General features: G+C 50.7%; 10 protein-coding genes; 4 read left to right on the plus strand and 6 right to left on the minus strand.

Moving 5' to 3' along the window:
* Positions 1-24,532: 24,532 nt before the first annotated feature.
* On the minus strand, positions 24,533-24,700 carry CHC_T00005947001 (hypothetical protein). Its single transcript, XM_005717512.1, has one exon. It carries the CDS (start codon positions 24,698-24,700, stop codon positions 24,533-24,535), a length of 168 nt encoding a protein of 55 aa, XP_005717569.1.
* Positions 24,701-24,998: 298 nt separating this feature from the next.
* CHC_T00005948001 (hypothetical protein) lies at positions 24,999-25,838 on the plus strand. Its single transcript, XM_005717513.1, has one exon. The coding sequence runs from the start codon at positions 24,999-25,001 to the stop codon at positions 25,836-25,838; it is 840 nt and encodes a 279-aa protein (XP_005717570.1).
* Positions 25,839-26,451: 613 nt separating this feature from the next.
* Positions 26,452-27,117, plus strand: CHC_T00005949001 (hypothetical protein). The gene has a single exon (XM_005717514.1). The coding sequence runs from the start codon at positions 26,452-26,454 to the stop codon at positions 27,115-27,117; it is 666 nt and encodes a 221-aa protein (XP_005717571.1).
* Positions 27,118-27,175: 58 nt separating this feature from the next.
* On the minus strand, positions 27,176-27,719 carry CHC_T00005950001 (hypothetical protein). XM_005717515.1 is given in 2 exon segments: positions 27,176-27,365; positions 27,366-27,719. 1 exon segment carries the CDS (start codon positions 27,717-27,719, stop codon positions 27,366-27,368), a length of 354 nt encoding a protein of 117 aa, XP_005717572.1. The 3' UTR covers positions 27,176-27,365.
* A 435-nt stretch (positions 27,720-28,154) lies between these two features.
* On the minus strand, positions 28,155-32,197 carry CHC_T00009467001 (WD40-repeat containing protein). XM_005717516.1 is given in 2 exon segments: positions 28,155-28,351; positions 28,352-32,197. 1 exon segment carries the CDS (start codon positions 32,195-32,197, stop codon positions 28,352-28,354), a length of 3,846 nt encoding a protein of 1,281 aa, XP_005717573.1. The 3' UTR covers positions 28,155-28,351.
* Positions 32,198-36,043: 3,846 nt separating this feature from the next.
* Positions 36,044-36,709, plus strand: CHC_T00005951001 (hypothetical protein). The gene has a single exon (XM_005717517.1). The coding sequence runs from the start codon at positions 36,044-36,046 to the stop codon at positions 36,707-36,709; it is 666 nt and encodes a 221-aa protein (XP_005717574.1).
* A 58-nt stretch (positions 36,710-36,767) lies between these two features.
* CHC_T00005952001 (hypothetical protein) lies at positions 36,768-38,247 on the minus strand. XM_005717518.1 is given in 3 exon segments: positions 36,768-36,824; positions 36,825-37,355; positions 37,356-38,247. 1 exon segment carries the CDS (start codon positions 37,353-37,355, stop codon positions 36,825-36,827), a length of 531 nt encoding a protein of 176 aa, XP_005717575.1. The 5' UTR covers positions 37,356-38,247; the 3' UTR covers positions 36,768-36,824.
* A 634-nt stretch (positions 38,248-38,881) lies between these two features.
* On the minus strand, positions 38,882-39,220 carry CHC_T00005953001 (hypothetical protein). The gene has a single exon (XM_005717519.1). It carries the CDS (start codon positions 39,218-39,220, stop codon positions 38,882-38,884), a length of 339 nt encoding a protein of 112 aa, XP_005717576.1.
* An 11,520-nt stretch (positions 39,221-50,740) lies between these two features.
* Positions 50,741-54,222, minus strand: CHC_T00008901001 (ATP dependant DNA helicase PIF1). Its single transcript, XM_005717520.1, has 5 exons — positions 53,385-54,222; positions 52,852-53,055; positions 52,242-52,803; positions 51,667-52,079; positions 50,741-51,570 (listed from the first exon to the last, which is right to left on the minus strand). Exons 1-5 carry the CDS (start codon positions 54,220-54,222, stop codon positions 50,741-50,743), a joined length of 2,847 nt encoding a protein of 948 aa, XP_005717577.1.
* Positions 54,223-66,938: 12,716 nt separating this feature from the next.
* Positions 66,939-69,212, plus strand: CHC_T00005954001 (hypothetical protein). The gene is made up of 3 exons (XM_005717521.1): positions 66,939-67,684; positions 67,760-68,288; positions 68,328-69,212. The coding sequence occupies exons 1-3, from the start codon at positions 66,939-66,941 to the stop codon at positions 69,210-69,212; spliced, it is 2,160 nt and encodes a 719-aa protein (XP_005717578.1).
* The last annotated feature ends 528 nt before the right edge of the window (positions 69,213-69,740 follow it).

Here is a 69,740-nt window from a genome sequence, read left to right on the forward strand (position 1 = left end):
TAATACATTGCATTTAGGTCCACACGTGTGATGTGTTTGTCGCGCGACAAGATCTACAAAAGCTGTATGGGTGGCTACCCATACTAGAATCAACCTCTAAAAAATTAACAAAAATTAATCTAGTTCCAGTATGGCTGGCCAGCCATACAGCTTTTGTAAATCTTGTCGCGCGACAGCCATTACATATTACAGGGTCGCTCAATAGTGCCTACTTTAGTAGTGTTTCCCTCTATATAGTGCTATGGCTCAATCTCTGGCACAGGTTATCATACGCTCACGTGTACCATCCGGCATGGTTCAGTATTCAAAGGATGAAGTTATTTAGTTGTGTTATACAGGCTTTGTTGTGTTTGTGTTACAAGTGTGCTTTGTCCCCAAATATATGTATTTGAGCCTCCTTTCTATAGCGCCAACCTCCCAATAGTGCCATAGCTAGAGGTATGTCACGCTATAGCACTATATCGTAGGAGGCACTGTATACGATTCCGTATCATAATCGGCCAATCATCATCCACCAGCTTCTCGCACGTGTAAAACATTGCGTTTTGGTCACCACGTGTAATACATTGCATTTTGGTCGCCACGTGTAAAACATTGCATATCGATCCACACGTGTAATACATTGCATTTGGGTCCACACGTGTGATGTGTTTGTCGCGCGACAAGATCTACAAAAGCTGTATGGGTGGCTACCCATACTAGAATCAACCTCTAAAAAATTAACAAAAACTAATCTAGTTCCAGTATGGCTGGCCAGCCATACAGATTTTGTAAATCTTGTCGCGCGACAGCCATTATATGCTACAGGGGGGGTTGCTCAATAGTGCCTACTTTAGTAGTGCTTCCCTCTATATAGTGCTATGGCTTGCCCTCTGGCACAGGTTATCATAAGCTCACACGTGTATCATCCGGCATGGTTCAGTACGCAGTACAGCTATCCATGCTGTCTTAAAGGAGACCCTGACCAAAGGATGTTGTGTTATGCTGGCTTTGTTGTGTTTGTGTTACAAGTGTGCTTTGTCCCCAAATATATGTATTTGAGCCACCTTTCTATAGCGCCATCCCCCCAATAGGGCCATAGCTAGAGGTATGTCACGCTATAGCACTATATCGTAGGAGGCACTGTATACGATTCCGTATCATAATCGGCCAATCATCATCCACCAGCTTCTCGCACGTGTAAAACATTGCGTTTTGGTCACCACGTGTAATACATTGCATTTTGGTCGCCACGTGCAAAACACTGCATATCGATCCACACGTGTAATACATTGCATTTGGGTCCACACGTGTGATGTGTTTGTCGCGCGACAAGATCTACAAAAGCTGTATGGGTGGCTACCCATACTAGAATCAACCTCTAAAAAATTAACAAAAATTAATCTAGTTCCAGTATGGTCTGGCCAGCCATACAGCTTTTGTAAATCTTGTCGCGCGACAGCCATTACATATTACAGGGTCGCTCAATAGTGCCTACTTTAGTAGTGTTTCACTCTTTATAGTGCTATGGCTCACTCTCTGGCACAGGTTTTCATACGCTCACATGTATCATCCGGCATGGTTCAGTACTCAAAGGATGAAGTTATTTAGTTGTGTTATACAGGCTTTGTTGTGTTTGTGTTAGCAGTGTGCATTGTCCCCAAATATATGTATTTGAGCCTCCTTTCTATAGTGCCAACCTCCTAATAGTGCCATAGCTAGAGGTATGTCACGCTATAGAACTATATCGTAGGAGGCACTGTATACGATTCCGTATCATAATCGGCCAATCATCATCTACCAGCTTCTCGCACGTGTAAAACATTGCGTTTTGGTCACCACGTGTAATACATTGCATTTTGGTCGCCACGTGTAAAACATTGCATATCGATCCACACGTGTAATACATTGCATTTGGGTCCACACGTGTGATGTGTTTGTCGCGCGACAAGATCTACAAAAGTTGTATGGGTGGCTACCCATACTAGAATCAACCTCTAAAAAATTAACAAAAATTAATCTAGTTCCAGTATGGCTGGCCAGCCATACAGCTTTTGTAAATCTTGTCGCGCGACAGCCATTACATGTCATTCCAAAGAAACTTGTCTGCGCATGCAGGCCTGCGCGGTATACCCTTCCCTAAAGCATTATTTGGTAAAAAAGGCTAATTTGATGATTCAGTTCTCGTTGCTGCCAGTGCGGACAATGGGTGCAGTCTTTCATCCCTGGACTCCAGGGAAACGCTCCGGGGCCTAAGCGTTCACCTCTTCTACAGTTTCCCGCAATGTTACCTCCGTGCCTCTCTGCGTCCCGCCAAAAAAGAAAATAGCCGGCACACAACACCTTTAAAGGCCAAACAGTAGTATTTGATCCACGATCAAACACTTTCTCGTCATGTTCACGAAACAGGCCTCCAGTTTCCCGAAATGTTACCTCCTCGCTTCTCCCCGTCCCGCCAAAAAAATGGCGGGCACACAGCACCGTTAAAGGCCAAACAGTAGTAATTGATCCACGATCAAACACCTTCTCGTCCTGCTCCCGGGATTGGCCTCCAGTTACGGACAATTCACGCCCCCTCCGATGTCGATTGGAATGCGTCGTCAGGCAGCGCGCGCCAAGCAAGGGACAGACGGGACGCAAGGGCCAAAGACAAACGGCAGACAGCGGTAAATTTATTGAAGATGAAAAAAAGATTGCCGATGTGGTTCGCCTCACAGTCAACTGTGAGGCGAACCACACTGATGATCATCAGTCGTGGGACAGCAGACCGATTACAAAAATGTCTCAAGACCAAGGACGACGACAAACTGTCCCGCCTTCTTGACCCAGCCAACAACCGTCCCGGAGCCCCCCGTGTCGTCAAAGCGGACGAGGACAAAATCATTAAGCAGCGCATTAAATACACTGCCTCCCGGGGATTTGCAATTAACAATTATACATTGCGAGCTATCATGGCTCGCATTGCCAATGATGGTCGACGCGGTTTTCAGACGAAGGAAAACATGCCCTCCCCGGACGTTATTCGTACCTGGAGAACCCGAAACAGGGATATCACGTTTCCAACAGCCGATCCCACGAATCTTCTAATCCTAGTTACTCCCCGACTCCTCTAAATCTCCGAAGCACTGCGAATCCCTAAAGTACAAAAACCATCCTACTCCTTACTCCTGAATCCCCTGCCGGCCTGTGATCAGTGGCCTCTGATCACAGCTCCCCACTGATCACCGGTCCTAACTCTCAAAATTTGCACCCCAATTTGCAAATTTTATACAGCAATGACGATGTCGGACGACACCCCCTGCCGGCCTGTGATCAGTGGCCACTGATCACAGCTCCCCACTGATCACCGGTCCTAACTCTCAAAATTTGCACCCAAATTTTGCAAATTTTATACAGCAATGACGGTGCACCGGTTGACAAGGAGAGTGGGTGTATGGTGAGGGAAACGAAAAAGTTAAGGATCAGACTGGCTGCGGGAACTAGAGAGGTGTAGGGACACGGACTTCGAAAGGCGGGGATACATAACGTACCCCCTTGCAACAAGCCCACAAAGGTAGCAGACCTGAATTTTGTTTGCAATAACGATACAGTTTATATGTCGCAACTACGGATATAGAGGCCGGCGCAGAGCTTATAGTCAGTGCATAAAAGTATGCAGAGCTGTGTGGTAGTACTAAAAACTGTTGAATAAAGACCAGAGTTCTTGTTCCGCACATATACTTATGCCTGACGTGGCGGATACCCTTCCTTTCGCCCCCACACTTGATAAATACCACCGTCTGGGAGACTCCTGTGTTGTACTGCTGAGTTTGATGTGCATATGAGACACATATGGTCGTCGCTTTCGGCGCTGTACTGCTCGCAGTAGTGCATAACTAATGCCTTTCGAACGTAGCTTCCAAGCTCAACCAGCGCTCTTCTTTCGTTTCGTTGTTGTATCATCACCCCGTATCCATCTTCTTCAGCTTCGCACTCCTTCACTGCGCAATATCGTGTTGTTTCTTGACTTTCTTTCTCACGAGCGTCCAGAATCCGGACTTGAACCACGGCTAGCACCATCCAGAACCTTCTGTCCTCATCATGCTCAGAATCATTGTTCTCATGAAGAGTGAATGTGAGATCAGGATCTGCAGTCGAAACTACAGAAGAATGCAAGGCTTGAATCACGCTCCCATAAGATATAGTGGCCAAAACAGATGTCTGGTCTCTTTTCGCCCGTCTGTTATTTTGCACCACTTGGCAGTTCCATATATCTGTACGGTTACGGAATTTCCATGGTCCGGCCGGCCACTTCTAAGACGTAGCTTTTGTTTCCATAAATGCTCTAAAAACTCCCTTGCTTTCAACAGAAATGCAAGGTCAGTTGATTGGAACATTTCCGAATGTTGACCTCCGTCTGCAGTGTTTCCGAGGTTCATAATTACTGAATTGTCTACGCGCCAGTCCTTCCTACTGAGAGACGACGATAAGAGTCCTTTCCGATGTAATCGAAGGTTCTGCAGAACAGGAGTTGGGAAGCAGTCCTGAAGCTTTTGTAGAAATCTTCCCGCATCCTGAAGCCCAGAACTGTCGTAGCCCAAGAGATTTAAAACCGACTTCGCTGTCTCAAAGCTCCAGCCGTTCTCACTAATGTCAATGCCTTCAGTTTCAATTGCCAGACGAGTCTTCCAGTCGTTGGCAAGACGATGTTCCATAGCCTGTAATTGTGAGTTTTTCATATTGGATTGAGCTACCCCCCTCTTCAATGGCTGATGAGCGCTTTCAAACAACAACTCTTGTACATGTCTTACACTACCGAACAGTGGCAATGTATGTGTGAAGAACTCCAACAATCTGTGAAGGTTTGGTTTGTCCAAATGAGTGGAGGCAAAGCTGTTTGTGCGACACAGCTTATCTACTCGAGATAGGTAACGAAGTGCCATATTACGAATCTCCAGAAGTCTCTTGGTTCCTCCTTCTTCATTGTGTGTGTCTAATGACCTCTTACCATCTATCCTTGAGTCCGGAAAGTACTGTGTTCTGCTCACGAGAGAGGAAAACAGGTCGAGGAGGTCGAGAGCTTCATCGATAGTAGCACAGTTTCCGCTCTCTCTCTCGCCTGTGATTTTGTTCACGTACCAAGCACTCTTCATCGCCCGTGGTGCTACCAAGAGCAGGCAGTACATAGACGATATCGTCATTGAATGTAGCACATGCTTGTCATGGTTGATTAGGCTCTCCTGATATATGAGATAGCCATCCTTCAAAGCCATCTTGGCAATTGCCTCGGCATCTTTGCGTACATCTTTTGGTAGCAGTGTTATACAGAGATTCATGATGTCGCGACCAATCCCGACGAAAAGATGATCGGGGGCCACAACGCATGAGCGATACGAATCGAAAACAGAAGGAACAACCGGTTTGCTACTGCCGAGTACACGAGGCACACGAGCGCGAACTTGTCGCAGTTTCTCAGAGAGTTGATGAAGTGCCTGCAAACTTGTCTCAAACGTATCTGCGTCATCCATTCCGAGGGCTTTCAACTCTTCCCTGGATAACTTGGATCTCCTCAATGCAGTAGCCCGGTTCTCATCTCTCGCGAAAGATGGATGGTCGGAATGGATGCGGGTTGTGTAACAATACTTGCTTCCTTGAAATCCAGACTTGTCGTACCTACCATAGCTGCATAAGTGACATGGAACATTGGAGCAGTGCCCTAGTAGGTCCAAAGTGTGGGACACTGCAGGATAGTCTCCAACGTACCCGACGACATCGAGAAAAAGAACAACCTTCTCTCCTTTTGCAGTGGTCATCTCAAATCCCTTTTCTGTCCCCTCAATGATATCATCAATAACTGCCGCCAGTACCTCGTTTGTAGATACCCCTGGAGGAGTTAGCCCGATAGGTCTGATGGCTCCTGCTCCATTGCGGTTCTCCGGAGCCATACCTATTGGCAGCATGTATACACCACCCATGCTTCCTTTCTTTCCAATGTACGGCGTAAATCCATCAGAGTACAGAAACATTCTATACACAACGTACTTTCTTCCATCTTCCAAACGTCCACTGCTTTCCGCATCGACGCGATGACCCTTGTTCATTGGATTATCATCGGCAGATACTCGTTTCACTACGGTTTTGTCAAACATCTGGTTGTAAACGCCCCTATTCGTTCCGGTGAGATTCGAAACATTTCTTTCAGAAGATACAACCAAGCTGGTGGCGTAGTCGTCATCACAGTTCTGTCTTCTCCACATCCTATACACAAGGAAGGGTGTTTGCGTTGGTTCTTCCGAATCTTCGGCGTCTGGCTGTCCTGGGAGTGCAAGTTCGACGACCATGTCACTGGGAAGGAATGCCCGAGATTCTGGTCTCTTCGTCTTCATCGTTTTGGTACGCTTTGAATTGGACTCCGCCTGCGGTTCTGTCCAGTTTGGCTCATCGTAAACAAAGAAGGAAGATACAACTGCATCAAATCTCATGTTCGTTGAGGACGTTACTGCAAACTGGGCTTGCATCAATCTGCCCTTCACCGCGTCACTTGTTTCGAACGTAATGTTAAGAAGGAGCCCTTTTCGCAGTTTCACTGTCACACCATCTTCGGTTGGAATCCGATAAACAGATAGACTCCCAGCCCTATCCTTGATTATTGGAGTGTCCTCAATATCCGAGAACCTCGGTATCTCGATTGACGGATCCATATCATGCCGTCTTCCTTGCACCATCTCCCGCAATTTTGCTGTCGAAAAGTCAAGTTTTGCCCAGTTGCTCGGTCTTACAATCATGGTCGGAGCGCTGTCCTGTGAGGTATACTTTCCAACGCCAGCCTTCGACCCAGACTTCGACAAATCTACAGTAAACATTTCTACATGACAAGGAACGAAGAAGTTGGATTTCGCAAATGGACGAACACGTCTCTTCAGAGTAGATGTACTTGGCAGTTTGAGAGTGAGCTGCTTTTCATTCGGTCTCCAGTTCCTAAAGTTGGCAAGTGTCTGATACGCAGTCTCGCTGAGACGCGTGCTCCCAGTTGCTGTTATTAGTGATGCAATATTTGTCCAGGTCAATCGAATTCCACCAGAAGCGCTTTCGAACATGCTGTCTATCAGCTCCTCAGACTCCTCAGCTTCGTAGGCATTGTCCTGCTCAACGCTCAATCCAATGTCTAATCCAGAAATTCCTTCGCTTTCTTCACAACGGATCGTGTTATTCCGTTCGGGGTGAAGACTTGATGGAAGTGCCTCCACACCGTCATGCATGACGCCTTGGTATTCTTGGAGGTCGCTTAAAAGCCCGTCTTTCAAAAGGGAAGCATAGGATTCTGACTGACCGTCTAGTAACATGAACCCATCTCCTGGACGTTTAGCTGGCTTTGTAGACAGTTGCCTACATGGCCTTGCTCTTTTTCGATTTCTTTCAAGCTGAGGTTCAGAAGAAGATGGTGCGTGCCCATCCGAAGTAGTCCCTTGTGATACAACATCTTCGGAACGCTTTGCATAAGGTCCGCGTTTTTAAGAACCCAACGACTCTTGCTTTGACGCCCCATCTGTGACAGTTTCGACCAGGTCCGCAACTAGAAGTGGGGCTGCAGTAAAGTTTGGCATGGACCTCGGCATTAACAAGATTTCAGCAAGCTTACTGCTCTACAGCCGAAAGAAGGTCTTTTGTTACATTTGGCGATGCATACGGTTGTGCCGTTAATATTAAAGCTTGGTTCAATGAATAGAAACGGTAAAAAGGATATGCTCCTACTCGCATTTTGATGTGATGCCGCATGCAAAAGCTCAATGAATGGCTGTCGTTAAGGACAGCCATGCCATACCGAATTCGGTAATTTCAAATTGAGATTTCAGTACGACACGTGCCCATGAACAGTTTGAAATATCTAGCTACCGGTTTTTTCTAAACACTGCATATATATATGCAGCAATATAGTTCCAGGACCAGATCCAACTCCCTGCACGCGCGTCGTCCGCAGTCTTGATCCACCATGCATCCCGTTTTCTGACAGTTTCCTTTCTGCGAGTTGCGTGTTCGGTTGAGATATCATCCACACAGTAAGTGAAGCTACTTCTCCCACAGTCTTGACCCACAACGCATCTGTTTCTCTAACAGTTTCCGTTCTGCAAGTTGCTTGTCTGTTTGAAATATCATCCGCAGTAAGTGACGCCACTTCTGCCACAGTTCTGACCCACCACGCATCCATTTTTCTAACAGTTTCCTTTCTGCTAGTTGCGTGTTTGTTTGGGATATCATCCACAGTAAGTGACGCCACTTCTCCCATAGTTCTGACCCACCACGCAACCATTTTTGTAACAGTTTTCTTTCTGTGAGTTGCGTGTTTGGTTGAGATATCATCCACAGTAAGTGACGCCACTTCTGCCACAGTCCTGACCCACCACGCATCCATTTTTCTAACAGTTTCCTTTCTGTGAGTTGCGTGTTTGGTTTAGATATCATCCACAGTAAGTGACGCCACTTCTCCCACAGTCCTGACCCACCACGCATCCATTTTTCTAACAGTTGCCTTTCTGTGAGTTGCGTGTTTGGTTGAGATATCATCCACAGTAAGTGACGCCACTTCTACCACAGTCCTGACCCACCACGCAACCATTTTTGTAACAGTTTTCTTTCTGCAAGTTGCGTGTTTGGTTGAGATATCATCCATTGTAAGTGACGCCACTTCTGCCACAGTCATGACCCACCGCCCATCTCCGTTTCTGACAGTTTGCGTTCTGCGAATTGCGTGTTTGGTTGAAATCTCATGCGGAGACACGAGTGCGCTGCAGACGTTTGGTAAGTGAGCGCTTTCTCTAGGCCATGCCGTTTTGCGATTACCTACAAAGCTGTAACGTAAGTTCGCACATTCTCTAACACATTGAAAGTTTCGAAGAACTGTTCTGACCAAGCTTCACAGCGTTCCTTGTCTCACTGCAGGTCAACCCGCCCGTCTTCTAACTCAGGATCAGGTAAGCCATCAGTACACCCTCCTTGGTCTATCAGAATTCCAATCCACCATCATGACGTACTGTGACCGTAACTGACCTCTCTTGTTATGTTTCTTGGCGTTGATTATTGTATTTAACAGAAGCGCAATGAACCACTGCTGCCGTATTCCGGTATTTGGACGGGGTAGATGTAGTGTATGTAGCCGTAACAATACTCTTTGGTTGCTACAAATAAATGTGATGTGAACGCCGCTGGAACCGCTATCGGTTTCATCCTTCGGGTTGGGACCGTTTCTGGACCGGCGGGGTGATATCACCTTTGCAAGAAAGGTACTGGATTAACATTTCATTGACTGAGAGTAGGTCGGAGCATTACGTCTAGTGTTGCATTGGAGCTGCGAATGGAGACATATTTTCACTGCCCTGGAGCAGCAAAACATGGTCGTCGGTGGCTGCCCATATGCAGCGATGATCACCGTCTCATCATTGCATCAATGTAAAAGCGTTTGGCCCTGCGGGACCTGCCCGTGTACAGCGCCAGCCAGCCATCTACCGCCGCAGGCCAGGCAGAGACGCTGTGCCATAACTATGCTGCTTTTCAGCCAATGGCTTTTGGCACTGCGAGACTTACCCGTGTGCAGCGCCAGCCAGGCATCTCCCGCCACAGGCCGCGCAGAGGCGCTGTGCAATAACTCTGCTGCTTTTCAGCCAATGGCGTTTGGCACTGCGAGACTTACCTGTGTGCAGCGCCAGCCAGTCATCTACCGCCACAGGCCAGGCAGAGACGCTGTGCCATAACTATTCCGATTTTCAGCCAATGGCGTTATTGGTAAAAAATGTGCAAAATCGCGACATGAAATCAACAAGCGTTGCTACATTTATGACACATTTTTTGCTGGCCCGGACCAAAATATTTGCACCGATTTTTTATTGCCTCCGATAGGCTGATTTGACCTTCCTGTGGAAGGCAGTTGGCGGAAGGATTTTATTGAACTGTTAAGCAAGAATCACCATCGCTTGCATCGCTTTTGGTCTGGAAATCGTCGTCGTCATCATCAGCACTGGCATTCCATTCGCTGTCTTCATCATCATCAGCATTGGCATTTCTTTCGCCGCGGCTTCTATCCACATCATTTCCGTCCTCATCATTGTGCTCTCCCGCCAATGGCCCAATTCTGGCAGCGGTCCTTTCTATCCTATTCTCACCTTCTGTCCCCTTTTCGCACAGCTCCTTCTCGATTATTTCCAAAACATCGTCCCCTTCGAACCTCAGCGAATCCCCGAAGGCAAATGCTACTGAATCAGGGAGAGATACGTCTTCTGGAATGAAATAGAGATGGTAGCGAGTGGTGAGCTTATCTGATAGGCGACTTTCATAACCTGCGCCAGCATGCGTTGCATAACCATGACCGACAAATACGGAGAAGGGAGGAACGGTGAGTTTGCGTAGTGTCAAATCTATTGACAGGTGTCCCAGCTCAACCACGGACTTGAATACAAACTTATGAGAGTACTCACAGAACCAGATAGGGAAGGGGTCATTATCGTTCACCATGAGGAAGTACCCCGAGCACTTATCTCGCTCATTCCGACTTCGCACCTGAAAATCGTTGTGCGGTACTTGGCGAGGGCAATTCTTGCCAGTTAAAAGCAGGCGTCCGCCTGTCACCGGCGTGCGCATCTTCCCAAACACTCTATCTGTGAGCCCAATCAGTACAGCCAACTGCCCCAACCATGCATCAAGCATAGCTCGACGAACAGAGGCCCACACATTTTCTGGGTTTTCTTCGGTTTCTTCCATGAGCAACATCCTGGTGCTGGAATAACGGGCCTTGCCTTCGTTCCGGGATTTCTTATCACCTTCTGACTCCCCCAAGTTGACTATCGGGTTCCAAAGAGTGCGATTCTTCTCCTTTTCCAGCGCATTCTCTCCTGGAAACGTTGAAAGATAGTGGTCGAATAGCTCCTGAATACCAGTGTCCGTGTTCACAATGCTAAGAGGGGGCTGCCGGGCCTGTATCACTTCTTTGGCCAGCGAGTGTGGTTCTGCAAAACCTTCCAGTATGCAGAACCCACGCTCCTGCAGTAGCATTCCTTTCCTCATAAAGTATGCCCTACCTTCGCCTTTCTCAAAGGACGACGTTACCGTATCCCAATCTAGCTCACTTTCTGAGTCACCCAAAACGGGGTTTGCCTGCCTCACTGATTCGAGGTGCTGCTTTTGAGCAGCCATGAGCCAGGCCACTCGATGCATATAGGTCAAATCTTCAACGTTCACGAAATTGTGAGCTCTATGACCTAAGGGAATATGCAAAGCTTCTAGCAATGGAGTGTGGTGCAATTCGCCTCCGTTGGCTTGCACTTTATTGGCAATAGAGACGACTTCGGACGGAGTCCTCAGCAGGGCATCTTTCCACCAAGGGTCAACCTCACCACGGTAAACGGGTGCATCTCTGTAACCGACAGGGAGCAGAGGAGGCAAGAAGTCATCGAAAGGCACTTCAGATTTGCGTAGGAGGGGCTCACGAGACCCGTCCGTATCAACGATTTCGATCGGAGGTCGGACAGGTCGGACAGAAAGCGGTGTGTTCGTGGCAGTCTGCTTGGCCCAAGTGGCCTTCTTCTTCGCCTTCTTCTTCGCCTTTGGACGGGATTCAGTCGTGGTGAAGACTTTAATAGGAGGGGAAGGAGGAGGTGAAGCTTTCCGCTTACGACCACTGCGACGAGATGGGGCTGGTTCGGGAGATGATGTGATGGGCGTCCTCGAGCCTGTTTTCGCGGGTGACAGCACGGGTGTCTTCGCACCACCAGAGCCATTTGACTTGACGACGACGGAAGATGGCACTGCCGCTGTAGAAGTCGATGCACCTGCCGCTGGCGCTGCCTTGGGCTTATTCCCGGCTTGTTTCGGCTCGAAATGGGAGATAATCCTTGAACCAAAACGTGAGGATCTCTGCGAGTTCTTATCTTCATCTACCTTCTTGCTGGAAAACAATCTCATACTGTTCACGAAAAGATCACCAATGGAACTTGTCTTGTTTTTTGGTTGCTTCACTTGTACTTCTAGGAACTCCGAAAAGGACAGTCGTCCTGGAATGCCATATAGGTTGAACTTACGGCGACAAATCTGGTAAAGTTCCATAGCCGTTCCAAAGAAGGGAGTTGCGTCAAATGCCCCTGAAGATGCAGGGTTGCGGACACATGCATGCATGCTATCCAGGAAGAGCATAACACCGCACTCATCGACCTCGTAAAACTTGCTGTGGTCAAGATGCACAGCCCCAATCTTCGGTCGCTCATCGGGTTTGAAGGACAACAGCCTATCAAATGCACGGGGATATTTCGCGAAAATCTTGGCAATCCTTGCGTAGCGGCGATACGTGGGCTTCTTCATGTTCGGAATAATCTCCGATGTGCACATCTCTGCGGCAACATTCGACGGCCTTACTTCATCGACGGTGAGGCCAGTTTCTAATGCGAAAGACTTCAGATAGGACAGAACACCGTGAATATGTTCTTCCAAGCTCTCGAAAAGACGCACTGTCGATGCTACCTGATTCCGATGGGAGCCAAGGTGAAGCATCTCGGTGCTGTTCATGTCCTTCCCATCACGGCGAAGAATAAGCACCATACGGAGCGGTTCATGTAGCCATTTCAGCCCGGGTTCCTCACCTCGAGTATGCAATATATTCTTCATACTCTGTCGACGATGAAGACCATCGACAACAACCGCACGTATATCACCCCTCAAATACCTTGAGACGACCTCACTACCGTGCCCATCATCGGCCAACCGATTTTCCATGACGAGGCCACCAAGGTCCACATCACCCACATTCGGGTTCTCAACATGACGAATAGTTATTGTCATCAACCCGCTTCCGTAGTCGTAGCCGTAGGTTATGAAGCCCTCCTCAAGCCGTTTGACATACTTGGTTGCAGTATCCCGAAGTGTACAAGGTGGCTGGAGAACTTGGGACAGCATAACGCTCACTTCCACTCTCACGTAGGCAGACATGTCGTAGCAGCGGATATTGACATCTTTTCCATGCTCAGCGAGCTCGATCGTATCACCCAGATCCCCATCTTCTGGTGCGGGAGGAACCATTTTGTCAACGTCAATCACTGGCGCAGGCATAGCAGGGGTAACTTCAATGGCTTCGTCACCTTCTGGCGCACCCGGATATGGCTGCGGCACAGGCGTCGCAGCGGTATCGAATTGCATTTTTCCTGCTTCTTCGGGTTTCGGTCTTTGGTCAGCTGGTCTCGGTGCGGGCGGTAATTCACACGAACTTTTCAGACCGGAAAGATTGTTCTCTTCTTCAGCCTGAGCTTCTACTGGAATCATCATCCTCGTATCCCAGGCGTAGAGGCCAGCAGTGTGCAAATCACATAATTTTTCAGGTGGTCCCTCACCTCCTTTGAATTTGTAGGGATAAGGATGATTACTTGCATTCGTCGTGAGCGATGCACCCGTTACGACCACGGGGTCTTGTTTCGCGGTTTGGGGAAGTTTATGCAAGTGTAGTCTGCGTTGTACAATTTCACTCTCGTCCCCAGCTGTAGACAGTTTCGCAGTCCCCACTTCCATAACTGCATCTCTCACAACTGCGAACAGCTTGACATGGACGCCCTTCTTGATGCCACGAGCTTCTAAACCCTTGCCATAGTCACGTCCGAGGACTTTGCGGACAAGGGCTTCGTTAAGGGCACTCCCTGTTGCACCACTGCTTCCGGTACGGGCACCGCTACGCCCCCGATGTCGGGATCTTCGACCACGCGTAGTTGCATTTGGCATGGTTTTCACAAGGGTGTACTTAACGCGGAAGACTGGCTTTCCTTGCGAGGGATATGTAGATAAGCGGGGAAGACAAATGTGATAGAGACGCAGAGAGATGGATGAATGGGGGGTTCCGAATGAAAGCTGTCCGTCGCGCCACGCCGTTAAGAAGAGATGAGATGCGACTGGCTAAGGGCCTGGCTTTTTTACCCGATTTTACGGATTTTTACGGATTTTTACCACCTGGGATGGTGGTACTTTGCAGGCTTCGTCCCACTTTGAAAAAGTGTTCGGGCGAACAGTCGGGATTTGCTGGTCATGGTTCGCGAACCATGACCAGCAAATTATAAACGCCTATAATTTTATCAAAAAAGTAACAGTCCATATTTTGCTGGTCATGGTTCGCGAACCATGACCAGCCCAGTATAAACATCTGTAATTTTAACAAAAAATAACAGTCCAGATTTGCTAGTCATGGTTCGCGAACCATGACCAGCAAATCTCGACTGTTCGCCCGAACACTTTCGTCATGATGTGAAAAACGTTTCCCTTAGCTGGGCTCACAAAGAAACGGCTACACTTAACCAAGAACCACAAAACGTAACGTCACAGGTGAGTACATGAACTGTCTATTCTACGGTCAAGAGTTCAGACTCAGAATGAGAATTCTCTCAAAGCAAATGCATACTGCGCATGCTTCGAGATCATCATCATTCCCCTGAGCCGCCTCTTAGGGGCGCCTTAGGGTCGGAGAAGGTACTGTACTGTGCCTACGTAATGTGTTCTCATTTTGAGTTTCGAGTACCAAAAAAATGGGACTCGAAACTCATTATGAGTTTCGAACCCCCAAAAAAAGGGACTCGAAACTCAAAATGAGAATGGCGTCGAGGCATGGCCAAGGCGGCGCTTCAGGGGTGGAGCAGGTACTGCACTGCGCATACGTACAGTATTCTCATTTTGAGTTTCGAGTACCAATTGCATCCGCTCATCCCGGCGCCTCGCTCTATGTCATACTTCGCCTGTGCCTGTGCCACCGCCGGCGCCTAGCACGAGGTCTTCAGACAAAGCCTGCGACTCCCAGTTGCGCGTCAGAAAGGGGTCCCGGATAATCGGTATTCCTCACGACACGCCGAGATAAGGTACGACTTCCCTTCAGATAGTTTTCGTAGCTAGGGGCCTGGCTTTTTACCCGATTTTACGGATTTTACGTATTTTAACCACCTGGGATGGTGGTACTTTGCAGGCTTCGTCCCACTTTGAAAAAGTGTTCGGGCGAACAGTCGGGATTTGCTGGTCATGGTTCGCGAACCATGACCAGCAAATTATAAACGCCTATAATTTTAACAAAAAAGTAACAGTCCATATTTTGCTGGTCATGGTTCGCGAACCATGACCAGCCCAGTATAAACATCTGTAATTTTAACAAAAAATAACAGTCCAGATTTGCTAGTCATGGTTCGCGAACCATGACCAGCAAATCTCGACTGTTCGCCCGAACACTTTTCCGAAGCATACCCTTTTTTTCACTACGCCGTCTCTAACAGCCCATCCAGTCCTTACTTTTCCAGACTTCACTTCGGAAAATAATCACCATTGAATTATGACTTCCGCTCGTGTCAGCTTCACCCAGTTGTGTCTCACTCACTTGTTTCACATTCTGAGAAACGAGAAATTCAGAACAAATTTCAACCTTCGCGAATCCAAGACGTCTGATGTACTACGCTGGATACACAAGCAAGATGATGACAGCGCGGTCAAAGCACTAAAGGCGTTACTGCTGAACAAAAATAGGAAGCGAAGAGATCCCGGAAATTTTCGATCTTCATTCAACGACGGACCACCTATTCTCAGAGAGCTCGGTACAGAACAGGTGAAGCAAATCTTCAAATCTGCAGTTTCCTTTGTCATGTACGGGGAGAAAGACTCTCGAATCTTCGAACTTTTCGAGATGCTCTTCGCGTCGGGTAAGATCAGCCCCTCGTTAGTGGTTGGGAGCAAGTATATTCCAGCCAAGGGCAACAGATATGCTGTGCCAAGTTCGTCTAAGTCTTACTTCGCTACAAAGCCTCCTGATACATTCGAGGTTATTATCTACATTCACGCCTTGAAAGTTGCTGTGGACTACTTTCAGAGACAACGGAAACGCCGGAACAAGATTTCGAGTTCGTTTCGGATAAGCTATACCTGCGGAAATCGTCTGGGCTTCGCCATTCAACTCATTGTAAAGGCGTGGACATCCTTGGCGAAGAAGATAGGCCTCGAGAGCTGCGAGTCAATGATTTCCCCGTACGTTCTCTTCAAGGAATCAAGTGGAACCTTTATGGTTCTCGGTGAGAGCGACAGCGGCTTTGCGCCTACGTCACAGAGCCATACATTCCGGGGACACCGAAACGCCGCGATGGATTTGAAGCTTGCGGATCCTACTGCTTGGAAGAGGACCAAGGAGCAAGATTACGCGTTTAGGGAACTCACTGCTATGCTATTTCACCACTTGAAAGAGGTTTCTACGCATGAGTACCTATACGAATGTGCGGAAGACACGGACTGGGAATTTGTCAAGAAGTACAAGTGCGAGAAGAAAGACACCGTTGCTCCCGTTTTCGCTTCCTTATCTGCACCTACAAAAGCAGCGATAGGGTATGTTGACAATGGTGTCACTGCTATTGACGTCGATTCTATGGGCAATACTGAAGACACCGTTGATATAGGCGCAATAGAAGCATCGCAGGACGAAGATGAAGAAGAAGGTGTCAAGGAAGAAGGTAATAGGGTCCCTATGGATCCTCAGGATACCAGACCAGAAAAGCGTCATAAAACGTCTGGAACAAGGGGTGAAGAGCGGTATCAGTTCGCCTACGACAGGGTCATGAAGACGATGAGTCCTTTCTGCCGCATTCACGACGTCCCAATGACCGATGTCCTTGAGACAGATGCCGAAGAGAGTGGCTTCTACCTAGATGGAAAGGTGCAACTCATCTTGACAGACCCTCCCTATAACACGCGCAGGGAGGTGGAATCTCCCAACTCCAGCCATGACAAGCTTTCCGGATCTGACATGTTGGAGTGTGTTGTTATCTTCGACCGTGTTCTCAAACCGGGTGGACACGGGATTGTCTTTTGCTCAGCCCTCCAGTTCGCAGAGTGGTATTTCATGCTTAAGAATCATAAGCGCCTCAAGAACGGTATTGATGAAGATGATGCCTCACAGCCTTTGAGACAAGTCTACGAGAAGGTATTCAACGTTGAAAGAATCCCCCTCAACTTCGTACGGGCACCGGGTCACTACTTCCAGAAACGCCACCGGAAGGGATGCAGCCACATGTCAATTGTGCAGACGGCGATTCATTTCTGGAAACGAGGCTTGGAGTTTAAGGATGAACTCGAGCAAATCAATTACATACCTCATGGGTATGTTCCATCTCGACACGCCGCATGGACAAATTGCGTTGACGGGATACCCCGCATTGAGGGTGATGAGCGTGTAATGTTCCCAGAAGCTGGGAATAGCTCTATGTCAAAGGGAGGGAGTGATCACATTTCAGTGGATGAGAATGTCCGAATGTTCCTTCGACCCGAGCAGAAGAGCATCAGACTGATGATGGAGATGGTTTCAAGGTTCTCCCAACCTGGTGATATTGTGTTCGACCCATACGGAGGGACTTTCGCAACAGCGAAGGCGTGCCTCACTCTACCGATGCATCGAAAGTTTGTTGGTTGCGATTTCGATGAGAGATGCGTCGAGATCGCGGTTGTAAGTGTCCTTCAAACCTTTGCGAAACAGCTCACCTCGCCAGTATCGGATATCACTGCTTCTGTCGAGGAGATTGACTTTGCTATTGAATTCTTGGCTCACCCCAACTTGGAAGCTAGGGAAGCCGCACAGCATGCATCATTGTGGGACGCACCTCCCGGCCTACCGATTTATCAGAGGCTCCCTATACATGTTCACCGTTATCTATCGTGCATGAATGGTAATGTGGACATGGCACTCAAGTACAAGAATACTCCTCCGGACTTATGGCCGAGCATTTACAGAGCATTTCTCGATACAGTGGACACAGAGGCTCTCATGAGCCTGGAGGCTGCCGCGAAAGGTTTCGTTGTTTGCGAGTCCACGATAAGGCATACTTCTGCTGGGAGGGGCGTTTTTGCTATGCGTTCTTTCAAAAAGGGAGAAGATATTCTCACCTACTACGGGACAGTGGTATACAAGAACTTGAGTGGTCAAAATGCAGCCACCAAGGTTTACGGGAGTGGTATTCTAGGGGTTCGAAAAAAGCGATTCGCTGAAAAGGCCGTCCACTGCGCAGTAATGCAGTTGACGCCGAAGATAAGGAGCATCCCATATTCATCGTCCCGGCACCGTTTTGCGTCGCAGGCTACATCAATGATCCGCGGTATCTTCCGGATGACAGGGATGTAGAAGAGCGTCATGCCAAGCACTCCCGTACAGCAAATGTCCGGTTTGTGGAATCGGTGGCTTCTCCAAGCAAACATAAGCTTCGCTCGAACAGGCTTGTCATCATTGAGACCATACAGGAAATCAGCACTGGCGAGGAGTTGTTCCTAGACTACGGGAAGTCTTTCGCCCATTGGGGCTCGGCTCCACTCTAAGTGCGTACGGAAAACAATAATATCTGTTACAGTATTGGAAGAGAATGATAAGACCGCGACGTTATCTGTTTGGATCTGGGTGGTGTTTCTCTGCGAGGACGGTTTCAGGGGCATGTCAAAGAATAGACAAATTTCGTCAGCGAGGCTTAATTTCTTGATTTAGATGGCCAGGAAGAACCCCAGACGGGAAGAGATATTGACGCTAGCTGTAGAGACCGAACCTTCTTTCTAACTAAACACACATCTGACATATCGAGACATATCTTGCGTTTAAAAGCAAAAAAACATGGGTTCCCAACCCATATTTAGTGTACTATTCTACGGGGCCCCGCACACTCCCAAGCACACACTACGGGCATTCCCAACAAGAGACCCACTTTTTTGAAGCTGTGAAACGCAATATAAACGTACAGCACACGTTAAAATCGCACATATTGCTGCGCCCTTGGAGCGACCCTGCGCATACTTCGAGACAATTCTCCTTTTAAGTTTTGAGGACCTTTTTTTTCGGGGGTTCGAAACTCAAAATGAGTTTCGAGCCCCTTTTTTTGGTACTCGAAACTCAAAATGAGTTTCGAGCCCCTTTTTTGGTACTCAAAACTCAAAATGAGGATACTGGTCATGCGCACAGTACAGTACCTGCCCCGTCCCTGAAGCGCCCCTGGCCCCCCTGTGCATACTTCGAGACAATTCTCATTTTGAGCTTTGAGTACCTTTTTTTCGGGGGTTCGAAACTCATTATGAGTTTCGAGTCCCTTTTTCTTGGTACTCCAAACTCAAAATGAGTTTCGAACCCCTTTTTTTTGGTACTCGAAACTCAAAATGAGTTTCGAGCCCCTTTTTTTGGTACTCGAAACTCAAAATGGCGATCGCCATTTTACAACAGTATCGATACTGTTCACCTCGAATCATGCGCAGGGGCGCTTCAGGTAAAGCGCCCCTGCGCATGATTCGAGGCCATTCTCATTTTGAGTTTCGAGTCTCTTTTTTAGGGGGTTCGAAACTCATGAGTTTCGAACCCCTTTTTTTTGGCACTCGAAACTCATGGTGAGAGTACAGTATTTATTGCGCCCCGCTCAAGCGTTCTTGCCTGGTAAGGAAGTGTGGTATCATTATTTGTGTGCACTACCACCTTTGCGTTCTGCGCCGATAATATGTGCAGAACCCTACATTGCTGATATTTCAGAGAAGTTCCATGTGCTTTTTCGCTTCAGCAGAAGCAGACAGGGAGCGTAGAAAGATATATGTCATTGCTTACGGTTATGTCTGATGGATGTAAGATGTTTGAGCCCGTGTATCGGGAAGGGCGATCACTTCCAGGGAACCTCCCGTCATATGACTTCTACATTATCAGTGAACAAATTGAAGAACAACCGATTTTTACTTCATTGGTCATACACTACTTTCATTAGTGAGTAACTTCCATTCATGCCATTTGCGCAGCATACTCGGTGGCAGCTTCACGAACGGAAGAGAACTGGTCTGTGCAGATCAAACTCATGAAAAAAAGTTGAAACAACATCTTTTTGTATGCTGTACCGAGGACTATCTCGCTTTTTCACTGCCAAACCAGTCCAATATGTCTCATTCAGAACACCGAGTGCACTGCGTAAATCTTTTGTTCCCACGCCAAACTTTGATGAAAGGGCTTCATGGACTCGCACATTCGCACGCACCGCTGACTTCCAGACGCCATGGACCATGTTCTGTAGAGGAACATTTCGGATATCAAGTTCAGTGTCTTCTTCATCTGGCATGTAGCCATACAAATTCAATGTCTTGTGTTTCATCTTTGCAATTTCTGCGCACATGTGACTAATGACGGCTAGAGCAGATAGCTCTGTCTCAGCATCTGCTTTGGCTTCTTTCATTTTTGTCTTACTGGATTCAATACTCAGCATCATGTGACGAAAAATGTCCATGGGATTTCCGTTTTCATAAAAAACAGCAGGTCCAAGGTCTTTCTTCTCTGGCTTTCTCCATTTCCAGTTGGTGGAACTACCCCCTTCTGATCTCCAAAGGGCACTAAGCGTTTCAGAAAATTGTTGATCTACAACACAAATGAGCGGCACAACCTCATTCAGCGCGACAACAAGTCCAGCGACACGGTCTAATTCTTCGCTTATGTCATCACTATAAACCTCACTATCTGCAAGCTGGCCAGCGTCAACAGCGGCGGGATCATATAAATCGATGGAAATGTCGCCGTTGTGAACGAATCCGAGACGAATGGACAGAAGTTGTGTTTGAACTCGATTCTTGACCTTTTCAACCACATCGCGGATGTTGAACTTGTCTTCACGAAACGAATCAACCATGTCGGGAGTATTTTGAATGCCAAACCCCTCATGATTGATAACATTCTGCCAAATAACGTGGCAGTCTATCGCACAGAGACGAATGAAGAGAAAAGTAAAAGGAGACGACAAGCGCAACCACCGAGGCAGGCTCCCAGCCACTGCTTTGAACAGGGAAAGTTCGGCGACGAGGTGCTGGCATGCGTACTTAACCCCATCATCGCTGCAGTTAGAATAAGGTTCGTCACTACCCACCGATATTGACCATGCAAGGTTCACGATGCGGGCAGTTATTCTACGCTTATGTTGCGAACGTGCGGCAGGCATATAGCTTTTCTTGTACGTCTTGCTGTCCAGTGTTTTCGAAATTGTGGTGGCTACGACATCACGCGAATAGTGGCTCGACCTAGAACATAGTTCTTCAACTGCGTCTTTTTCCTTTAAGTCTTCGGGATGACATGAAAACCCAATACCACGAAGGAAATCATCGGTAGATTCATGAAAGAATTCACATACACGAGACCACATCACTCTCTCTCTCACAATGTTCTCCGTATCTTCAGCTGGTACGATAGACCGCCGTCGGTTTCCGCAGGTTGGTAATGAGCTCATACTCTGAACAGCATATTCCATCAATGAAAATGGCTCAAAAACGCCTTCGCACTCAAAGGATATATCGCTGTATCGGGGAACTTAGACAACAAAGTTCATAATTTTCATGTCGGGTAAGTAAAAATGTCGATATGTACGACTTGTATTCTTTCTAAAGAGCCACACAGCTGTGGACTGCAAGACAAGCAGACCTTATCCCCTGAACCCTTTTCTATCTGATTTTTCTGGGGTTTTCTTGGGTCCCGATTTTTCTACATGCCTATCAACGGCGTTCATCTCTAGACGCGTGAGACCTCCTATAAAGCGAAGCGACGTTTTTGTACTCCCAGAAACCTGCAGGCTTTTGATTCTCTATCCATTCAGTCAGAAATGCAAAAGAAGTTGAAGGCTGGAAGATCCAGCACGAGTAAGCGAGGTACCGTAGGTACGTGGGTGCGTAACCGGTGTCTCATACGAAGCCCAGGGCCGCTTCTCTCGCGAAGTGCTGCATCCATGACATTTAATATCCTTGTTACGTATTTTTTATAGATACAGTACATCATGATTTTAGTCCCGTTTTAGCGGACCCCCATTTTAGTGGGTTGCCCGTGGGTGGCCCGGTCATTATGCTGATCACTTTGGATGGAACCGGAACGGATAGAACTCTTTTTATCGTACGCTGTACAGTCCGGGTACCCGTACATCACTGCCAGAACGATGAATCACTCTCAACGTCCATTGCATGGTTCGACGTTTGTCGAGAAATCCATCACCCGTCATTGGCAAAGAAAATTTCAACTCTTTTTGAAAGGGCGCAACTGACTACAGCACGGCAGATAAGCTTCTCATAGGTTTGACGAAGTAGAAAGAGTTCAAAAAAACTACAAGTGAGACTAAAATAGAAAACGGACAAAGAGATGCTGGTACAGATACTCATACTGTACCAATTACTGTAGGTCTAAACCTCAACCTCAATTTCGAATCCCTTTTTCTGCAGGTTCGAAACTCATTTTGAGTTTCGAGTCCCTTTTTTTTGGTACTCGAAACTCAAAATGAGTTTCGAACCCCTTTTTTGGTACTCGAAACTCAAAATGAGAATACTGTGCATGTGAACAGTACAGTACCTGCCCCGCCCCTGAAGCGCCCCTGCGCATGATTCGAGGCCATTCTCATTTTGAGTTTTGAGTCCCTTTTTTCGGGGGTTCGAAACTCATGAGTTTCGAGTCCCTTTTTTTTGGTACTCGAAACTCATTATGAGTTTTAAGCCCCTTTTTTTTGGTACTCGAAACTCAAAATGAGTTTCGAGCCCCTTTTTTTGGTACTCGAAACTCATTATGAGATTTGCACCCCCCTTTTCAGGTTGCCAAACGCAACATAAACACACGCTACATGTGAACATTTCAGATCCTGCTGCGCCCCCAGAAAGGCCCTGCACGTGATGCAAGGACAGTATCAACTTGTGTGTTTGGCAGCCAATTGTTCGGGGCGCTAACCTCAATATGAGCATGCCATACCGACAGCTCGATTTGCACATGGTTTTCGCACAGCGAGCAGAACCATTTTACTACTATGCCGCATGCTAGAAATAGGATTCCGCATTCATGAGCGTAGGTTCGAAATCTTTGGAACTGCTTTCCCCAAACGCGTCGCAGCGCATAGTCCATGCATTCAAAAGCGTAGGAAAGAGGATATATGATCTTGCATTCCAAATAAAGTTCACGCTATTTTTTCGTTTAAGATATCATTGCTTACTTCCACTTAATAGAAACGACAGCATGGAGGCCTTTACATGCAAGGGCGGCGGCGTTTCGTTTCACTGGGGAAGCGAAACTCGGAGAGGGCCTGTCATCCTTCGTTTGGTGCTTGACAGCGGGATAGCCCCACAGCCTCGACAGACTCATACTGCGCCCTGTAGCAACTTGCGGGCTTTAGAACTGAGACTGGACGTGTAGCGAAAAAGGGGTTATGGAAGTGGGGACACTGAGTTGGCTCCACGCCTCGAGGCTTTCTTTTTCTGCCGAGGGCTCCCTTTCTTGAAGCGTATCGAAGGCCCCAGCGGGCTCACCCGCTGTGGCTATAGCCCCGCCAAGGTCAGATTTCTCACCTGGCGATCGACCCCGTGAGGGGTCGACTCTGTCCTCTCGGCCTCGACGGACGCAGATCGCGCTATTTTTCCTGTCTGCACATGTCGGTCAGACACAACTCGGAGGCTAAAAAATCAGTTGAAATGTCAGATCCCCGATTTGTCTGTCTAGAAAACGAAACACAGAGCGACACATACCACACCCGTTCTTGACAACAGCAAGCGGTCAAGTGTGAAAAAACCGAAGCGCAAGAAAACAAAAGAGTGACGGTTTCGAAAAAACGAACGCGCAAGAAAACAAAAGAGTGACGTCCGTGAGAATGATGGTCGGCGCTCGATATAAAAAACGTCGGGTCCCTTTTTATATGGAACCTAAAAATCGAACTGTTCGCAGCAATACGAGAGGATTGTTCCGGTTTCGCGCGCTTTTATCCGTAAGTAAACGTTAACTGTCAAGCAAAGCGAGGAACAGTAAACCTATACTCGATATCATATCGTCGAATAAACAATCACATGTCACTCAGTTTATAATGACTGTATGACATGTCTCGTAAGCCATTAAAGGCCATACAGTAAAGGTTAACCTGGTTGCGGGTAAATGTTTACCGGGGAATGTTAAGGAGTGAACATTTACTCGCAACCATCAACTCGACACCGGGTAAATGTTTACCCAGGAATGTTAAGGAGTAAACATTTACACGCAACCATCAACTCGACACCGAGTAAATGTTAATCTGCTTGCGAGTAAATGTTTACTCAGGAATTTTACCGAGTAAACATTTACTGTAAGCAGCGTTGTAACTGTAATTTGTCCTTTGTTTTAATTTAACGTCTCTTTACTTACAGCATCGGTGTATGCCGTTTGTTTAACTTAATGTGTACCTTATCATATACCTTACATCTTTATTTACAACAGAGCTAAGACCCGCCTTCATGGCCACCAATATAAAAATATCTTGCGTTGTACTGTAGTTCACTGCCGACAAATCAACTAATTTACAGTACTTTGGGTCTGGAATAAGGTAAAAATAAACTCCAATCTCATCATCGCTTTCGGCCATCACCAATCACATCGACAACTGCCCTTTGACGCAAGTCGCCGACAATACAGAGTAAAATCACGATAGAGTGAGAGCATCCCCACCGGTAGAATTAAATACCCCAACAACCAAAATTTGATGATTTGATGTCGATTGAAATCCCCACCGGTGCAACCAAATCATCAAATTTTTGGTGTCGATCTAAAAATCGGAACCAAATATCAAGAATTTGGTTCGGATGGTCTCTGTTTGATTACCCTTGACAATCCAGTTGTGCACGTTCTATTGGTCGACCGAAACGGCTTCCCACCAAAAGTGCATCGATGCGGTATTTGCCTCGAGATTACCAGTGTCTCCCGCCGATCCAGAATGCTCACTACGGCGTGCATGCTCTTCCCCCTTCCATCCCTCCAGAACGTCGACGGCCCCGCCATCCCTGAGCGCGTCCTTCCCCGCCCGGCTCTTACACAACAACAACACTTCCTCCCTGATGCTCTTCCCCCTTCCATCCCTCCAGAACGTCGACGGCCCCGCCATCCCTGAGCGCGTCCTTCCCCGCCCGGCTCTTACACAACAACAACACTTCCTCGACCAACCAGGCGCGAATCTCCGCCATCTCCTCCCGTCCCACCTCCTTTGACCTCCCCAAGCACATTGCCACCGCCGCCGTACCCCCACCAACACATCATGGCACTCGTCCGCCATCGCGCAGTTCCGCACCCAGCTCGCCCCCGCCAGCCTCTTCTCTGCCTCCCCCGCCTCCAGCAATCTCAGCAACCTCGTCAACAGCTGTCTCTCCGCCTGCCTTCCCTCGACCAACAGGACGTCCCTCCCCTCCTGGCTCGCGCACGCATTCGACAGCCGCAGCACATTCGGAATACTCGGTCGGTACCCTCTCCACGAGCACGAGTAGCGTGCCCCTCTCCCGAAACCCGTCCGCGCCCTCCGCTTCGTCCACGCCCGGCGCGAAGCGCGTCAGGTTGGACAGCAGCGCCGCGTGCAGCGCGACGACGTCCGCGTCCAGGACCACCTGCGCTGCGAGCCGCACCGCGTCCGCGTGCGTCAGGGCCGCCGCCGCCTCGTCCTCCGACAGGTTCACAAGCGCAGACAGTGCTAGCGCAGTGCGATTCGCTGCTCAGCAGCAGCAGCCGCCGCAGGAGAACGTCGCTCGCGGCTGTCGAGCCAATCATCCGCCGCAGCACCGCTGCCGCCGGCGCGTATGTTCTCTCCGGGATCGCGCTGCTCGCGGTCGCGTGGGGAGCGCGTGCTGTCCGTGAGCAGGGAGGACAGCGCCGGCAGTCTGTCTTTGTCCACGGTGGAGGTGAGAGGGAAGGAGTGCAGACAGAGTGGCGAGGGAGAAGGTCGCGGGATGGGTTTCGAGTGAGCGTGCGACTACGACTGAGGGTGCGATACGAGGGTGAGTACGAGTGTGAGTACAAGGATGCGATGGTGAGTACGAGGGGAATGTACTTCATTTGGTTCTCACCGGTGGGGCACTTCTTTCCGAAGCATCAAACAGCCAAATAACGAAACAACCAAATTCTAGGGAGCCAATCAAATTACAGAAAAAGTGTGCCAAGTGTTGTTATTTGATGATTTGATTTGATTGCGTACCGGTGGGGATGCTCTGAGAGCATCCCCACCGGTAGTGGCTATAAGTTATAAGTTATAACCGGTAGTGGTTATAACTTATAACCACTACCGGTGGGGATGCTATGATTGTCGGTCAGTGGTTATCACAATCATGGACCGCGCCGAGGCCACGTGGCCCGACGCACCCGCTAAGAGCCTCTACTCGGCAAACATCTTCAGCCCCGCCCTGCGGAGCGAGCCCAACTCCACGTCCACGAGCTCCGGCGATGAGAAGGGCCTCTCCGCCGCAGAGCGGCAGCAAGCGGTTGGTGATATTGGGCACCACACAGTGACCAACTACTACCGGTGCACGTTTGACGGGGCGGAGATTGAACTGGACAACTTTCGCGGGTGCTCCATGCAGCCGGAGCAGGTGGTCTTATTTGTGACGGATGACGAGTTTTTCAAAAGGGCGTCGCTCGTCGCGGAAGAGCCCCTCAACCAGGTAAGAGTGGAGCTTCTCGCGCCGCGGCCTTCGACGTCGTCGTCATCATCATCCTCGTCACTGATGCTGGACGAGCGCAAGACAGGCGTCACGGCCGACTTATCGCTGAAGAACATCTCCGTCGTGGGCGGGTGCGCCGTGGTACAGGCGGTGGTAACGGCGGTGAGCCTAGGCGAGGCGGAATTCGTGCAGGCGATTTACCGAGACACGTACCTTGCCAAGCGGGCGGTGGCACTCGACGTACCGCGCTCCAAGCTGCCGTTCTACCCACTGGACAAGCAAACCAAAACGTTGCTGCGACAGATGCCGTCGGCGATGTGGGTGGTGTCAACCAGCGCGGCCCACGGGGAGGATCTGGCGATGACGGCGACGTCCGTCACGGTGCCTGCGGCGGCGCGCGGGATGATATGCTTCAATGTGGGGCACTCGAGCGCGTTCTACGCGGGGCTCGGCGGGGTCGGGGCGGGCGTGAGGCTGTTCGCGCTTTCGACAAGGCAGAAGGACATTGCCGAGCGGTACGTGACGAGGGCTGCGTTGGGGAAGGAGGATAGGACACGGGTGGAGGAAGAGTGCATGGTGGCGGCAAGTTGCACGATTGAGCATACCGAGGATGTGCAGGACCATCACATTGTTTTGACGAAGATTGACGGCGTCAAGGTGCCGGAGAAGGACGAGGAGGGGTTGATGCCTTTGGTTTGGCAACACGGAAAGTTGATCACGGAAAGTTGATCACGTAGCGGTAGGCGCCGGGTGCTGAGAGTCGGCCCTTGTGCGCTACAGTATTAAATTATATAAACGCTTTTTTAATTGAAACAAGGTCTTGAGCAAAGAAAAATGCAGCAACTCACAACTCAGAAATGGCCATTAGACTCGCCCCTCCCGGTGCACCGCCGTTCCCATCGCCGCCCTCTCGTTTCCCCCCCTTTCTATCCCGATCGCCTCCGCCGACGACACCCTCATCCTCACTGAAGGGAACGTCATCCAAGCCCTCGACGGTGAACAAAACACACACTCGTTCTCCCGCCATTTTTTGTACACATACAAGTATGTGAAATGTATTGCAGAAGGGACTTCACTATACATGTATATATCACATTCAGGTTGCAACGTGTTTCTGACTGTCGTACCTCCGGTGAGTGAGAATGTCCGGCGAGCAAGAATGGCCGCGGCAGGAAACAATGTCGTCTCTGGCCATCCCACCGAGCACAAGGAAGAGTGCCTGGCCTCGGTCTACTTGACGGTGTAACCACAAACAAGTGCTGATCGGATAGCCACGGCGGTATCCCGTACCCCTGTCTTCTTCCTCCCTGTTTCCAACCATCTCTAACCATCTCTTAAGAGATGGTTGGAACAGGGACACTCAACACACTTACACATTAATACACATTAATGTGTGAGTGTCCGTGCACGTGTCCAAACAACCCAAAACCTCCATTTCACACAACCTCTTCATGCTCCATCATGCTCCCCCCACCACTACCAACAAGCCACAACAAGCCACAGCCTCCCGACCACCGCCCGTCTTCGACGCTACACATGCCGTCGACCTCAACGCTAACACCGTCGTCAACACCGTCGTCAAGGTTTCTAATACCTGACAAAGCGAAAACCACCGCAAATCCGCCGTGCATATCTTGAACTTCATACTACAACGACTGATATCGCATGTGCCTGTTCCGCCTCCAGTTTTGTTTGCTGGTCTCGCTACGCGCAGTCTCTACGGACAACACTATTCCCCGCACACTGACGCAACTGCGCGCGACGCATAGAAAAGATGTACCGGCTACTTTTTTGCGGAGAGGGGCATCGAGGCGTCGGGTAACTAGAAACAACTTCAAATACATACAAATTTCTCCTGGCACATCATCCCTTACTACATATACCGTGGGTACAACCCCTCCTGTCCTGTCCTGGCCGGGACATCCCCTTTTGCCTAGTGGTTATTCACACACCCACAATCACACTACTGCACGAGCTCGTAAAAGTACAGTTTTGCTTCTACCTGGATCGCAATGTGCCGACCTGAAGTAGAACAGTACCAACGACGTCCCGCAACGGTTGCTAGGCGGATTTCGTCATCTCCTGTCTTGTAGAACACTCCATCTCCCTTTTGCCGAATCCTCAGTTTCCTCTCCAGTTTCCTCCCTAGATCCGCCGCCGTGAGTTTGCCCTCATTCGTATCGATGAACTGGCGCAGATCGCTCTCTTCGAGATACTCAACACCATCGTATTGCTTTTCGCAGACAACGCTTTGACTCGTCACGGACAGGATTAGTAACGTTCTTCCACGCAACGTCGCCATTCGCGACCCGTCCCGGAACCAAGCAATCTGCCTTAGACGTTCATTATAGTTTGTGCTATACCTTAACATCACCCCTGTCTCAATATCCCATATCGCAAGCTCTCTTCCAATTCCAAAGGCTACGCGTCGCCCGTCGTCAGACCATTCCAGCGCATGGGGTGGTACCATAAACTCATAATATTGGCACTGGTACCGATATGTTACACCTGTCTCCCAATTCCAGATCATAACTCCGACTCTGCTTGGTTTCCCATTTTCATCAATTTCAACATATCCAGTTGACGCGATCCACTTGTCATCTGGAGACCACTTCACCGAAACAAAAGAGCGAGAAGGACCATCATAAGGGAACAACAGAGCCCTAACAGAGAACGGAGCCCGCCGAACAGAGAACGGAGCCCGCTCAACAGAGAACGAAGCCAGCACACATTCTTCACCTTCTCTCCAGGGCCGCTTCACAAAGTTGAACCAATCTATGTGAACTTCGTCTGCAAATTCGTCTGAATACCACTCAAACAGACCGCGGTCCGCAGCCCATTTCAGGCCGACCGAATCTGGGACACGTTCGGGGGCATCGCCCATCGTCTCTCCTGTTTTGGCGCCCCGCAGCACGACCCCGCCATCTGTATGCCCACATGCCACCCTGATCGCCTCTCCCGTTCTGGCGCTCAACAGCACGACCCTGCCCCCGTTACTCCTACCCCCAAGCGCGATCTTCGTGTCGTTTCCAGCCCACGCCATGCACCCGATGTGCATGTAGCCGATTCTCTCCCATAACTTGTTCCCAGTCTTCCCGTCCCACAACCCCATCCCCCTTCTAAACGACACGAACACCCTCGTTCCATCATTGGACCAACATGCTTGTGCGTAACCATCCTTGGCCCGGTCTTCCCCGCATTCCCACAACTTGTCGCCCGTCTTGCTGTCCCACATCGCAAACGTTCCATCCACTGCTGCCGTAAACACCCGCTTGCTATCTCTAGACATCTCCAGACAATGCACATGGCTTGCGTGTGTCTCAGCATCCCCCCACATCTTCTTCCCCGTCTTCACATCGTACATCACTACGTCTCCGTCTCCAACCACAGTAGCACATATGTCATCGCTTGACCACGCAACAGCCGTGAATGATCGCCATTCCTTGTTGACCTCGTCGACTTCCTCTTCCTCCTCCTGCACCCTCTCCAGATTATCCCACCTCCAAATGACAATATTGCAATTCTCATCCGCAGAAAACATCCGCTTTCCATCTTCTAGCCAGCCCAAGACCACAACAGGCGACCCGCGTGTCGCGATGTGCCGCCGTACTTCTGCCCCGGTCTCTGTGTCCCTCACAGAAACCTCCCCGCCGTCACCGGAAGCAGCCAACCATCTCCCATCCCCGGACAGAGATATTGCCGCTGCCCAAAAATCATCAAATTCCGATATTCTCTTCCCCGAGCGTCCGTCCCATACCGACACCACACCCTGCCCGCCGCCACAGGACTCGCCACAGTACAACAGCGTCCCGTCCTCCGACCATGAAAGACAGCGAACGTATTCCAAAGGCGCGCTTTCCGCGATACTCCTACCAGTTTCCCCGTCAAAGATCCACAATCTTGCTTCAGATACTGTTTCTTCAACAGATCTTTTTCTAAGGTCCATCGCGACCACGCACGCGACCCGCTTTCCATTGTTCGACCACGAAATCAACCACTTGGTCCAAACGTAGTCGGCTAGTCGAATACTCGGCAAGCCAATCACCCGAACCATCTCCCCTGTCTCTGCACACAGTATCAAAATTGACCTGTTTGAGCCGCATTCTCCCATGCACGCCAACCGTTTCCCGCCCGGTGAAAGCGATACTTTCTTAACAACATGGCCCCCCATATTCGCTGCCTCCTTGATCTTCACACCTCTCTCAACATCCCACAACACAACCACACCATCTTCTCTCCCAAACGCTACTCGCTTTCCATCCCCCGTCAAGTCAAAAGGGCAACGGCCCAGGTGCCCTACATCCACTTCCCGTCCGACTCGCTCTGCTGTAGCTCCTGTATGCATATCCCACACCTGCACGCTTGTTCCATCTGCCTGTACTACCGCTACGTACTTTCCGTTCTCCGACCAAAACCTGCTCACACCCCATGCCACTTCAAACAACACGTTTTCTTTCATTTCCCCGTCCCGGAATGTCCGACGAAACAGATGCTTCTTATTACCCCCCCAAGCGATCACTTCGTTCTTAGCTGCGCATCCCGACATTCCCACCACCCTCCCCTGGTCCGGAAATATGTGTTGCACTGCGCCTGATACGTTCAAGCCAGGTGTAAGCGACTTCAACCACGGCTTCTCCGCAACTTTCTCTATCCTGCGTAAGAACTCTCCAATTACTTCCGACTCGTTCCTGAATCTCAACAGACCATCGTACAGCTGAAACCATACCTCTCTCGAACTTCGACGAACAAAGGACGCACTCAGCCTCGCCTGTCTAGCAATCTTCTGCAACGACCACAGCCTGCCTCCCGCTTCGCACCATTCTCCGTCTTCCCCGGCTACGTCCGTCAAAATCTTGAAATCCTCTTGAAGATTTAGCCCCTCTGCCCGAGTTAACTTCTCTGCCACCCACCTGGCATCACTCAAAACATCCCACAAATCCTCGCCCAGCTGCGCCCCCTTGAGATGGCGGCACAAGTTGTGTCGGAAATACTCGTCCTCCACCATATCCTTCTTCCACCCTCTCCCGCAAACCCACGGCGGCGCTTCTTGCCTGTTCTCACTCTCGTTCCATTGCCATTCTTGCACAAGCTTTTCATGCCACCTCTTCTCTCCCCCATTCCCACATCTCTGTTGCACGTAATCGAGCTGCAAATCGTGCAACCTGACTCCGGCGATCTTGCGACCACTTGACACTCCATCCTTTCGTTCTACTAGACTGGCCTCCACGAATTCGTGCAGCACTTTCAATGCCTGAGCTTTTCCTTTCCGTCTCCATAACAAACAGAGCACACTCAACGGCAACCATCCTTGCCGCCGAATGACCACCAGCGACTCGTACATCTCGGCGTAGGACATCAACTGCCCATCTCCTCTGGTCTTCTTTCGATCTATCATGCACAGCGAAACTTCAAACGCCATTGACAGGTTCTCGTATAGGTACGTCCCATCCGCTCTTTCGTCCAATAGTATTGACGATGTAGCTTCCAGACACTCCAAGTACTCATCAAGCACATTTTTCAGACAAAGTTCTTTCGCAATCTCACGATGTCTCGCAATCGCTCTGCCAACCACGGACAGCGCAAGCGGAAGCCCACCGCAAAATCTCAGTATCCTCTCCGTTTGATCCCCCAGGCCCTCAACCTCTTCACGTTGTATGTCAGCAGACTTCAGCAAGATTTCCAGAGAGGAAGCATCTTCTTTTGTCGAAAATTGGATTTCTTCGCTTCCCTCCACCACGCCCCACTCTCTCGCTGTGAACGCTGTACGGCTGCTGTTCTCCACATCCGCAATTTCTCTCAGTCTTGACATGACTTTACTCCCGGCTATGCCTTCTCTCCCGACCATGCCTTCTCTCCAGACATCGTCGATAAGTAACAAAATTGTCTTCCCTTTGAACCATTCTGTGACCCTCGAAACCGCAGATTCTAGCACGCTTTCTTCACGCACCGCCTTCGCTTGCGTTTCCCCTCCGCTTTCTCTCGTGATGCGGGCCAGCTGTTCCATTACTCCTCGTTTTGTCGCGTCTTGACCGAGCACCAGCCAGTATATACCGTCGCAAAACCGGCTGCGAACCTCTTCATCCGAGGCCAGACCGCGTAGGGCGCAAGACTTTCCGATGCCTCCCATCCCCTTCGTCCCCACAACCCCTCCACGGCGCGCTCCAACAGCACCAACATTTTGACGGTCTCCCGGACGCAAAACACTCCGCCTCAATCGTTCTTCCGGAGCCGTCATACGTTCCGTACTGTTGCCAGCATCTTCACTGCGTCCAAACTTCAGTATGACATGATCCGGGTTCTTTGGCACTTGAAACGAAGCCTTGAAGCCATCCTTCTTCGGGTCCTTCTCCGCGGATGTAGTACGCATTTGATGACGAGCATCGCCAATGACGTCGCTCCTCTTCGCCTCTTCCTCGAATGGGCCATGAACGCCTTCTGTCACAACATCGCTCGAATCCTCCTCACTTAGCTTTTTCACCTCCAGAAATACTTGTTCAACAAGATGTTCCCTTGCAAGATGGCCGAATTTATCTCCCGGCAGGTTTGTTGCCCTTACGTCATTTTCAATCCCAGTGATATCTGCCAGCTCTTTTAGCTCCCTCTTCACCATATCCGTGCTCGCCTCGCGTTGTCGTTCCTCGCTAAAAAATTTCTCCACTTCAAAAATATCCTTTCCTTCCTTATCCCGGTACCGGTCGGGCTCCAACTCTCTACATTCCCGAATACTTAGTCTGTAAAACACCGGAATCAATGTCGGTGGCCGCATCCCGCGCGCCATCGCTTCTCTCCGTCGGCGTAGGAAGCAGCGCAGCTCCCTCATAGTCCATTTTCGAGCGGCAAACTCGGGAGAAAGAATGAAAACGCCGACCATAGCAGACTCCATAGCCTTCTTCATTGCATCCGGTCCGTGGCCCCCGGTCTTTAGCGAGATTTTGTCGAGGAAGCAATTAAAACCCTGATCTTCCAATTTAATGGAAAGAGGACGTGCGATGTATAGCTTGTCCGGGCCAGCATGGCTTATGAACACATCGATAGACTCTTGCTGGTAGCTTTCCTGCATTTTTAAGTAAATCGCCAGACGCCTAGGACAAGACAGAAAGAAAAGAGAAGTTGATGAGGTGCGGAGTGTGTTTGCGTGAAAACGGCGCCGGTCGGTCGAAAAACAGGGATGCGAAGGTTGATGGCCACGTTCAGCGCGTGGCACTCTTGTCTTTGTCAACGGTCAACGTGTCTACGGCGTTGTCAACGAAAGCGGAATGAGTGGGGACGTTTGTGTGGATGAGTAGGATGAGACGAAGTACTTGCGCTTGCTGTTTCGTGAATGAACGCTCGTAGAACTCGAGCGTGGAAGGAAGCACCCAGGGTGTATTACAGCCTCGTGAATGAACGCTCGTAGAACTCCAGAGTGGAAGGAAGCAACCAGGGTGTAAGGGCTGTTTGTTGCTCGCCTCTTGATGGTGGCGGATTTGTCAGAACGCGGGGGAGAAAGTTTACTCTGTGCTGTAACAGGTGGCCTTCATGGCCACCAATATAAAAATATCTTGCGTTGTACTGTAGTTCACTGCCGACAAATCAACTAATTTACAGTACTTTGGGTCTGGAATAAGGTAAAAATAAACTCCAATCTCATCATCGCTTTCGGCCATCACCAATCACATCGACAACTGCCCTTTGACGCAAGTCGCCGACAATACAGAGTAAAATCACGATAGTGTGAGAGCATCCCTACCGGTAGAATCAAATACCCAAACAACCAAAATTTGATGATTTGATGTCGATTGAAATCCCCACCGGTGCAACCAAATCATCAAATTTTTGGTGTCGATCTAAAAATCGGAACCAAATATCAAGAATTTGGTTCGGATGGTCTCTGTTTGATTACCCTTGACAATCCAGTTGTGCACGTTCTATTGGTCGACCGAAACGGCTTCCCACCAAAAAGTGCATCGATGCGGTATTTGCCTCGAGATTACCAGTGTCTCCCGCCAGAATGCTCACTACGGCGTGCGTGCTCTTCCCCCCTTCCATCCCTCCAGAACGTTGGCGGCCCCGCCATCCCTGAGCGCGTCCTTCCCCGCCCGGCTCTTACACAACAACAACACTTCCTCGACCAACCAGGCGCGAATCTCCGCCATCTCCTCCCGTCCCACCTCCTTTGACCTCCCCAAGCACATTGCGACCGCCGCCGTACCCCCACCAACACATCATGGCACTCGTCCGCCATCGCGCAGTTCCGCACCCAGCTCGCCCCCGCCAGCCTCTTCTCCGCCTCCCCCGCCTCCAGCAATCTCAGCAACCTCGTCAACAGCTGTCTCTCCGCCTGCCTTCCCTCGACCAACAGGACGTCCCTCCCCTCCTGGCTCGCGCACGCATTCGACAGCCGCAGCACATTCGGAATACTCGGTACCCTCTCCACGAGCACGAGTAGCGTGCCCCTCTCCCGAAACCCGTCCGCGCCCTCCGCTTCGTCCACGCCCGGCGCGAAGCGCGTCAGGTTGGACAGCAGCGCCGCGTGCAGCGCGACGACGTCCGCGTCCAGGACCACCTGCGCTGCGAGCCGCACCGCGTCCGCGTGCGTCAGGGCCGCCGGCTCCTCGTCCTCCGACAGGTTCACAAGCGCAGACAGTGCTAGCGCAGTGCGATTCGCTGCCCAGCAGCAGCAGCAGCCGCAGGAGAACGTCGCTCGCGGCTGTCGAGCCAATCATCCGCCGCAGCACCGCTGCCGCCGGCGCGTATGTTCTCTCCGGGATCGCGCTGCTCGCGGTCGCGTGGGGAGCGCGTGCTGTCCGTGAGCAGGGAGGACAGCGCCGGCAGTCTGTCTTTGTCCACGGTGGAGGTGAGAGGGAAGGAGTGCAGACAGAGTGGCGAGGGAGAAGGTCGCGGGATGGGTTTCGAGTGAGCGTGCGACTACGACTGAGGGTGCGATACGAGGGTGAGTACGAGTGTGAGTACAAGGATGCGATGGTGAGTACGAGGGGAATGTACTTCATTTGGTTCTCACCGGTGGGGCAGTTCTTTCCGAAGCATCAAACAGCCAAATAACGAAACAACCAAATTCTAGGGAGCCAATCAAATTACAGAAAAAGTGTGCCAAGTGTTGTTATTTGATGATTTGATTTGATTGCGTACCGGTGGGGATGCTCTGAGAGCATCCCCACCGGTAGTGGCTATAAGTTATAAGTTATAACCGGTAGTGGTTATAACTTATAACCACTACCGGTGGGGATGCTATGATTGTCGGTCAGTGGTTATCACAATCATGGACCGCGCCGAGGCCACGTGGCCCGACGCACCCGCTAAGAGCCTCTACTCGGCAAACATCTTCAGCCCCGCCCTGCGGAGCGAGCCCAACTCCACGTCCACGAGCTCCGGCGATGAGAAGGGCCTCTCCGCCGCAGAGCGGCAGCAAGCGGTTGGTGACATTGGGCACCACACGGTGACCAACTACTACCGGTGCACGTTTGACGGGGCGGAGATTGAACTGGACAACTTTCGCGGGTGCTCCATGCAGCCGGAGCAGGTGGTCTTATTTGTGACGGATGACGAGTTTTTCAAAAGAGCGTCGCTCGTCGCGGAAGACCCCCTCAACCAGGTAAGGGTGGAGCTTCTCGCGCCGCGGCCTTCGACGTCGTCATCATCATCATCCTCGTCACTGATGCTGGACGAGCGCAAGACAGGCGTCACGGCCGACTTATCGCTGAAGAACATCTCCGTCGTGGGCGGGTGCGCCGTGGTACAGGCGGTGGTAACGGCGGTGAGCCTAGGCGAGGCGGAATTCGTGCAGGCGATTTACCGAGACACGTACCTTGCCAAGCGGGCGGTGGCACTCGACGTACCGCGCTCCAAGCTGCCGTTCTACCCACTGGACAAGCAAACCAAAACGTTGCTGCGACAGATGCCGTCGGCGATGTGGGTGGTGTCAACCAGCGCGGCCCACGGGGAGGATCTGGCGATGACGGCGACGTCCGTCACGGTGCCTGCGGCGGCGCGCGGGATGATGTGCTTCAATGTGGCGCACTCGAGCGCGTTCTACGCGGGGCTCGGCGGGGTCGGGGCGGGCGTGAGGCTGTTCGCGCTTTCGACAAGGCAGAAGGACATTGCCGAGCGGTACGTGACGAGGGCTGCGTTGGGGAAGGAGGATAGGACACGGGTGGAGGAAGAGTGCATGGTGGCGGCAAGTTGCACGATTGAGCATACCGAGGATGTGCAGGACCATCACATTGTTTTGACGAAGATTGACGGCGTCAAGGTGCCGGAGAAGGACGAGGAGGGGTTGATGCCTTTGGTTTGGCAACACGGAAAGTTGATCACGGAAAGTTGATCACGTAGCGGTAGGCGCCGGGTGCTGAGAGTCGGCCCTTGTGCGCTACAGTATTAAATTATATAAACGCTTTTTTAATTGAAACAAGGTCTTGAGCAAAGAAAAATGCAGCAACTCACAACTCAGAAATGGCCATTAGACTCGCCCCTCCCGGTGCACCGCCGTTCCCATCGCCGCCCTCTCGTTTCCCCCCCTTTCTATCCCGATCGCCTCCGCCGACGACACCCTCATCCTCACTGAAGGGAACGTCATCCAAGCCCTCGACGGTGAACAAAACACACACTCGTTCTCTCGTTCTCCCGCCATTTTTTGTACACGTACAAGTATGTGAAATGTATTGCAGAAGGGACTTCACTATACATGTATATATCACATTCAGGTTGCAACGTGTTTCTGACTGTCGTACCTCCGGTGAGTGAGAATGTCCGGCGAGCAAGAATGGCCGCGGCAGGAAACAATGTCGTCTCTGGCCATCCCACCGAGCACAAGGAAGAGTGCCTGGCCTCGGTCTACTTGACGGTGTAACCACAAACAAGTGCTGATCGGATAGCCACGGCGGTATCCCGTACCCCTGTCTTCTTCCTCCCTGTTTCCAACCATCTCTTAAGAGATGGTTGGAACAGGGACACTCAACACACTTACACATTAATACACATTAATGTGAGAGTGTCCGTGCACGGGCAGTTGCGTCCAAACAACCCAAAACCTCCATTTCACACAACCTCTTCATGCTCCATCATGCACCCCCCACCACTACCAACAAGCCACAGCCTCCCGACGACCGCCCGTCTTCGACGCTACACATGCCGTCAACCTCAACGCTAACACCGTCGTCAAGGTTTCTAATACCTGACAAAGCGAAAACCACCGCAAATCCGCCGTGCATATCTTGAACTTCATACTACAACGACTGATATCGTATGTGCCTGTTCCGCCTCCAGTTTTGTTTGCTGGTCTCGCTACGCGCAGTCTCTACGTTGGACGACACTATTCCCCGCACACTGACGCAACTGCGCGCGACACATAGAAAAGATGTGCCGGCTACTTTTTTTGCGGAGAGGGGCATCGAGGCGTCGGGTAACTAGAAACAACATCGAATACATACAAATTTCTCCTGGCACATCATCCCTTACTACATATACCGTGGGTACAACCCCCCCTGTCCTCGCCGGGACATCCGCTTTTGCCCAGTGGTTATTCACACACTCACAATCACACTACTGCAAGAGCTCGTAAAAGTACAGTTTTGCTTCTACCTGGATCGCAATGTGCCGACCTGAAGTAGAACAGTACCAACGACGTCCCGCAACGGTTGCTAGGCGGATTTCGTCATCTCCTGTCTTGTAGAACACTCCATCTCCCTTTTGCCGAATCCTCAGTTTCCTCTCCAGTTTCCTCTCTAGATCCGCCGCCGTGAGTTTGCCCTCATTCGTATCGATGAACTGGCGCAGATCGCTCTCTTTGAGATACCCAACATCATCGTATTGCTTTTCGCAGACAGCGCTTTGACTCGTCACGGACAGGATTCGTAACGTTCCTCCACCCACCGTCGCCATTCGCGACCCGTCCCGGAACCAAGCAATCTGCCTTAGATCTTCACTGTTTGTGCTATACCTTAACATCACCCCTGTCTCAATATCCCATATCGCAAGCTCTCTTCCAATTCCAAAGGCTACGCGTCGCCCGTCGTCAGACCATTCCGGCGGATAGCGTGGTAAACCATACTCATAGAGCTGGTACCGATATGTTACACCTGTCTCCCAATTCCAGATCATAACTCCGACTCTGCTTGGTTTCCCATTTTCATCAATTTCAAGAGTTGACGCGATCCACTTGTCATCTGGAGACCACTAGACCACTTCACCGCATGAGGGTACAGAGCCCGCGCAACAGAGAACGGAGCCCTCTCAACAAAGAACGAAGCCCGCACACCTTCTTCACCTTCTCTCCAGGGCCGCTTCACAAAGTTGAACCAATCTATGTGAACTTCGTCTGCAAATTCGTCTGAGTACCACTCAAGCAGACCTTGGTCCGCAGCCCATTTCAGGCCGACCGAATCTGGGACACGTTCGGGGGCATCGCCCATCGTCTCTCCTGTCTTGGCGCCCCGCAGCACGACCCTGCCATCTGTATGCCCACATGCCACCCTGATCGCCTCTCCCGTTCTGGCGCTTAACAGCACGACCCTGCCGTCGTTACCGCTACCGCCAAGCGCGATCTTCGTGTCGTTTCCAGCCCACGCCATGCACCCGATGTGCATGTAGCCGTCTGTGATTCTCTCCCATAACTTGTTCCCAGTCTTCCCGTCCCACAACCCCATCCCCCTTCCAAACGACACAAACACCCTCGTCCCATCATTGGACCAACATGCTTTTGCTTGTGCGTAGCGTAACCACCATCCTTGGCCCAGGCCTCCCCGCATTCCCACAACTTGTCGCCCGTCTTGCTGTCCCACATCGCAAACGTTCCATCTTCTGCTGCCGTAAACAGCCGCTTGCTATCTCCAGACATCTCCAGACAATGCACAGGGCTTGCGTGTGTCTCAGCATCCCCCCACATCTTCTTCCCCGTCTTCACATCGTACATCACTACGTCTCCGTCTCCAACCACAGTAGCACATATGTCATCGCTTGACCACGCAACAGCCGTGAATTCTCGCCATTCCTTGTTGACCTTGTCGACTTCCTCTTCCTCCTCCTGCACCCTCTCCAGATTATCCCACCTCCAAATGACAATATTGGGATTGTACTTCTCCTCCACAGAAAACATCCGCTTTCCATCTTCTAGCCAGCCCAAGACCACAACAGCCGCCCTGTGTGTCGCCATGTGCCGCCATACTTCTGCCCCGGTCTCTGTGTCCCTCACAGAAACCTCCCCGTCGCCACGGGAAGCAGCCAACCATCTCCCATCCCCGGACAGAGATATTGCCCTTGCCAAAAAATCATCAAATTTCGATATTCTCTTCCCCGAGCGTCCGTCCCATACCGACACCACACCCTGATCGTCGCCACAGTACTCGCCACAGCACAACCGCGTCCCGTCCTCCGACCATGAAAGACAGCGAACGCGTTTCAAAGGCGCGCTTTCCGCGATACTCCCACCAGTCTCCCCGTCAAAGATCCACAATCTTGCTTCAGATCTTTTTTTTTTAAGTGTCATCTCGAACACGCACGCGACCCGCTTTCCATTCTTCGACCACGAAATCAACCACTTGGTCCAATCGGCTGGTCGAATACTCGGCACGCCAATCACCCGAACCATCTCCCCTGTCTCTGCACACAGTATCAAAATTAACCCGTTTGAGCCGCATTCTCCCGTGCACGCCAACCGTTTCCCGCCCGGTGAAAGCGATACTTTCTTAACAACATGGCCCCCCATATTCGCTGCCTCCTTGATCTTCACACCTCTCTCAACATCCCACAACACAACCACACCATCTTCTCTCCCAAACGCTACTCGCTTTCCATCCCCCGTCAAGTCAAAAGGGCGACTGTATCTCTCTACATCCAGGTGCCCTACATCCACTTCCTGTCCGACTCGCTTTGCTGTAGCTCCTGTATGCATATCCCACACCTGCACGCTTGTTCCATCTCCCTGTACTACCGCTACGTACTTTCCGTTCTCCGACCAAGAACTGTTCTCGGGCCATGCCCCCCATGCCCCCCGTGCCACTTCAAACAACACGTTTTCTTCCATTTCCCCGTCCCGGAATGTCCGACGAAACAGATGCTTCTCATTACCCCCCCAAGCGATCACTTCGTTCTTAGCTGCGCATCCCGACATTCCCACCACCCACCCCTGGTCCGGAAATATGTGTTGCACCGCGCCTGATACGTTCAAGCCAGGTGTAAGCGACTTCAACCACGGCTTCTCCGCAACTTCCTCTATCCTGCGTAAGAACTCTCCAATTACTTCCGACTCGTTCCTGAATCTCAACAGACCATCGTACAGCTGAAACCATACCTCTCTCGAACTTCGACGAACAAAGGACGCACTCAGCCTCGCCTGTCTAGCAATCTTCTGCAACGACCACAGCCTGCCTCCCGCTTCGCACCGTTCTCCGTCTTCCCCGGCTACGTCCGTCAAAATCTTGAAATCCTCTTGAAGATTTAGCCCCTCTGCCCGAGTTAACTTCTCTGCCACCCACCTGGCATCACTCAAAACATCCCACAAATCCTCGCCCAGCTGCGCCCCCTTGAGATGGCGGCACAAGTTGTGTCGGAAATACTCGTCCTCCACCATATCCTTCTTCCACCCTCTCCCGCAAACCCACGGCGGCGCTTCTTGCCTGTTCTCACTCTCGTTCCATTGCCATTCTTGCACAAGCTTTTCATGCCACCTCTTCTCTCCCCCATTCCCACATCTCTGTTGCACGTAATCGAGCTGCAAATCGTGCAACCTGACTCCGGCGATCTTGCGACCACTTGACACTCCATCCTTTCGTTCCACTAGACTGGCCTCCACGAATTCGTGCAGCACTTTCAATGCCTGAACTTTTCCTTTCCGTCTCCATAACAAACAGAGCACACTCAACGGCAACCATCCTTGCCGCCGAATGACCACCAGCGACTCGTACATCTCGGCGTAGGACATCAACTGCCCATCTCCTCTGGTCTTCTTTCGATCCATCATGCACAGCGAAACTTCAAACGCCATTGACAGGTTCTCGTATAGGTACGTCCCATCCGCTCTTTCGTCCAATAATATTGACGATGTAGCTTCCAGACACTCCAAGTACTCATCAAGCACATTTTTCAGACAAAGTTCTTTCGCAATCTCACGATGTCTCGCAATCGCTCTGCCAACCACGGACAGCGCAAGCGGAAGCCCACCGCAAAATCTCAGTATCCTATCCGTTTGATCCCCCAGGCCCTCAACCTCTTCACGTTGTATGTCAGCAGACTTCAGCAAGATTTCCAGAGAAGAAGCATCTTCTTTTGTCGAAAATTGGATTTCTTCGCTTCCCTCCACCACGCCCCACTCTCGCGCTGTGAACGCTGTACGGCTGCTGTTCTCCACATCCGCAATTTCTCTCAGTCTTGACATGACTTTACTTCCGGCTATGCCTTCTCTCCCGACCATGCCTTCTCTCCAGACATCGTCGATAAGTAACAAAATTGTCTTCCCTTTGAACCACTCTGTGACCCTCGAAACCGCAGATTCTAGCACGCTTTCTTCACGCACCTCCTTCGCTTGCGTTTCCCCTCCGCTTTCTCTCGTGATGCGGGCCAGCTGTTCCATTACTCCTCGTTCTGTCGCGTCTTGACCGAGCACCAGCCAGTATATACCGTCGCAAAACCGGCTGCGAACCTCTTCATCCGAGGCCAGACCGCGTAGGGCGCAAGACTTTCCGATGCCTCCCATCCCCTTCGTCCCCACAACCCCTCCACGGCGCGCTCCAACAGCACCAACATTTTGACGGTCTCCCGGACGCAAAACACTCCGCCTCAATCGTTCTTCCGGAGCCGTCATACGTTCCGTACTGTTGCCAGCATCTTCACTGCGTCCAAACTTCAGTATGACATGGTCCGGGTTCTTTGGCACTTGAAACGAAGCCTTGAAGCCATCCTTCTTCGGGTCCTCCGCGGATGTAGTACGCATTTGATGACGAGCATCGCCACTGGCGTCGCTCCTCTTCGCCTCTTCCTCGAATGGGCCATGTACGCCTTCTGTCACAACATCGCTCGAATCCTCCTCACTTAGCTTTTTCACCTCCAGAAATACTTGTTCAACAAGATGTTCCCTTGCAAGATGGCCGAATTTATCTCCCGGCAGGTTTGTTGCCCTTACGTCATTTTCAATCCCAGTGATATCTGCCAGCTCTTTTAGCTCCCTCTTCACCATATCCGTGCTCGCCTCGCGTTGTCGTTCCTCGCTAAAAAATTTCTCCACTTCAAAGATATTCTTTCCTTCCTTATCCCGGTACCGGTTGGGCTCCAACTCTCTGCATTCACGAATACTTAGTCTGTAAAACACCGGAATCAGTGTTGGTGGCTGCCTGCCACTCCTTATTGCTTCTTCCCTTCTACCTAGGAAGCAACGCAGTTCCCTCATCGTCCATTTTCGAGCGGCAAACTCGGGAGAAAGAATGAAAACGCCGACCATAGCAGACTCCATAGCCTTCTTCATTGCATCCGGTCCGTGGCCCCCGGTCTTTAGCGAGATTTTGTCGAGGAAGCAATTAAAACCCTGATCTTCCAATTTCTGGGAAAGAGGACGTGCGATGTTTAGCTTGTCCGGGCCAGCATGGCTTATGAACACATCGGGAGACCGTATCTTTCGCCGTTTTCTGCTTGGTCCCGTCTCTTGCCGGAAGCTTTCCTGCATTCTTCCTAAACAGCCAGACTCCGAGGACAGAACAGAAAGAAAGAGAAGTTGGTGAGGTGCCGAGTGTGTTTTGCGTGAAAACGGCCCCGGTCGCTCGGAAAACAGGGATGCGAAGGTTGATGGCCGCGTTCAGCGCGTGGCACTCTTGTCTTTGTCAACGGTCAACGTGTCTACGGCGTTGTCAACGAAAGCGGAATGAGTGGGGACGTTTGTGTGGATGAGTAGGATGAGACGAAGTACTTGCGCTTGCTGTTTCGTGAATGAACGCTTGTAGAACTCGAGCGTGGAAGGAAGCACCCAGGGTGTATTACAGCCTCGTGAATGAACGCTCGTAGAACTCGAGCGTGGAAGGAAGCACCCAGGGTGTATTACAGCCTCGTGAATGAACGCTCGTAGAACTCCAGAGTGGAAGGAAGCAACCAGGGTGTAAGGGCTGTTTGTTGCTCGCCTCTTGATGGTGGCGGATTTGTCAGAACGCGGGGGGTACTCTGTGCTGTAACAGCTGCCTTCATGGCCACCAATATAAAAATAAAATGGCTTAATGCTGCAATCAGTAGGCAACAATACAGTACAACAATAAAAAATGGCTTGCGTTGTACCCTTCTCATTGGCGTACTGTGTGACACGGCTCAAATTGGGACACCAAAATTATAATGCCGCGCCGCATAGTTTCGCCATATGATGGGTTGATCGACCTTGGTATGAGGGAGTCGGAGGCACATGGTTGCCGACCGAGGAGACGGCGACGGCAGCAGACGGGCACCATATCTCCGTCTGCGGCAACGGAGAGCTCAAATTCAAGCTCTGGGGCACTACGTTCGTCGAACCCGTAAGGGTAGCTGAGAACCTCCCCAGCAAGGTTCTGATTGGTAGTCGGTTTTGGCGTCGCTATGGTTTGGTCTTAAATCTGTCATCTCCACGAGCTGAGATAAGGGTTGAGGGAAGGCCCATTCGCGGAAAGGTGACGAAGACGCGGACGAACAAAACCGGCCCGGAACTGATGGCAGCAATATCCGACGCAGACGTCGACACTACAATTTTGGACATAGAATTGTCCCAGTTCCACCCGAAGAAAGCCGTCCTAGAAAGGCTACGTGAGGTACTGTGGAAGCACCGCGCGGTGTTTAAGGGACTTGGCCGAATCAAGGGCGTGCAGCATAGAATTCAACTCGTAGAGGGTGCCATTCCCGTTTGCTGCCCCATAAGGAGACGTTCTCCTCGGGAAGAAGAGGTAGAGCGAGCAGAGATGCAGAAACTACTCAAGAGAGGAGTCGTGGAGCCGGCTTCATCGCCTTGGGCCGCCTGTAATGTTTTTGTGAAAAAGAAGGACGGCACTCTGCGTGTAACTTCAGACTTTAGAGAGCTTAATGCGTTAACAGTCACTGATTCGTACCCCATGGAGGATGTACGCGCCACCCTTGACTGGATGGCTACGAAGAGCATTTTTTCTACCTTCGATCTTAAGGACGGATTTTTCCAGATCGAGCTCGAAGAGAGCTCTCGCGATTTGACAGCTATCCGAACAGTTGTCGGATTGCTTCGATACATCCGCCTCCCGCAAGGCATGAAGAACTCGCCTGCTGTGTTCCAACGAATCGTTAACCTCATCCTGGGGGGCAGGAAGGGTCTTGACATCGGGGCGTTTATGGATGATGTCAGTCTGGGCACTGACACTGTGGAAAACATCTCCAGTCCGTGGACTCGACACGGAAGACTTTCTACGACGCGGGAGCAAGACTAAAGCTATCGAAATGCCAATTTGGCGTTCGTGAGGCCGAGATATTGGGTCACAAGATCGACAACAGCGGCATTCGGCCGTCGGACACGCATGTGGCGGCGATTAGGCAGCTCGTCGAGCCAGGCGGAGGGGAGGGGCTCATGCGGTTCCTTGGATTGATGAACTTCTTCTCTGACTTTATCGACCATTTCTCGAAGATTGCAAAACCTCTACACGAGGTGCTGGTCGGGACCGGTTTCAACAAAAAAAAGAAGAGAGGCCAGAGATTGTTCATTCTGGACTGGGACCGCCGTTGGGGGGAACGCCAGAGAAGGGCATGGACAGACCTGAAGGAGGTCTTGAGTGACACGGAGTTTCTCACAGCACCAAGACGAGGCGCAAGCAAGAAGCTGATGACCGACGCCAGTGCGTACGGCCTCGGCGGTGTTCTGCTGCAGATGGGAAAAGACGAACGGTGGCATCCTGTGGCTTTTACGAGTAGAAAGCTCACTGACGCCGAAAGGAAGTTTACAGTAACCGAGAAGGAGTGTCTTGCGGTTGTTCACAGTCTACGCAAATGGCGCTTCTACCTACATGGGGAGACGGACGTGGTCGTGATAACGGATCGTTGTTCGCTGAAGTGGCTCATGAGCCTCAAGGATCCACGGGGAAGATTGGCGAGGTGGATGGTGGACATTCAAGATTTCACCTTCACAGTCCAATATGCCCCAGGCGGGGAGCTTGTTGTGCCCGACACCCTAAGTAGGGACTCCGTCGAGAAGCCTCTTTGCGCGCGCTGTTACAAGATCATCGAGGAACGGCCACTCGAAGGGAGAAGAACCGAGGCTATCTGCGAACTAGTAGACTTGTCAGGCTTCGGCGGTGGCCCTACCGCGGGAGAATTTCGTGCAGCACAGCGTCATGAATTCGGGGACATCGAAGAGTTCGCACACAAGAAGAGAGGCGCTGGATATTTTGTGGATGAAAAGGGGCTTCTGCGCCGTACTAGGGCGACACGGGAGCTCATTGTGGTACCGGAGGTGCTGGTGGATGCAGTGCTGGACGCGCTGCATGGATCAGAGCTTAGCGGGCACTACGGGGTGAGGCGGACCACGGATCGACTTTGCCGTTCCTTTTGGTGGCCTGGTTGGAAGCAGAATGTGGAAAAGCGATTGCGATGCTGCGTGGCATGCACCGCCACAAAGGCTGCCCAGCCCGCAAAGCACGCTAAGATGGTAGTTTATCATCCGCAAAGGAGGTTCCAGCAAGTCGCAATCGACGTCCAGTCCGTCACACCGAGAACTGCAGCCGTGAGTGCAAACATTTTAGTGATCGTTGATACTTTCACGCGCTTCGCTCGCGCGATTCCTATACCGGATGAACGTGCTGACACCGTCGCCAAGCGGATACTTGCAAGTATCCGCTTGGCGACGGTCCGAAAATTGACACCCATTCGTCATGACGAATGGGTGTCAATTTTCGATCCTATGGAGAGTCTTTTGTCGGATCGGGGGCCGAATTTCATCGGGACTGTAGTCAAGAAGATGGCGGAGCAACTCGGTGGGAGACGTGTGAAGACCTCACCTCTCCACCCACAAGCAAACGGCTGTGTGGAGATGTGGAATAGGACTTTGATGCAGGACGTTGCCTGCTTCATGAGCGCCGGGAGCGAGGATTGGGATGCGCACGTTGCCCTAGCATGCTTCCGGTACAATACAGGCGTGTGCGAGGCTACTGCTTTGACTCCATATGAGGCAATGTTTGGCATCCCTGCGTTTATGTCTTGGGGTCCTGAGGAAGCCAGCCGCGTTCGAGGAGAGCCGTATGACCTGGGAAATCATCTCGAAGCACTACACGACAGATTGCTGTCACGCGGAATGAAGTCAAGGGAAGCCGCTGCGCAGGGATATGACAAAGACGTGAGGCACCTGGGATTTGTTGTCGGAGACCGGGTTCTGGTGTGGTCTCCAGAACTCGCCAGCAAAGAAGGTAACAAAATCATCCGACCCTGGCTCGGACCGTACCGCGTTGACGAAGTCCTGTCTCCCGTGAGCTTCCTCCTGAAGTCAGAGTTGGGGAAGAAGGTCGCTCGCGTCCACCCGAACCGGATGCAGAAGATTGCTGCCGGCGCGACTCAGACCTGCGATGCGAGGAATGGCGTGTTTCCGGATGGATTGAGACTACTCGAGCGCATGAAGGATTGGAAAGAATTTGTGGAGCCTCGAACTGGGAAGAGGCAAAGGCTGTTCAAGGTTCGTATCGCCGGCAGGAAGTCCCCAAGCTGGACAAAAGAGGAAGACATACCAAACGTAATTGTGCAGATGTTTGATCGCAGGGAAAGAGAATCGCGGAGCAATCCCGGGGAATGAGCAGAGGCGAAGGAAAAGGGACGGATGTTGAGGAATGACTTAGAAACACGTGGAGACGTGGATAACGAGTCCATGAACCGGAACTGAAGGGCACGCGCGCTCCTGTAGGGAACCGAAAGCGCGGGGGATCCAGTTCCCGAAGGGAAGCGAAGACGGCACCGGATGGCAGGAGTCGGGGCGAGGCGAGCGCGGGGCTGTCCGTAAGGGAAGCGAAAGGAAAGGCAGCGAAGGATTAGTCATTTTTATGGGGCAAGAGAGGGAGAGAGACGACGAAGGGAGTAGGCAAGGGGGGATCAGAGACAGCCGAGCCCCCTCGGGGAAGTAGTACTTAATAGCCAACCCTCGGAGATAGACAAGAGGGGGGCAGAGACGGAGCAATAAAGGAAATTGAGGGAGGATTCCCATTCAACAGGTTGCTCGGTGCCAGGCGGTTGAGATAATCGCAACAGTACAACAATAAAAAATGGCTTGCGTTGTACCCTTTCATTGGCGTAGTGTGTGGCACGGCTCAAATTAGGACACCAAAATTATAATGCCGCGCCGCATAGTTTCGCCATATGATTTTGCTAAATTATTTCGCAACGAATTAAATCTATTCGTTTGATGAAAAATAGTCATGCTCTGACAAACGGTCAGTTTTCTGCTCCTCATACTTTAGCAGAGGTTTCCGTCGCTCTCAATAATGATTATGTGTTGCGCAACATTCTAAGAAAAGATGTATGCCTGTAAAAGAACCCCACACCTAAGAAATCTAATAGAAAATTCCTCGCAGCAAGAAACGCAGCGACTGTTGGCAATTTGCAGTCCACTCGTGCTCGTTTGGAGGGGCGGAATCCTCCAAAGGCGCCCGTACCCGACGTTTATCACATTCAGGAGTATAATGTAGAGAATGATACTGCAAACAAAGAAAATAGGGACTCTCAAAAACGTCTGAAAGCGCAGTCTGCGGTGTCGTCTCTCGAAGACATAGTCGGCGACGACTTGCCAATCTCGCAATGGCCAAGAGCCCGAAAACAGCGGAGGTTGAGGAAGGCGAGTTGTTTAGGACCCGCAAGCACACGGCAGCGCCGGCTTTGTTGGGTCTCTCCCATTACAGATGAAGCGTGAAAGACATGAGATTTCTCGTCGTCCCACTTTGACCCAGGCATAGTTTGGAGACTAATTCTCCGGTCCAAATTAAAGATGTTTTTCCTCAAATACGCACTGCATTCACATATTTTATCATAACTTCTTATGTGTCCCACATCAAGCCAATGAGAAGGGTACTGTAGTTCACTGCCGACAAATCAACTAATTTACAGTACTTTGGGTCTGGAATAAGGTAAAAATAAACTCCAATCTCATCATCGCTTTCGGCCATCACCAATCACATCGACAACTGCCCTTTAACGCAAGTCGCCAACAATAGAGACTTTACTGTCGTTGTGTTGCCACTTCGTGAGGCCGTTTGTCAACGGAGGACCGAGCCTGCGCGAGGGAGGACACACGGGTGACAATTAGTCACAGAGACAAGTGGGCTCCGTGCGCGCTTCGCGCGCTGAGCCAAGTCCCTTCCTCCTCCGCTCCTCGTTCCGCACACGCCGCCGTTCCCCGTCCCGCTGCTCCCCCGCCCTCTGCGCTAACTCTCCCGTCCTCTCTCCGGTCTTCGTAGCCCCTTGCCCCCTCGTCTTGCCACGCGTTCGTCGCCCCTGCGCCCCGCGCGCGGTCCGCGCCGGCGCCCTCCGCGCCGGCGCTCACTTCCGCCTAACACTCCGCTCGATTCCGCCTAACACTGCTACCCGGCGGCGGATCCCGGCACCCACCCGCCCGCGCGCTCCCTCTTACACCGCCGGCTGCGACACCTGCTCTGCTCGCAGCAACCACCTTCCGCGTTCCTCGCCCCTGCGCGATGCGCGCGGCCCGCGCCGCCGCCCTCCGCGCCGCCGCTCGCACCACCTCCTCGACCGCCCTGTCCCGAGCTCACCCGCCCGCCACGTCCCCGAGCCGCAGGCACACCCCGCCCACAAGCCGGCAGAACGTCTACGCCACGCCCGCGTCCGTCCGCCCCGCCACCGCTGCCCACCACGCGCGTCAACCGCCACATCTCGCCGCGCCCCTCGCTCTTCGCCACGTCCTGCCCGCATGTTGCGCAGCAGCCCCACGCAGCTCGCGACCACGCGCGCGTCGCCGGCCTGCCCCTCCAGCAGCGTCCCCGCCGTCGCGTGGAACTGCTTTGCGTGGAGCTGCATGCACACCTCGTCCGCGATCGCGCGCACGCCCGTCCCACCCGCCGCACTCGCCCACCACGGCGTCAACGCCCGCCTCCGCTGCTACCCGGCACACTACGTCCGCCACCGTCTCTGCGCAACCCGGTTGACGCCCGCTCGCCGTCGCGCCTCCCCCGCCCCCCGGCACGCGCGTCCGACAGGTTTTGCAGCCCGCTCGCCGTCACGCCTCCCCCGCCCCCCGCACGGGCGCCGGACAGCTTTCGCAGCCCGCTCGCCGTCCTACCTCTTCAGCCCCCCTGCACGCGCACCGGTCGAAGCCCCTTGTAGTACTCCACGCTGTCCACCTCCGACCCGGTCCGCTCCCGCACCCTCCGCTCCCCCCTGCGCACGCACGCGTGTGGTGCTACACGCCGCCCCGCCCAGGCGCCCCCCCCCTCTATTCGCCACGGACGCCCCACGCCCACCCTCCCACACCGTCCCCATCGCCGCCCCGGCCCACACCTCCTCCACGTCGTCGCCGCACACCCAAAACTGCTCTCCGCCCACCATCATCTTGCAGCCCACCGTCCCTGTCGCCGCCCGTCGCCGCCCCGCCCTGCACTTCCCCGTCGCCGCGCATCCACATCCGCTCCCCAACTTCGAAGCTTCACGCGCTGCGCATCTCCGCCTTGAAGAATTCCGGCCCCCCACGGACAGCCGCCCGCGCACCACCGCCCCGCTCACGACGCCGTGAGCCTCCGGCAATTCGGGCAGCCCCGTGTCTCACGTGTCCGCCCCCCCGTCGTACGCGTCCATCTACTACACCGCTGTCACGTGCTCGCAGTGCCCGCCCCAGTTCTGCCGACTATGTAGATCCGCGTGGCGCGGTTTAAACGGATCCGGGCTAAAATTTGTAGTGTACTGTAGCGCGGCCGCGCTCCGCAGTCCGCAAAGTCATTTTAATTCTAATTTTTACACTTGTCACCGCCACGTGTCCCCGTGGCGGCCTGGCCTGCGGCCAGGCCCCGCCCGTGGCCGCCAGGACACACGTGTCCCCGTGGCGCGGCCTGACCTGCGGCCAGGCCCTGCCTGTGGCCGCCATTTGTCACACAGACTGGCAAACAGACAGACAGACACGGATTTTTAGTGCCTGTGGCAGCCACGTGTCCCCGTGGCGCCCTGGTCTGCGGCCAGGCCGCCCCGCACGTGGCCGCCGCCACTTTTCACGCCACTTTTCACCGCAGCGCAAATGGCAAGGCAGGCACACACAGACTGGTAAACAGACAGACAAACAGACACGGATTTTAGTAGTTGTGGACAAGTGGGCTCCGTGCGCGCTTCGCGCGCCGAGTCAAGTCCGCGTGGAGGAGCAATAATTCGGAAGGGTGGCAAAGGCGAGATGTAAAGAGAATGGCGTTTACTTTTTTGATGACTACTGAAGGACCTCGGGGTACACTACGTTTCGCGTTGTTGCATCGGACTCTCGAGTGAGGATAGTGACGTTGCTTGAGTGAGTAGTCCTCGATAATGCGACGTAGAGTTGACCGTGCGAGAAGCAATGATCTCGGAGGTCGAGACCAATGCGGCCACCGAAGGACTGGCCTTGGGCTTTGTTCGTTGTAAGGGCGAAGCACGTGCGAATGGGGAACTGCGTTCGAGTAAAGCCAGGAATGGGAAAGTTGTCGTCACCTGGTCCGCAGGGCATTTGTGGAAGGCAGAGTCTGTTGCCTTCATGTGACCCCGAGGTAACGCGTAGAAAGAATAGTTTGTTGGTCATTTTCTCGATGACATATCGAGCGCCGTTGACGTAACCGGAAGTGGGATCGAGATTGCGCAGAAGCATGACGATGAAACCTTTCTTGAGCTTGAGCTTGTGGTCTGGTAGATCAGACCCGGCCGTCAAGGTGTTGAGCATTTCCGTGGGATAGATCAGCGCGTTGGTGTCTTCGCTCTCGACCTTGTCTGCGCTTAAATATGTTCGATACGGTCCCTGCATCATGTTGCGGATGACTTCGTTGACCTGCTCGAGCGGTCTGTTCTTTGTAGTGAGTATAACGCGATTTGTGAGCCATGTAGGGTCGACGTGATTGTCTCGAATGCCGTGGAAGACCTTGAGGCATAAATTGCGGATGGTGTGCTCGAACGCTACGGACTGTGGTATTGAGATCCATTCCGGGCGCTGATCGCATTGAAGTCTGCCTTCCCCGACGCTGAGGAGGAACTGTGGGAAGTTGAGAGCCTCCACATCTGCTGCGGGGTCCCCTTGGAGAGCAGTGAGGCGCATGTTCTTGGTAAGGCACAGGAATCGGCACTCTCGATACAGCGGGGAAGATTTGACGCACGCGCTCACGATTTGACCTCTGGACCCGCCCGGAACGACGGGAAGGATTTGTCTAAAGTCTCCAGCGAGCACGAGGAACTTTCCTCCGAAGAGCCGGTCGGTTTGCATCAAGTCGCAAAGGGAGCGATCGACAGTCTCAATGCAATTTCGATAGCACATGACGATCTCGTCCCATATGATAAGATCGACTTGTTGCAATGTACGACCGGTGTCGGAGTTTGTGGAGAAGTTGCAAGTGCTTTTGGCAGATACAGGAATGGGAATCTTGAACACGGAATGAGCGGTGCGTCCACCGTCGAGCAACACTGCAGCAACAGCAGATGTGGCGACGGCGATGACTTGCTTGGGGCGCGAACGAAGGAAGTCTTGAATGGCGCTGAGCACGAACGTTTTGCCTGTTCCGCCAGGAGCATCGAGGAAGAAGAGACGACTACTTTGTGTTGGCATAGAAGGTCCCGCAACGGCGCTGGAGGATCCTTGAAGCAATGCCGAGACGGAGACGCCTGGAAGCATGGAGCCTACTATTTCGTCAAAGGCATGGCGCTGATTTGTGTTTAACAGCGGCAACGATGTCTGTAGTCGCTCTTCGCACTGCTGCGCTTGTGCTTCGGGTGTCTGGATCTCGTTTGGCTGTTCCGAAGCGGGCAGGCTGTCATCGGGGAGTGGGAGTCCGAAGTGTGCGAGCGTCCAGTTGGAACGCACCGTCTGCAGGGCCTCCTGTACCTCTCCAAGCACGTAAGATGTGTCGTGGCGATCATCGCGAAGCTGCTGTCTTCGAATGGGTTGTCCGCGTGCGCGATTGCGAATATCGGTGAGAAACATGTGCAGGTAGTCGTTCCACAGCGAGAGAGGGTCCGAAGGCTGGCAGTGTGCCAGAATCGTAGCAAACAGATGAGAAAGAGGAACGAAGCTTGACCGGAATGAATCTCGGATTGCGTGCTTCCACTCGGCATCGTTGGCCAGCAAACCAAGTCGTAAGCACGCTTGTCGGAAGCTGGTGCACTGCTCGCCGTCGATGTTTCGCAAGTTCTCGAAGGATGTTGCCCCCGGCACTTGTGTGAGGAGGAGGCGAAGAAAGTAGCGCTCACCCTCCCTCGGACTGACAGTATAGATTCGACCGACTACGTTGGCGCCCGTGCCACTGAAATCGTAGGCTTCCTCTTCGCTGCTGGCGTTCCGTCTTCGCAGGGATGCTCTTGGACTGCATGACTTGCTGCTTTTCTTCCACGTAAAGTACTTTGGAAACTTGTGGTACCGAATATGCCTCGCGCTTGGGTAATTTTCGTTGGCTTTAAACCACTCAGTCAGCTTCGTACCTGATGCCGATCGAGGCGCCGCCTCCTGCTCTCTTCCTTCCTCAAAGTAAACCATATGGTGGTTGGGCAGATGCATTGAAAGTCTGACCACTGGAGGATTGCGATCCACAACATATCAAAGGAGGATAACCTCCATGCGGCCTCCGATGCAGACACGTATCTAGCATCTTGGAAGTTCGAGATCTCGTCGTAGCACTATTTTTTGGCAGTGATTTCCATGGTCACTCGGTCTTGTCCCTTGCACACGTACTTGAAGAGGTACTTGATTCCGCCAACGCGTGACACGCAGAGTTCCACATTCAAATGGAAAGTGAACGATCTTAGAAGTAGAGGACTGTGGGGCACGAACCAGGAGTTGTCGACCACGACGGATTGCTGTCGTCGGCCAATACGGGAGGGACGCTCGATAGAGACGCCACCTGCCGAGGGGGACCTTCTGCGGTACGTGATGTAGTACTCACTTTCGGACTGGCTGGTTTCGTGTTTGAACGGTTTTGAAAACCTTTTCCTGCAGTACTGCTCGCCCATGCACACGGCTGTTGGATTGCGTTCTCCACATGGGTTGTGAATCATATGCTTAAGCACGACCTCTTGGAGTTCTGGATCTTGGGCAGACGGGATCTCGGCAGAGATAATGCGGTCGACGTTTTCGGGATTACGCAGATCATTCTTGGAGACCTCATCTAGGAAGAATACCACGTGAGCGTGGGGAAGACCTCGTTTCTGAAATTTGATGACTCGTACATGGGCAACGACGGTTCCGAACACATCCTCGTTGATGACCAAGAACATGAGATCCTTCATTTTGAGACGAAACACACGTGCGCACAGATCCAGTCTGTCCTGAGGAGTTTGATTGGGCAGCAGGGCTCTTGTGATCTCCGGCCAGCTAGGATTGCATGTCATGGTGAGGAAGATGTCCGGGTGGCCAATTTGGTTAGATATAGCAATGATGCCGTGCATCTGCTGCCTCATGTAGCTGTCACATCCGATGTGCGTAAAAGGGAGAATGAACAGTCGTCCTGCTCGTACAGCGTCGGCTTCATCTTCAGCACGACCGGAGTCTCCTAGGCTGTCGCGAAGTGAGGTGTAGTCCGCCGCTCGAAGCTTTGTCTGGTTGTGGCGGAGATACGAAAGCCTTTCTGCCTCCACTTTGCAGAACTGGTCAACTAAATATTGCTGAAAGAGTCGCGCTGCGTGTAAGATCATGATGAACTCACCTGCCCTTTCGAACAAATGCCATCTGTAGAACATCATCGGAGTTATCTTGGTACGTCTGCCGTCGTCCTCACTGGAGAATCGAAGCTCTGGATACCATCCATCTCTACCGTTCGGGAACAAAAGCACGTAACTCAATGGATCGTATGCACGATGACTGACAGAAATCCGATCCAACACTTCGTTCCCGTTACTGCTCAGAGTCCCTCGCCTGCGAACGACGATATCTCTTCGCCCAATCTCTCCGTTTTCATTTCCAGGGATCAATGCAGCCACTTCAGAAGCTTCGGGACCATTGTACCGGCGCACGTGCTCATAACTTGGCCTGCGGTCGGCATGGATGTACGAATTGCAATAGACATGGGCATACTGCAGCGCGTTGCTGGGGCAAGGACGTGAATGGGCGCCGACCTGCACCGCCAGATGGGTTTCGGTCACGCAACACTGGCTTGAAGCCAAGTGCATTCGTTTCTCGAGATGAAAATTCTACTGCTGCCTTTGCGGAGAGTGACTTTACTTGCTTGCTTTCGACTTCCACTCTAGAAAAGAGGGCTGCAAACGCAAGGTCATGGCTGGTCGATTCCGGTTGCAGCGCTCACATTACGTTTGATCGCTCTTTGTTCGTTACGTATGAACAGATGCAATCTGGATCAGTCGAGATGGGCACGAAGGCTAGAGCTAATGTCGCTGGTCGCGGCGAGGTAGAATTCATGTTGAACGTCAACGGTAGTCTCCATCCTTGCAAATTGTCAAACGTTTTGCATGTCCCTGATTTCGGATACTCGCTACTGTCTGTTAGCCAAATGGTTTCAAAGGGTTTGCAAGTGTCATTCGAAAATGAGAAATGCCGCGTTACTGCAGGACCAACTGTAGTTGCCACAGCGAGTCAAGTTGGGGATTTGTACATACTTGACGTCATGAATGAAACCTTTTCTGCTCACGAAGTTTCCCTGCAGACGCTACATGAACGCATGGCCCATGTTAATGTACAAGGAATCGCATCAATGATTCACAATAATGTGGTACGTGGCTTCAACGTTCGTCAAAGCGATGTGATCAGTGCAATGAATCCAAAGTCTGACAATCACTCTCCCATTTGTCCTGCGTTTGTGTTTGGCAAAGCAACGCGATCAGTAATCCCAAAACAGCGATCATCGTCTCGAGCACAGAACTGTCTTGACTTGGTACATTCTGACGTTTGCGGTCCGCTCGAAGTACAGTCCATTGGTGGTTTGAGATACTTCATTACATTTGTAGATGATCACTCGAACTGGGTAGTTGTGTACACGATGAGAAATAAATCTGAGGCGTTTGCAAAATACAAGTTGTATGAAAAGTTGGCTCAAACCCACACTGGTCGCAAAGTAAAGGTGCTTCGCACTGATCGAGGGGGAGAGTACTTGTCGACGGAATTCAAGTCGCATTTAGATTTAAACAGTATGCAGCACCAACTCACAACGGCGTACACCCCTGAACAAAACGGTGTTGCTGAACGTTTAAATCGAACTTTGATTGATCTTGTCCGCTCTAGGCTTTCTCATAAACAGGTCAGTAAGCGATTCTGGGCCGAGGCTCTTGCCACTTCGGTATATGTACGCAATCGAGTTACTTCACGCGCTTTGCCCGTTAATACAACCCCGCACCACATTTGGATGAATTCTACTCCAAATGTTGGCCATTTGCGAGTATTTGGGTCAAAGTGTTGGTATACATTACCAAAATTAGAGCTCCGTAAGCTGGACTTGCGAGCGCGTGAAGCGATGTTTCTTGGGTACTCGCAATGCAGTAAGGCATACAAACTTTGGGACGGAGAGTTGAATAAAATTGTTGTGTCACGGGATGTCAAGTTTGATGAATCGACATGTGGGATGCATGACATTCCTGCACACGAAAGTGATTCAATCAACTCTGATGTTGACGTTGTATTGCTCGGTGGCGACAATGGAAATACAGCTGATTAGCTGATACCCCAAATACGGATGAGGTCGGTTCTGAAGAGGACGAAGTTTCGGAGGAGGTTCTCGAAAACGACGAAACTCACTCTGTAAGTAAGAATGATGAAGATGAAGATGATGTACCAACTGCCGTCGAAACTCCGAATGTCACCCCTCCAACTCCGACTCCAGCTGTGCGAAGATCGTCTCGAGTCAGCAGACCTCCGGCGTCATGGTGGAGGAGCAACTTTGCAGCTGCTCTTCTTTCACATGCGCATGTAGCTATTGAAGGTCCCAAGACTTTCAACCAGGCAACCAACGGTCCTAGCGCTGCATTTTGGCAGACCGGCATTGACAAAGAACTTGCCTCGCAGACCAAGAATCGGACTTGGAAACTTGTTCCTCGATCTGAGGCGTCAAACATCTTGACATCTCGATGGGTTTTCAATGTCAAGCAACTGCCTGATGCAAATGGCAATATAGTTGAAAGTGCAAAAGCCAGACTTGTTGCTCGTGGATTCCAGCAAGTGCAAGGTCTTGACTACACTGACACATATGCCCCTGTCATAAAGTTTACCACTATTTGTCTACTTCTTGCCTTAGTTGCACATTACGACCTCAAACTTCATCAGATGGATGTCGTGACTGCGTTTTTGAACGGCGACTTGGATGAAGACATCTACATGGAGCAACCCGAAGGGTGCATTGACGAAAGCAAAAGTGATCACGTGTGCAAACTTTTGAAAGCACTTTACGGTCTTAAACAAGCACATCGTCAATGGCATGCCAAAGTGGATGATTTCTTAATTGGTGAATTGGGATTCGAGACTTTGCGTAGTGATCCTTGTCTCTACATTAAACGCATCCGTAACACTATCATGCTGATTGCACTTTATGTCGATGACTTGTTACTCGCTGGTAGTGATATCGATGCCATCAAATGGATGAAGGGGGAGCTTAATAAACGGTTTGAGATGAAAGACCTTGGTGAAGCAAAAGTCTGCATTGGTCTTGAAATTCAAAGGGATCGCACCGCCAAGACATTGAGTCTCACTCGAACTAAGTATGCATCAATAGTGCTTGAGCGTTTTCGAATGTCAACGTGTAACCCCTCTCTGACTCCAATGGAACAAGGTCACACAACCACGATTTCAACCGAAAACGACTCCGAAACAAACGCACCGTATCGTGAAGCAGTGGGATCCCTGATGTACTTGATGGTTGGCACTCGTCCAGACTTGGCATATGCGATTGGAAAGCTTTCTCAACATTCTGCCAACCCATGTGAGTCACACTGGGCAGGTGTGAAACGGGTAATGCAATACGTGCAAGGGACTCCAAACTTAGGAATCGTGTTTGATAATAAATCCAAATCGCCGGAGTTGTTCGGCTTCAGTGATGCTGACTGGGCCGGTTGTTCAGACTCTGGCAAGTCGACCAGCGGATATGTCTTCAAGTTCTGCGGTGGAGCGATCAGTTGGAGTTCCCGGAAACAGACTGTGGTTGCAACTTCGACGTGTGAAGCTGAGTACATTGCACTATGTGAAGCGTGTAAGGAGGCGACTTGGTTGCGTCAAGTGGTTGCTGATGTTCTTGGACTTGACTCTGATCCCACGATTATGATGGGGTGTGACAATGCAGGGACGATTCGTATGCACAGAATGAATCGATCAAACGTCGTAATAAACATGTTGATGTGAAATAACACTATGTAGGAGATGCTATTACGAGAAATATCGTGTCTTTGTCGCATTGCCGAACCACTTCCATGCCTGCAGATATCCTGACGAAAGCACTGGGGCGAGTTCTGTTCCAGAAGTTTGTAGAACTTCTAGGGCTTGCAGTAGCTACTTCTGGTAAAAGCATGTGATCGAGGGGGAGTGTTGTAATTCTACGACCACATGCTGATATGCATGACACACAACGACAGGTATGACACGTGTATAAGCAAAAAGACTCCGCGTGACGAGCTGAGCAAGTTTGATTTTCAACGTGTACACGTGTGATTTCTGTACACGGTTGCACTTTACAGTACTTCAGGAGCAAGTTCGGTTTTCACCGTGTACACCTGTGAAATATGTACACGGTTGCGGTGTACAGTACAATCTGAGCATGTTTCTTTTTCTTCGCCCGACACGTGTATGACCTGAACACATGTCCTCATTACACTGTCGGACGCGTACAGTACGCCTGCCGTCTTACAGACAAAGTGTAGAACCTTGGTGGCGGGTGCCTAATGGTAGGTTCGGAGGGGCAAGGGAAAGAAGGAAGGCAGGTTGATGTGTGTGACAAAGATACCGTTGCGCGAGTTTTGAATTCGTAAGGCAAAATGTGCACTGTTGTAATTGACAGTGGACAGGACCTCACGAGAGATTCAGATTCATAAGGCAACGTGTGCGCTGTAAACAGTCCTTGCAGGATTCATTTGAATTCGTAAGGCAACGTGTGAGCTGTAAACGTGCCTTACGAATTTGTGCCACGCTGGATTTGGAATAGTAAGGGAATTTGTGCTTTGCTGTGCTTTGTTGTACTGCCTTACTAATTTCTCCGTCATGACAGTGGTAATTCGTAAGGCGGTTTTCTGTTCTGTTTGTTGGGCCATCGCCAGTTTGGCTGAGTAGCAAGACGGGCACATGTGTTAGAGCCAATACATTTGTAGTATGTGTGTCGTAGTCTTTGGTAGTAGAGTTCTAGAAGATTGCAGAAGTGTATAAGTAGGCCGGAAGTTGGCGACTCAAAGTAAATCGGTACCCAATCCTTCAACTTCACCTCATCAACCGTCCTTCGATTTCCCTTTGCCCCGCTGACCTTCCAATAGGTTATGGGCCCAGTTCAACGTTATTGTTCCGCTGTGTGAGTGCTTGTTCTCAGTTTCTGCTGCCGTTTTCGTGTTTGTTTCTACTGGCAGGTCAGCGGGGCGAAGGGGATTCGAAGGACGGTTGATGAGGTGAAGATCCACCAAGTTGAAACGACAGCGGGTAGACGGAGACGAACGACCAAGATGATAACGACAGCAAGTAGACGGCGATAGAACAAAACGAACGGCGGCGGCGATGAAACGGCGGCAGAAACAACAGCAGAAACCAAAACGAGAACGACAGCGGGGACCAAAACGAGAACGACAGCAGAAACAAACACGAAAACGGCAGCAGAAACTGAGAACAAGCACTCACACAGCGGAACAATAACGTTGAACTGGGCCCATAACCTACTGGTAGGTCAGCGGGGCGAAGGGGATTCGAAGGACGGTTGATGAGGTGAAGTTGAAGGATTGGGTACCGATTTACTTTGAGTCGCCAACTTCTGGCACTACTTATACACTTCTGCAATCTTCTAGAACTCTACTACCAAACACTACGACACACATACTACAAATGTATTGGCTCTAACACATGTGCCCGTCTTGCTACTCAGCCAAACTGGCGATGGCCCAACAAACAGAACAGAAAACCGCCTTACGAATTACCACTGTCATGACGGAGAAATTAGTAAGGCAGTACAACAAAGCACAGCAAAGCACAAATTCCCTTACTATTCCAAATCCAGCGTGGCACAAATTCGTAAGGCACGTTTACAGCTCACACGTTGCCTTACGAATTCAAATGAATCCTGCAAGGACTGTTTACAGCGCACACGTTGCCTTATGAATCTGAATCTCTCGTGAGGTCCTGTCCACTGTCAATTACAACAGTGCACATTTTGCCTTACGAATTCAAAACTCGCGCAACGGTATCTTTGTGTCCTGCTGTACCCGTGCTGCACTCCATGGACGCTGTAAACCTTTGGCACGTGCCAGGCACCCGCCACCAAGGTTCTACACTTTGTCTGTAAGACTGCAGGCGTACTGTACGCGTCCGACAGTGTAATGAGGACATGTGTCCAGGTCATACACATGTCGGGCGAAGAAAATGAAACATGCTCAGATTGTACAGTACACCGCAACCGTGTACATATTTCACACGTGTACACGTTGAAAACCAAACTTGCTCCTGAAGTACTGTAGAGTGCAACCGTGTACAGAAATCACACGTGTACACGTTGAAAATTAAACTTGCTCAGCTCGTCACGCGGAGTGTTTTCGATTTTACACGTGTCAAACCTGTCGTTGTGTGTCATGCATATCAGCATGTGGTCGGAGAATTACAACAGTTTCTGCTGTCGTTCTCGTTTTAGTCTCCGCTGTCGTTCTCGTTTTGGTTTCTGCTGTCGTTTCCGCCGCCGTTTTCATCGCCGCCGTCGTTCGTTTTGTTCTATCGTCGTCTACTTGCTGTCGTTATCATCTTGGTCGTTCGTCTCCGTCTACCTGCTGTCGTTTCAACTTGGTGGATCTTCTTCGTGTCTGTTGCAGCTTGGTCTTGGCAATCGTTGTGTGAGCTGTGGGTGTAGTCCTTAGTCGCCAACGTACCATATCAATCCAAGAAGACTGCCCTTCGATCACGCCGGTGATCGTCGTAGCTGCCGATACCCTCGCTCTTGGTGAAAGGCTTGTGCCATTGGAAATCTGACTTGAGCGAGGGTCCGACCAAGAATCGTCGAGAGACGAAACACTGATCCTCGGGGAGGATCACAGTGTACTGGTCTAGTCGATCCGCACTCTGCCTTCGGGAGGTGCGTCGGCGGTGTGGGTAACGCTCTCAGTATTAGCCCTATAGGTACGACTTCGGTCCCCTGGGTGAAGAGAAAACGTGCCTAAACACTGAACCTCTCACTATACGTGTATAAGGTCGCGTACCTTGATTAAGTTCGCACGGAAGAGGGTGACCCAAGGAGTGATTGTGAACAAATCACACGAGTACGACGAAGGCAGTTTCATTCTTGTGTTGTGGGAAACCTCATTGGGGTAGTACCGTATTAAGTTTGGACAAGCCGATTTCGGTTGCAGGGACCGTTCGCGGTAGTGACCAAAAGTCCTGGTTCGTCTACAGGCAAAGTGTTGTGCTTACTCGTGGCACGTTTGATTTAGTTCACAGTCGAAAGACCCGCACTGGCCGACACACAGGGGTAGCGCCCTAAGGCATTTTTAAGAAGAATACGCTTGTTCCACTCCGCCGGGAACAAGCACCAAGAACGTTTCCGAGTAATCGCTACAAACTTCCTATACGGGTGGGCTTGCCATTGTGTTGACTATCGGTTAACGGCTTGGGATCCCGGAACAGAAGACCTTGTATACTCGAAGGGTACATCCATTCCGCGAAATGGATGACCAAAGCTCTGGATCGGTCAGAATCGAGAAGCTGACCGCATCTAACTTTTACATCTGGAAGCAGAAAATCCAGCTACTGCTTGCTCTCCGAGATGTCGATCAATACGTTTTTGATGATATCCCGGAGAATGCGACCTCAGATGACCGGAGAAAGTGGATCCGTGGTGACGCAAAAGCAAAGGCAGTCATCGGACTCACGCTTTCTGATGACTACTTGCAACATGTGCGAGGGTGTAGCAGTGCGAAAGAGACATGGGAAGCAATTCTGAATGTGTTCGAGGGTCATACTTTGCTCAACAAACTTGCCGCGCGTCGCGACTTTTACACTGTATCCATGCTCCCATCCGAGAAAGTGCTCGTGTTCATCAATCGTGTGAAGCAACTTGCTGCCAGATTGCAGTCAATGAGTGTTGAGATTGACGATAAAGAAATTGCAATGGCTGTGTTGAATGGCTTGCCTTCACGATTCGATAACCTGATTGTTGCTCTTGACGCACTTGGCAATGAAGATAAAGTGTTTGGACTCGAGTTTGTGAAGAGTCGTCTGCTGCAAGAAGAACAACGAGAAAGCATGAAGACCGCTTCTGCTTCATCACCACATGCACCTGCACTTGTCAATCGTATGCCTATTCGACGCGATATGAAATGTACGAATTGCAATAGACATGGGCATACTGCAGCGCGTTGCTGGGGCAAGGACGTGAATGGGCGCCGACCTGCACCGCCAGATGAGTTTCGGTCACGCAACACTGGCTTGAAGCCAAGTGCATTCGTTTCTCGAGATGAAAATTCTACTGCTGCCTTTGCGGAGAGTGACTTTACTTGCTTGCTTTCGACTTCCACTCCAGAAAAGAGGGCTGCAAACGCAAGGTCATGGCTGGTCGATTCCGGTTGCAGCGCTCACATTACGTTTGATCGCTCTTTGTTCGTTACGTATGAACAGATGCAATCTGGATCAGTCGAGATGGGCACGAAGGCTAGAGCTAATGTCGCTGGTCGCGGCGAGGTAGAATTCATGTTGAACGTCAACGGTAGTCCCCATCCTTGCAAATTGTCAAACGTTTTGCATGTCCCTGATTTCGGATACTCGCTACTGTCTGTTAGCCAAATGGTTTCGAAGGGTTTGCAAGTGTCATTTGAAAATGAGAAATGCCGCGTTACTGCAGGATCAACTGTACTTGCTACAGCGAGTCAAGTTGGGGATTTGTACATACTTGACGTCATGAATGAAACCTTTTCTGCTCACGTAGTTACCCTGCAGACGCTACATGAACGCATGGCCCATGTTAATATACAAGGAATCGCATCAATGATTCACAATAATGTGGTACGTGGCATCAACGTTCGTCAAAGCGATTTCATCAGTGCAATGAATCCGAAGTCTGACAATCACTCTCCCATTTGTCCTGCGTGTGTGTTTGGCAAAGCAACGCGATCAGTAATCCCAAAACAGCGATCATCGTCTCGAGCACAGAACTGTCTTGACTTGGTACATTCTGACGTTTGCGGTCCGCTCGAAGTACAGTCCATTGGTGGTTCGAGATACTTCATTACATTTGTCGATGATCACTCGAACTGGGTAGTTGTGTACACGATGAGAAATAAATCTGAGGCGTTTGCAAAATACAAGTTGTATGAAAAGTTGGCTCAAACCCACACTGGTCGCAAAGTAAAGGTGCTTCGCACTGATCGAGGGGGAGAGTACTTGTCGACGGAATTCAAGTCGCATCTAGATTTAAACGGTACGCAGCACCAACTCACAACGGCGTACACCCCTGAACAAAACGGTGTTGCTGAACGTTTAAATCGAACTTTGATTGATCTTGTCCGCTCTAGGCTTTCTCATAAACAGGTCAGTAAGCGATTCTGGGCCGAGGCTCTTGCCACTTCGGTATATGTACGTAATCGAGTTACTTCACGCGCTTTGCCCGTTAATACAACTCCGCACCACATTTGGATGAATTCCACTCCAAATGTTGGCCATTTGCGAGTATTTGGGTCAAAGTGTTGGTATACATTACCAAAATTAGAGCTCCGTAAGCTGGACTTGCGAGCGCGTGAAGCGATGTTTCTTGGGTACTCGCAATGCAGTAAGGCATACAAACTTTGGGACGGAGAGTTGAATAAAATTGTTGTGTCACGGGATGTCAAGTTTGATGAATCGACATGTGGTATGCATGACATTCCTGCACACGAAGGTGATTCAATCAACTCTGATGTTGACGTTGTACTGCTCGATGGCGACAATGGGAATACAGCTGATACCCCAAATACGGATGAGGTCGGTTCTGAAGAGGATGAAGTTTCGGAGGAGGTTCTTGAAAACGATGGCTCTCACTCTGTAAGTAAGAATGATGAAGATGAAGATGATGTACCAACTGCCGTCGAAACTCCGAATGTCACTCCTCCAACTCCTACTCCAGCTGTGCGAAGATCGTCTCGAGTCAGCAGACCTCCCGGATCATGGTGGAGGAGCAACTTTGCAGCTGCTCTTCTTTCACATGCGCATGTCGCTATTGAAGGTCCCAACACTTTCAAACAGGCAACCAACGGTCCTAGCGCTGCATTTTGGCAGACCGGCATTGACAAAGAACTTGCCTCGCAGACCAAGAATCGGACTTGGAAACTTGTTCCTCGATCTGAGGCGTCAAACATCTTGACATCTCGATGGGTTTTCAATGTCAAGCAACTGCCTGATGCAAATGGCAATATAGTTGAAAGTGCAAAAGCCAGACTTGTTGCTCGTGGATTCCAGCAAGTGCAGGGTCTTGACTACACTGACACATATGCCCCTGTCATAAAGTTTACCACTATTTGTCTACTTCTTGCCTTAGTTGCACATTACGACCTCAAACTTCATCAGATGGATGTCGTGACTGCGTTTTTGAACGGCGACTTGGATGAAGACATCTACATGGAGCAACCCGAAGTGTGCATTGACAAAAGCAAAAGTGACCACGTGTGCAAACTTTTGAAAGCACTTTACGGTCTTAAACAAGCACATCGTCAATGGCATGCCAAAGTGGATGATTTCTTAATTGGTGAATTGGGATTCGAGACTTCACGTAGTGATCCTTGTCTCTACATTAAACGCATCCGTAACACTATCATGCTGATTGCACTTTATGTCGATGACTTGTTACTCGCTGGTAGTGATATCGATGCCATCAAATGGATGAAGGGGGAGCTTAATAAACGGTTTGAGATGAAAGACCTTGGTGAAGCAAAAGTCTGCATTGGTCTTGAAATTCAAAGGGATCGCACCGCCAAGACTTTGAGTCTCACTCAAACTAAGTATGCATCAAAAGTGCTTGAGCGTTTTGGAATGTCAACGTGTAACCCCTCTCTGACTCCAATGGAACAAGGTCACACAACCACGATTTCAACCGAAAACGACTCCGAAACAAACGCACCGTATCGTGAAGCAGTGGGATCCCTGATGTACTTGATGGTTGGCACTCGTCCAGACTTGGCATATGCGATTGGAAAGCTTTCTCAACATTCTGCCAACCCATGTGAGTCACACTGGGCAGGTGTGAAACGGGTAATGCGATACGTGCAAGGGACTCCAAACTTAGGAATCGTGTTTGATAATAAATCCAAATCGCCGGAGTTGTTCGGCTTCAGTGATGCTGACTGGGCCGGTTGTTCAGAGTCTCGCAAGTCGACCAGCGGATATGTTTTCAAGTTCTGCGGTGGAGCGATCAGTTGGAGTTCCCGGAAACAGACTGTGGTTGCAACTTCGACGTGTGAAGCTGAGTACATTGCACTATGCGAAGCGTGTAAGGAGGCGACTTGGTTGCGTCAAGTGGTTGCTGATGTTCTTGGACTTGATTCTGATCCCACGATTGTGATGGGGTGTGACAATGCAGGGACTATTTCGTATGCACAGAATGAATCGGTCAACCGTCGTAACAAACATGTTGATGTGAAATACCACTATGTACGAGATGCAATTAAGAGAAACGTCATTTCTTTGTCGCATTGCCCGACCACTTCCATGCCTGCAGATATCCTGGCGAAAGCACTTGGGCGAGTTCTATTCCAGAAGTTTGTAGAACTTCTAGGGCTTGCAGTAGCTACTTCTGATAAAAGCATGTGATCGAGGGGGAGTGTTGTAATTCTACGACCACATGCTGATATGCATGACAAACGACGACAGGTATGACACGTGTAAAAGAAAAAACACTCTGCGTGACGAGCTGAGCAAGTTTGATTTTCAACGTGTACACGTGTGATTTCTGTACACGGTTGCACTCTACAGTACTTCAGGAGCACGTTTGGGTTTCGACGTGTACACATGTGAAATATGTACACGGTTGCGGTGTACAGTACAATCTGAGCATGTTTCATTTTCTTCGCCCGACACGTGTATGACCTGGACACATGTTCTCATTACACTGTCGGACGCGTACAGTACGCCTGCAGTCTTACAGACAAAGTATAGAACCTTGGTGGCGGGTGCCTGGCACGTGCCAAAGGTGTACAGCGTCCATGGAGTGCAACACGGGTACAGCAGGACACAAAGATACCGTTGCGCGAGTTTTGAATTCGTAAGGCAAAATGTGCACTGTTGTAATTGACATTGGACAGGACCTCACGAGAGATTCAGATTCATAAGGCAACGTGTGCGCTGTAAACAGTCCTTGCAGGATTCATTTGAATTCGTAAGGCAACGTGTGAGCTGTAAACGTGCCTTACGAATTTGTGCCACGCTGGATTTGGAATAGTAAGGGAATTTGTGCTTTGCTGTGCTTTGTTGTACTGCCTTACTAATTTCTCCGTCATGACAGTGCTAATTCGTAAGGCGGTTTTCTGTTCTGTTCGTTGGGCCATCGCCAGTTTGGCTGAGTAGCAAGACGGGCACATGTGTTAGAGCCAATACATTTGTAGTATGTGTGTCGTAGTGTTTGGTAGTAGAGTTCTAGAAGATTGCAGAAGTGTATAAGTAGTGCCAGAAGTTGGCGACTCAAAGTAAATCGGTACCCAATCCTTCAACTTCACCTCATCAACCGTCCTTCGAATCCCCTTCGCCCCGCTGACCTACCATTAAGCGCGCCCAAGGGGCCACCAAGAAGCCAGCGCCTGTGGCTTAGTGGTTAACGAATTTTTGCGGCAGATTTTTCAGACCTCGATTTTAACATCAGGTTATGGGCCCAGATTTACGCTACCACTCGTGAGTTCGATTCTCATCAGGTGCACTTGGGCGGCGCAATGTTTGTTTGTTTGTTTGTGTCACACTTGGGAACGTACCTGCCTGTGTGTTGTGCAGTGACCCGCGCCGTGTGTTTGGCGTCCCTTGGTCGAGGGGGAGTGTTGAAATAGTGAGCGCGCCCAAGGGGCCACCAAGAAGCCAGCGCCTGTGGCTTAGTGGTTAACGAATTTTTGCGGCAGATTTTTCAGACCTCGATTTTAACATCAGGGGTAGCGCCCTAAGGCATTTTTAAGAAGAATACGCTTGTTCCACTCCGCCGGGAACAAGCACCAAGAACGTTTCCGAGTAATCGCTACAAACTTCCTATACGGGTGGGCTTGCCATTGTGTTGACTATCGGTTAACGGCTTGGGATCCCGGAACAGAAGACCTTGTATACTCGAAGGGTACATCCATTCCGCGAAATGGATGACCAAAGCTCTGGATCGGTCAGAATCGAGAAGCTGACCGCATCTAACTTTTACATCTGGAAGCAGAAAATCCAGCTACTGCTTGCTCTCCGAGATGTCGATCAATACGTTTTTGATGATATCCCGGAGAATGCGACCTCAGATGACCGGAGAAAGTGGATCCGTGGTGACGCAAAAGCAAAGGCAGTCATCGGACTCACGCTTTCTGATGACTACTTGCAACATGTGCGAGGGTGTAGCAGTGCGAAAGAGACATGGGAAGCAATTCTGAATGTGTTCGAGGGTCATACTTTGCTCAACAAACTTGCCGCGCGTCGCGACTTTTACACTGTATCCATGCTCCCATCCGAGAAAGTGCTCGTGTTCATCAATCGTGTGAAGCAACTTGCTGCCAGATTGCAGTCAATGAGTGTTGAGATTGACGATAAAGAAATTGCAATGGCTGTGTTGAATGGCTTGCCTTCACGATTCGATAACCTGATTGTTGCTCTTGACGCACTTGGCAATGAAGATAAAGTGTTTGGACTCGAGTTTGTGAAGAGTCGTCTGCTGCAAGAAGAGCAACGAGAAAGCATGAAGACCGCTTCTGCTTCATCACCACATGCACCTGCCCTTGTCAATCGTATGCCTATTCGACGCGATATGAAATGTACGAATTGCAATAGACATGGGCATACTGCAGCGCGTTGCTGGGGCAAGGACGTGAATGGGCGCCGACCTGCACCGCCAGATGGGTTTCGGTCACGCAACACTGGCTTGAAGCCAAGTGCATTCGTTTCTCGAGATGAAAATTCTACTGCTGCCTTTGCGGAGAGTGACTTTACTTGCTTGCTTTCGACTTCCACTCCAGAAAAGAGGGCTGCAAACGCAAGGTCATGGCTGGTCGATTCCGGTTGCAGCGCTCACATTACGTTTGATCGCTCTTTGTTCGTTACGTATGAACAGATGCAATCTGGATCAGTCGAGATGGGCACGAAGGCTAGAGCTAATGTCGCTGGTCGCGGCGAGGTAGAATTCATGTTGAACGTCAACGGTAGTCCCCATCCTTGCAAATTGTCAAACGTTTTGCATGTCCCTGATTTCGGATACTCGCTACTGTCTGTTAGCCAAATGGTTTCGAAGGGTTTGCAAGTGTCATTTGAAAATGAGAAATGCCGCGTTACTGCAGGATCAACTGTACTTGCTACAGCGAGTCAAGTTGGGGATTTGTACATACTTGACGTCATGAATGAAACCTTTTCTGCTCACGAAGTTTCCCTGCAGACGCTACATGAACGCATGGCCCATGTTAATGTACAAGGAATCGCATCAATGATTCACAATAATGTGGTACGTGGCATCAACGTTCGTCAAAGCGATGTGATCAGTGCAATGAATCCAAAGTCTGACAATCACTCTCCCATTTGTCCTGCGTTTGTGTTTGGCAAAGCAACGCGATCAGTAATCCCAAAACAGCGATCATCGTCTCGAGCACAGAACTGTCTTGACTTGGTACATTCTGACGTTTGCGGTCCGCTCGAAGTACAGTCCATTGGTGGTTTGAGATACTTCATTACATTTGTAGATGATCACTCGAACTGGGTAGTTGTGTACACGATGAGAAATAAATCTGAGGCGTTTGCAAAATACAAGTTGTATGAAAAGTTGGCTCAAACCCACACTGGTCGCAAAGTAAAGGTGCTTCGCACTGATCGAGGGGGAGAGTACTTGTCGACGGAATTCAAGTCGCATTTAGATTTAAACAGTATGCAGCACCAACTCACAACGGCGTACACCCCTGAACAAAACGGTGTTGCTGAACGTTTAAATCGAACTTTGATTGATCTTGTCCGCTCTAGGCTTTCTCATAAACAGGTCAGTAAGCGATTCTGGGCCGAGGCTCTTGCCACTTCGGTATATGTACGCAATCGAGTTACTTCACGGGCTTTGCCCGTTAATACAACCCCGCACCACATTTGGATGAATTCTACTCCAAATGTTGGCCATTTGCGAGTATTTGGGTCAAAGTGTTGGTATACATTACCAAAATTAGAGCTCCGTAAGCTGGACTTGCGAGCGCGTGAAGCGATGTTTCTTGGGTACCCGCAATGCAGTAAGGCATACAAACTTTGGGACGGAGAGTTGAATAAAATTGTTGTGTCACGGGATGTCAAGTTTGATGAATCGACATGTGGGATGCATGACATTCCTGCACACGAAAGTGATTCAATCAACTCTGATGTTGACGTTGTATTTATTGAAAATGTGCGACCACATGCTGTTATCTGAAAAGATCAAAATCGAGTGACACGTGTACATGACTGCACGGTCCGGGCGCTCTTACCCATATCACGACATGACACGTGTAAAATCCCAGATTTTGGGGTTCTGGGGACGAAAGTGGCCTCTGGGAGGGTCATGCAAATTTGCATAGTTTTGCCAAGTGGAACCTTGGCCCGTAGCACTATAGACTACACAGGAAATACTGCAATTCTATTGGCCCTCAGGTCTAATGCTGCAAATCTATTGGTCGAGCGTTGTCCACGTGTGCGTCATTGGCCTTGTGATGTACTTTAAATGGCCTGTATATGCCATAATTACGTTGTTTTGGGGGTTTCAAGTGGTTTGCCATGGTTGTAATGGGTAATTGCATGGGGCCCCCGGGGCGGGACACATGTATGCCGTGTACACATGTACACGTCGCCAGGTGGATTCGTGTACGTACACATGTACACGCATCCAGGTGTATGCACATGAGGGTTTACAGTTTTACAGTGTCAGACTGTTTGCGATCCTGCGCGTGTCCGAGTACAGTAC

Source organism: Chondrus crispus, genomic scaffold (assembly GCF_000350225.1).
Source record: "Chondrus crispus Stackhouse genomic scaffold, scaffold_328, whole genome shotgun sequence".
In the NCBI taxonomy this organism is placed as follows: domain Eukaryota; phylum Rhodophyta; class Florideophyceae; order Gigartinales; family Gigartinaceae; genus Chondrus; species Chondrus crispus.

Excerpts from the sequence above, each read along its gene's own strand:
- CHC_T00005947001 (XM_005717512.1), bottom strand. The coding sequence starts at position 24,700 with ATGCACGCCGTAGTGAGCATTCTGGATCGGCGGGAGACACTGGTAATC.
- CHC_T00005948001 (XM_005717513.1), top strand. The coding sequence starts at position 24,999 with ATGGCACTCGTCCGCCATCGCGCAGTTCCGCACCCAGCTCGCCCCCGC.
- CHC_T00005949001 (XM_005717514.1), top strand. The coding sequence starts at position 26,452 with ATGCTGGACGAGCGCAAGACAGGCGTCACGGCCGACTTATCGCTGAAG.
- CHC_T00005950001 (XM_005717515.1), bottom strand. The coding sequence starts at position 27,719 with ATGGTTAGAGATGGTTGGAAACAGGGAGGAAGAAGACAGGGGTACGGG.
- CHC_T00009467001 (XM_005717516.1), bottom strand. The coding sequence starts at position 32,197 with ATGTCAAGACTGAGAGAAATTGCGGATGTGGAGAACAGCAGCCGTACA.
- CHC_T00005951001 (XM_005717517.1), top strand. The coding sequence starts at position 36,044 with ATGCTGGACGAGCGCAAGACAGGCGTCACGGCCGACTTATCGCTGAAG.
- CHC_T00005952001 (XM_005717518.1), bottom strand. The coding sequence starts at position 37,355 with ATGTGTAAGTGTGTTGAGTGTCCCTGTTCCAACCATCTCTTAAGAGAT.
- CHC_T00005953001 (XM_005717519.1), bottom strand. The coding sequence starts at position 39,220 with ATGTCTGGAGATAGCAAGCGGCTGTTTACGGCAGCAGAAGATGGAACG.
- CHC_T00008901001 (XM_005717520.1), bottom strand. The coding sequence starts at position 54,222 with ATGATGTTCTACAGATGGCATTTGTTCGAAAGGGCAGGTGAGTTCATC. Across the intron at positions 52,804-52,851 it reads GAAAAGCAGCAAGTCATGCA|CCTACGATTTCAGTGGCACG; the intron begins GTCCAAGAGCAT and ends GCGAAGAGGAAG. Across the intron at positions 52,080-52,241 it reads CCCGAAGCACAAGCGCAGCA|TCGTCTCTTCTTCCTCGATG; the intron begins GTGCGAAGAGCG and ends AACACAAAGTAG.
- CHC_T00005954001 (XM_005717521.1), top strand. The coding sequence starts at position 66,939 with ATGGATGACCAAAGCTCTGGATCGGTCAGAATCGAGAAGCTGACCGCA. Across the intron at positions 67,685-67,759 it reads GCACCGCCAGATGGGTTTCG|TGACTTTACTTGCTTGCTTT; the intron begins GTCACGCAACAC and ends CTTTGCGGAGAG. Across the intron at positions 68,289-68,327 it reads ATGTGGTACGTGGCATCAAC|TCTGACAATCACTCTCCCAT; the intron begins GTTCGTCAAAGC and ends ATGAATCCAAAG.